This window comes from Lissotriton vulgaris, chromosome 6 (assembly GCF_964263255.1).
Source record: "Lissotriton vulgaris chromosome 6, aLisVul1.2, whole genome shotgun sequence".
Taxonomy (NCBI): Eukaryota; Metazoa; Chordata; class Amphibia; order Caudata; family Salamandridae; genus Lissotriton; species Lissotriton vulgaris.
In genome coordinates, this window is record NC_141694.1 from 630,477,194 (window position 1) to 630,549,282 (window position 72,089).

The following is a 72,089-nucleotide window of genomic DNA, read 5'->3' on the forward strand; positions in this document are numbered from 1 at the left end:
GACATTCCTAAAGAATCATTGAGGTCAAGAGTTTTTATATAGAAGTACAGTTAACATTTATTGCTTTTATTATTAAGAAGAAGTTCATAATTTTCATATCAGTTTACTGAGATGTCTCATATTGCCTTTAGATATCCATATTGACCTGCCAATGAGAATACCCAGCAGTGTGACAAGACATATTGGTGGTATCCAGTATTTTTATATTTTCTTTCACATCCCATTCTTTTCACCTTATCCTGATAATGCTGTTTTATGTGGTTATTGGAGGAGGCTGTGGGAGATAGAAGAGTGGAAAACTTCTATTGTACCCAGAGTACAAGGTTAGTGCTTTCTGACAGTTATCTTTCATGTATAGGTTTTTCAGTCATAAGTTAAGATGTATCCTTCATTTGTTCTGTCAAATGAAGCCCATATCCCTCTTTGTAACTCTATTTAGCTGTAATTATTATTAACAATGAATATCGATGTCCAGAAAGTTATTTGTCACCCCATGGTGACTTGTTTGAATAAACAAAACTAGAAATAAATACAATAACATATTTCTTAATGATATGCAATCCAAATCTTATCCTGGTGGTGAAAGCTAAAGAATTGAAGTAGGAACACAGTACCATCAACAGAAGACGGAATGCCTTGGCATTTTGCTAGATGACCTATCCTTACCCTAAGTAAAGTTGAATATTTGAGATCATATTCAAACAGCTGCTTCTCATTTTTAAATATCCTTATTCACTCTGAACACATGTATCAGTCATAAATCTTTTATTTGGTTGCCATAATTTTGAAGGAACAATAAAAAGTACATTACAGCATACAATTTATAACATTTAGTCAATGGTATCATTAATACCCATCTGGGACTAAATCAGCTGATGCGTATTCAAGATGAATTGGTGACTGTCAAGCGGTAATTGGTATACTGTGTAAGGCCATGAATTTAAATTGAGTTTCCATTAACTGATCTAGGAAATATTACAGTTCAAGAGCTGTGAGGTTATGGAATTCTTAGTGACTTTTCACAGACATCTGTACATGTTTGACTGTAATTATTGTATAAACAGAAGTGGTTAAATCACAGATTACAGGATTTAGGCAATTCCTTTAATTCGCTTTCTTAGTTAACAAAAAGTACAAATTATAGATTTCAACCAATGGGAGTCATGGAATGCTAATTTCTCAGTCAGATTTCCTGCCAGTGCTGCCAATTTGTACTGTTTTGCTAACCATTTCTTTGATTAATCAAATGTGTAGTGTTTTAAATTAATACAATTTGTTTATTCAGCACCAGCCCATGAAGTGAATATTAAAAAAAAATTCCTTGAAATTAGCTGTACTTTGTTAGATGAACATTTAAGGAGTAGCTGTCCAATATTGACTCATTCAGATATTAAACACCTTTAACAGCAAAGTGTAAATGAAAAGAGTCTTCATCTAAACATCATCCTCTAACTTACAAACAATGCTTTGCTTATTTTTAGTACAGACTATAAAAAACATTTCTGATGGAGACTCCAACTTACTTGTCTAATTAAGCTTTTGGGTGATTGTCCATTCATTAGCTTTACTCCGTTACCCTACATGGCAGTGAACAAACCGCGCTGAGCCGCTGGCGGACATTCGACTCTGGCGTCCAACTTCAGTGTTGTTGCTGCTGCTAGGGTCGAGATTTATGAGTGAGAATAGGGGAGCTCACTTTTTGACCAGCAAAAGACCGGCCGCAGATATTTCTGTGCCCAACAGACATCTTCTGCCCCATGCTATGGTCCAACCGTCGTGCAGGCCAACCTTGCACCTCTGTCAGAGGCTGTGGAGGAGTTTGGATACATACAGGAGCAGCTTAGGACCACTCAGGCCTGTCGAGGGGGTCGAGTGTGCTGTGCTGCATTGTTCTGAACACAGGTTGTTAAATCGCCCATCCACTCTATCTCAGATTAGCGCAAGCTGGCTCCTCACTGATGATGGTCGCTCCTTACCTGCTTTCCAACTTCTGAACACTGCCATCTTGACTTCTGTTCTTTTGTAGCAGCCTGGGACAGGCAGGTTTACATCAAGGCCAGAAGCCAGGATACTGTGATGGGTCATTGAGGAGGGTGCCGTTAGAGCACCCCTCAGTGGGGATAGCGGCCCTGGTGATGTGCTGAGGAGGCCAATGTTTCAACAAGCTGCAATAGTACCTGCATCACCTAGTTATATCACCATCAATGCTTATCACAACCCAGCCCAATACAACCTAACAATAATTACATCCTAATACAGCTGCACCTACCCAGCATAAATATAAGAGACATTATCATGAGACGGCAACACGAAGAAGACAAACAAACTTTGCCTAGGGCAAACATCACAAGTTAGGAACAGTTACATCAAGAGGATCATAAAAGCAAATTCACAGACTCATGAACAGTCTTTGTTTCCCTACAGCGTTTGACTTCTTCAAAAAAATTAAATAAGAGCGCAGAGCCGCTATATTGAGCATGGAATCCTCGACAAGTGAGGCAAAGATAGGCAAGGACACATCACATTCTGCCAGTATCAATGAAGGACCTGGCATGGATGGGGTCAACATCCAGCACGCACATCTAGTGAAAACTCTACTGAAGCTGACATCACAGGGCATGGTGTAGTGAATCCATCCCTCAATCTATAGCCCACACTATGGACCATAGCACAGACTGTACTAAGTGTTGTCTTCCCAATCTCCAGGATCCCGAGGATGAAAAACAGTCAATGGCGATCCCATTGTCAACCTTTTCCACCCTTTGAACAATTGTAATCCTGCAAGAACCAACTACAATAACTTAAAGGCCCATCACCAACCTGAAATGGCCAGAAAAGTAGGAACCATGGTATGCAAGGAGAGCAGCTGTCGAAACCACATCATGTATGCCTCCTCCTCACAAATTTGGCATGTCACCTTGGACAGCTGGCCCACAAGCACTAGGCAAGCGATTGACAAGCTTAGAACCAGAACATCCAGAGCCATACAATCACCTACCAGCCACAAGCAGCTGGGATCATCATTGCCGACCCCAAAAAAGCACATAACTACAGCATACAAATGCTCCTTAACCCCAGTAAGAGACCAACAATAACTCGGAGTGCTGGACACACTGCAGGCAACAATGGCAGCAATGAACTTCCACTTGTCAAAGTTAGAACTACAGGTCGACCTGTTTCAGGAACAGACACCAAACTTAAAGCTCTAAATAAACTAATCACCAGAGTTCAGAGAGATTCAGAAGCCAAATTCATCTCAGGCTGCACCTCAGAAATATTGGAAACGTTGTGCTCATTGACACAGTTTCAAACAGTGATAAAGGTCGAAATTATCCAACATCTAACCCTGCTCCATTTCAATGCCAGGAGGTACAGGATCAAGGTGCATCTATTTGTGATATCCAGCGTGCAAAGATATTATCATACACTGAAGATACCTTTTTTTGTTCAAGTGTAACTCACAATTCCTGTTTTAGAGCAAAACACCTGAGGACAACATCTCCCACACTTGGTGAAACATCTGGTTCACAGCAGAAGTCTCTCACTGCCAACCACTGGGATGTGGAGATGGCCACCTTGAAATAAATTGCGCATTTGTCTCCCTCAACGGTGTCTTGGCAAGCGAACATATATGATTACTGCCACCCAAACAGTGGTAGAAGTGGCAGGGATAGGAAGGGCACGGCGTGCCCCTACTTTTTAAAATTAACGCAGTCCGTTCCCTTACTTCTGTGTTTTAAAAATGCATCCGAGCACAGCAGGAATGGTCCGAATTAAAAAAATATTGCCCTGTGTGTAGCACATTAAGGAATGTTGTATAAATAAACAGGAGTGGTAACCCGTCAACCTTGTTGGTATTGGGGTAGAGAACTATATATACAGAATATTATCCCAACTGGTATGATTTGTAGACAGTTAGTAAGGATATGAATACAACATTATCCAGGGAGGAACAAGGAGACTCTATATGATTGTCATGTGTGCTCAAAGCATCATTTTACTCAACATTTTTTCTCAAAAGATAGGGCAAGTACAATTACAGTTAATATCATCACTGCAATGTACAATTCAAGAAAAACAACCCAAAGTTGTACAAGGTGCACGAGTGAAGTGGTGAATAACACTACGGCGACGCAAGTGACAGAGTGATCAGCGCGAGCGGCGCAAGGTGTTTGTGCATAGATATATAAACAGTGAATAAAGAACAGAGTGGTTTCTAAATGATTTAAAATGCTTATTTTCCATTTGTCATTCTTTGCGAGAACCACTGTGTGAGGGGCGCCTAGGGTCTTGCTGATGAGTCAACGGCGTTTCGATCCGTAAGAATTGGGATCATCTTCAGGACTGAGTGGGTTGGTGGTAGTGCGTATATCGCGACCGGTCGGCTGTTAATGGAGAGCCGATCTGTGGGGTTACTCCGCTATGTCTGGAGAAAATACGGGTGCCTGGTGGGTCATCCCGTGTTGATATCGCTAAGGAGTCAATAGAATCTGTACAGGTACTCTGTGGGCCATGGATCCTACAGAGCGTAGTTCAGGTGTTGAGCAATTACAGGGGGAACTACCGGTGCCGCGTGGTCCGAGGGAGGTGTGATCCGATCCAAGCGTGATCGGCGGGGTGAGGAGAATCAATCTTTCCTCGAGGCCAAGAAGACACAAATGAATCGATGTCTAGGCATTGCACATTAAGGAAGGCGTCTGCAGTTGCCACAACCTCCTCCGCCTTCCCCTCCGTGTCTTGGGGCATTGGACTGCAAAGCAACACTGTGGGAGTAATCAATCATCATGTGAAAACGACAACCTTTAGTGACCGTGCTGCTAGATTGGGAGGTGTGATTTACACCTCATTTAGTGAAAGCGTCAGATTAGGAAGGCGATCAGTCGGGCATGGGGCGACAGGCCGGTGCTTCAGGGGCACCTATGGGCCGTTTTTTTAGCCTCAGTAAACTGCCTTCGCCAGGCCAGTGTAATGAGACGCCAGCACCCTGGGCTCTCTAGTGACCCTCTGTATTTTGAGGCTGGGAGCTTGGTGTTGCTCTGGCCTTTGGGGCATTCTAGTCTGGGCACCCTGCCTCGTGGGGCCTGCCTGGCCAGAAGCAGTGTCATCCCCTGCCGGGCCATCACATTTAGGTTATGGGGGCAATGGGGAAGGTGTGAATAGGCATGGGCCTACATGGGCAGGCTGAAAGGAGAGGTGATTTTATGGCCATTGTGCATTCTCACTCCAGTCTATGGTGGGCTGGCAGGGGGTAAGAGAAGCGGCCTCCCAAGAGGCCAGGTGTTGCCACCTCAGCCCCAGTGTCTTTTAGGCCTTGTTGCTGGGTGCAGGGTTTAAATGACTGGCTATGACATTAAGACTAATCCTGAATTGCTGCACAAAATGTGTGCCTAGAAAAGTACACAAAGCACTGACTGGAAAGGTGTCAGTGATGTAAAGTAGCATTAACAACAATAGTTAAGTGAACACTGCAGTGCATGCAGATGTCAGTGAGACGTAAAGCAAGTGCACAAGTGGTAAAACCAGATGGGCCCCTGATTATAGGAGTAACTGACTAAAGCAGAATTAAACTATTATATCACAAACTGAGAGTCACCTGCAAATCATGACCTCCTGTAAAACCAGCTTCATAGATCTAATTATCAGAGGCTCCTATACTGTCAGACAGAAAGGATGTTATGCAGCTACAGAAAGGGGTTCCTGAACCAGTGTGTTTTAGAAGATATTTGATGCACACAAAAGAGGGGAGTTCATTACTTTATGGGAGTTGCGTGCGAAAGGTCTGTGTATTTGCACTTCGTGAAAAGTGGGCTACAGTTTTTTTTTAGTGTATTGTTATTCTTTTAGGATTGCTGGTCTCAGGAACGTGCAGGCATCTCAGCTTCTTGCACAAGCACAAGCACTTTTAACATGTGCTGCCTGCTTTGAGGCAACTGCAATTATGCAGCAATGGAGGACTAAATGATGCTGCAGTGTTGGCTAAATTATGCAGCAAAGTAAGGCTGCAGCCTAATGTGAGGTACATTTTCTGATACTTTATTATTTTGACTTTTTTACACATCCTACAGTCTCTGCAACGCTTTTGCCTCAATAATACCAGTTTAACATACAAGTGCAGCAGTGAGAATGGTGACCAGCCAAACTTTGTAAAGGGCTTTCTACTTCACAGCAACACAAGTCACATGTTTTGATCCATTTGAGCTACATACAATTTTTTTGTTAAAACCATCAGATTATGCGGCCGATGATGTATTATGTGGAAAATATGGCAGAGCCATAATTATGTGGAAAAGATTTGCAAATTATGATATTTTGCCATTCATGTTTGACCTTCCTCATGCTGTCTCTGTTGGGTGGTATTTCTGGACACCTACAGTGCTTTTGGAGAGACAAAGTATGAAGGTGTTTAATAGTGATTGCAGAGGATAGTAGTCTCAAGAGGGGAAAATAACTGATTGAGATAATCCGAGGAACACTACCTATTTCTGACTCTACCACTGTTTGAGTCTCATAATTTCAGAATTGGTGCATTTGCAATTCTCATTGCTAACTAACTTGAGTAGTAATTATACAAACTACTAATATATTAATTGTATCTCATTCATCTGATAATGCTAAAAGCATCTGCAAAACCAACAGGTCTGGGTTGTTTTAGGTGTATATATTCATTTTTGATTGCTATTTCTAGATACAATAACAGGAAACCAGAAGGCATCTAATGCTGGCTGCATTACATGTTGCGTGAAAAACATAAAAAATGTAGGACTACAATTTTCCATTGACCGAGGGGCACTAAATGATGTACTCAACAAGGCTCCCCAACATGTAGGCCCTCCTGTCATAGAATTTACTCCCAAATTTTATGTTCACAAATGGTTAGGAAAAGGGAAGAGAAGTGCTGAATGTCTTGGAGACAAACAGCACCTGGTTCCTCTTATGAGCGTATTTGGGACAATCTGTGATTGAAAATGTATCCCACGTTGTAAATGTATTTTAATGTAATTAACTAATATATTAAACCTCAAATAAACGTGTATCCATTGGTTGTGGATGCCAAACATACTAAAAATTGGTATGTTTTGCTCTTTTTAGCCTCACTTCTGACTCCTCCCTCTGATCCAATCCTCTGGTTATTCCCGAATCCTGATGCTCCACCCACAGTTCCCCTACTTTTTTCCACCCGCTTCGACAACTGCACCCAAATGACCACCAAGAGGTGTCAGCACAGAGAGAAAAACATGCCTTACCAGCAACTGAGAACCAGGCTCAGGAACACCAAACGTCAGGGGCTGCATCAAAAGGAGAAGAGGCACCCAGCATAGTCAATAAGGTCAGGAGCCTACCAGAGCTGATGTCCAGGAGAGAGCATAAAACGCTCTGGAAACAATGGAAGTGTGACTCCAAACCAGCAGCACAGGTGCCGATGGACACTGCCAGAATATTATTTTAAGTCTGCATAAAGAATTTGGTTCAGAGAGAAGGATCGGCGACAGATGGGGAAAATATCCTTCCAATAAACAAGGCTAAAGTCATCACCGCAGAAGGCGATCTCAGCACAACATGTAGCAGCATGGCCCAAGTTAACCCACCAAGGGCAAATACACCAGCAGTACCAGCGCAGTCGCCACCCCTGGTCACGAGTGATAAGACTCCAAATGAGTATATTAATCTGAACTACAGCAATGCAAACTGATTTCAGTCAAGTACACAACAGCATAGCCACTGCTGAGACACAGATCAAGCCAATAAGCAATAAAGACCTGTTACTTTTACAATGCTTATTTTTAAGCCCACATGACATATTAAACCATGGCAATCTGTAAAAACTCTTCAGGAGCACCAAAACTCTAGAAAACCTGAATTCAGGAGATATCTTATGAGTAGCATTTATAAAACCCAGATGTGCGGCAGTGACAGAGCCCACTCTGATAACCTTGGCATCATCTGAACTAGCTCTAAAAGTGTTTGTTGAAAAGGCACCATTGGGGGAATCGGGCATTAAGACCTAACTCTAGCAGGAAAACTGACATCCAACATGTTTATCCACCACCCCTGAGACATTGGAGTTAATGAGCCCTCATGTAGCACATTGCTACGGAGAACAATCATTCAAAATCTGCAGATTAAAAGGTATCAGCTAAGATATACTCCTTTTTCTATTTTTTAAAAACCCCATTGGCACTGAAATTCAAGTCAACTTGGACAAATGAGGACAGTTTTTAAGATGGCAAATTCCATTCTGGAAGGGTCCCACTACGTTAATGCTCAAGCAAACAATAATTGGTCATGGCTCCCCTCGGCTATGGCAGATAAGTGGATATTAGGAATGAGGATTACAGTGCAACGACTCACCACAAGGGAGCAGGCAACTGATAAAAATGGGCCGACTGCAGCCCCAATTCAAATCTGTGACCAACTGCAGCCCCAATTCACATTATCATGAGGTCTGGGAGGTTAAGGTCTGCCCTCCGGCGGCATCAAGAAGAAGACAAACTTTGCCTAGGGCAAACATCACATGTTAGGAACAGTTACATCAAGAGGATCTCAAAAGCAAATTTACAGTCTCATGGACAGTCTTTGTTTCCCAACTATGTTTGACTTCGTCAAAAAAATTCAATAGGATCACAGAGCTCCTCTACTGAGCATGGAATCCTCGACAAGTGATGCAAAGATAAGGAATATATCAGGAATCCACAACAAGGTAACTAACCTAAAAGTGGTCGACTACCTGAGGAAGTTCCAACTTACAAGAGATTTGGGCTGAACACTCAGTGCCGCTAATGTGGTATATGGAATTCACTAAGATTGCTACCAGATCAAGTTCCAAAGGGCGTCTGAAAGGAGGATTTACAATGTATCAACAACCTGATATCATTACACGGCACACAATTTATAATAATTTCAGGGGATTTTAACTCACATTTCTCTAATCTACAAGAGCATGACAAAAACATCACTGCACAAAATACAGTATGTAATATCCCAGAAAAGGCAGTCCTACCACCAACATAAAACAACACGCAGGGCACTCAGCTTGCTACATTTATAACTGCCTCAGGGCTTTGAATTATAAAACCACCGACCAGGACGCACATCTCGAAAAAGACCACCACAGTAATAGATTATACAGCTGTCTCCCAAGCCCTCCTGAATTATATTGGAGATTTTAGAATCAAAGGGGCATATTCTCAAGAACGTGTGATAACCCTCGCAAAAGAAACTTAATGCAACCTTCAACATCGCAGTCTATTGCTGGAAAATTACGCTGTGTTAACCAAGTATTCAAAACACGGCGGTACCTTGCGATAGTCTCCAGATAACGCGTCAACTGACCACGTTAAAATCAATGCCACGCCGTAAAAATGCGAAACACGAAAGCAAAAAATATTGCGATGAGGCCAATCGCGATACAAAAAGCAGTGAAAACCAAGGACAGGCCTCCAAATCCCACGCGTCTGGCGGGTAAATGCACTATAAAAGCAGAGTAAATAAATGGTGAGATGTCAACGTACGAGCACAATCCCACAGATGTGATGCAGAACAAATGACCATTGTCCAAATCAGATAGGCATTTCCCCACAAACAGGCACAATGTACATTGACATGCATTCAGTATGTAACCTGCGCCAATGCGGAAAGAAACATGGAACACATTGTGAAATCGCATCTCCTCTTTGCACTGCAGCAGGACAAACAGCACCCCCTGCACACGGACGTGCAATGTCCATGATCAAACAATAATGAAAGCATGGACCAATGTAGGGGCAGTGATTCCCCCTTACGTACATGTCGCCCATGTCGTGGGACTTGAGTCACAGGGTGCTTCCCTGCATCACGGTGGCACATATCAGAGCTCAAAAGAATCCCTGTTTTCACTTGTAGGCCACAAATGACAGCCAAAATGGGATGAATTGAGACACATGGGAAACGCCAAAGACTGGGATACCGTAACAACTGTGACACACAGAACTGGCAGTTCAAATACGGGACACCCTAAACAGCCTCACTGCACAGAGGTAACACACCCACCATCTATCAACAAATTGCTAAATTGTCAGCACAACATGTCGCACCCACACCTGTCTGAGTGAAGTGCCTGTACAGATGAGTGACATGCACGGAGGGAATGTGTATTGGAATGCATTTATTAGCACATGCTGTACCTGTGGTCAGTCAACATACTGTCCCATTACTGCTAAGGACCCCTAGCATGTGGGGTCAACCAGAGAAGAAATTGTCAATGATGTAGCCCCTACGAGCTATTCCTGCTGCAGCTGCAGTGGGGTGGGGTTCAACTGCCTCATCTTCATCATCATCTTTCTGTGCATCTGGCACTTGTATTCATGGGGCTTTGCTGCATACACATATGTTGTGCAACACAAAACATGCAACAATCATCTTGCACACAAGGTCTGGGCTGTACAGGAGCCTTCCACCTGTGACATCCAGGCACCTAAAACACCTGGTGCGTTTGTGGGCCAAATTGTACTGCCTCTGGTCCTGTGTGTTTGGGGCTCGGAGAGGTGTCATCATCCAAGCAGTGTGCATATCCTTGGTCACCTGTGACAGTGCAGAGAGACATGAGTCAAGACAACGCACTTCATGATGTGTTGGCAGGCTCACTGGTTCATTGGTGTATGATATGTGTGACTCAGTAATTCCTGTATGATATGTGCTGCGTGTTGCAAATGAGCGGCATCATTGTGTACTATGTAGCCTCACTGCTGCACCTCCCCCTGAGCACATTCACTAGTGTGAGCAGCGAGATTGCATCACATGCTACCCTTACGGCACACCATTGTCATGCCTGTCTGTGCATGTCCACAAGCCTGACTACGACACAGTGATGATACTGCGCTGAATGTGACCAGTCACGTGTGTGTAGGCCCATTGCAAGGATAGGGCTGACACAGATGTAGATCATCTGCCTGGCTGAACTCGACATGCCGTTGAGGGTACATCTGTGGCTCATGCCGCGCTAATAGCGAAACACAACAGTTGTCGTGTGATCCCTGATTCAAGCAGGCATGCCCACCCCATGTAACCCTTCGGACGAGCCCACACACCGGGGGTATGCCACATAGCAACATTGTCGATTGTGTGACGGGTGTCGCAGACACTACAACAGAGACACATGCATCAGCCACATCCTTGGCAAGGCCTACACTAAACCACACACAGATTCATGTGCGGAAGAGCCACACCCCAACACAATACTGTCATACGCCTGGCAATCCTGCTTATGCTCACATGGGGATACGACACGGTTACATGTCCCAGGTCTACACCACTGCCTGCAGTGACATTGTTGCACACGCTGTATACAGCACAATCTAATGTGGAATGTCCCCGGTCCTTCATGCATACATAATGACCACAAAGACACACTGAGTGAGTTTGCGGGACTGGCTACTGGCCCGTGCGCCCTGCCACTTTTATTGCCAGGGTCACATCTTCAGTGATGTGTGTGCTGGATGGGTGTTGGGTACCACTTCCGGTGCACTGAGGTGGGGCCACGCGAGCGGAGCATGTACTCTTCGATGTCCAAGGGGAATGTTGCAGAGGGTTGCAGGGGACAGTGGAAGGTGTCCTTCCAAGGCATGATGCAGAGTGCAGAAGCAAGCAAAAAAAGGCAAAGGGCGGAGTTGAATGCTACAGACTCCACTTTTCCACCTTGTCAGTATCAGCTACATGTAGATGAAGACAACCTCCAGCCCATGGGCTCAGACACCACCGACATTTCAGGGCACACTCTCAGTGGCACCAGAGCTGGAAGGGAATGCATTCTGTGAAGAAGCCTGTACAATGACATTGACTCTGCCATGTAGAGAGCAAGACTCAGTTCAAATTGTGTGATCTGCTGCACCGCAGTGTGTGCTAGAGGCAGCGGTCAGCGGGGGCCCACAGCCACGTGTGGTAGGCATGCGCTGCAAATAGTCAGTGGCACCAGTGCAGTTGTTGGTAGTGTCCCATCACCTCCGGAAAGGTGAGGATTTCCTCTTCAGGACTGAAGTGTGTCTTCCCCTTACAGCTCTCCTTGCGTACTGTGACATGAACACTGACATCAAATCAAGACTTAGTTCCAAAAGTGCGCCCTAGGTGGCCACAGAGTTGGCTGGAGGCTGCGGTCAGTGCGGGTTAACTACTGTCCAGCCATCTCCTCCTGGATCTCTAACACACGACGTTGGAATGGCATGTGGATTAGATTTGTGGCTGACGGAGGCAGTGGCACCAGAGCAAAGTGGGGGTGCAGGCGGCGAGGAGGCCGTGTCCTGCCTAGGACGGACTGCATTGGATTGGTGTGAGGCCTGCAGGACCGCAGTGTAGGTCAAAGGCCGCAGTCAGCAAGGGCCCACAGACACGTTTGGTGGGAGTCACATGCAGAGACTTAGTGGCACCACATCGAATGGAGTATAGTGACATGAACTCAGCCTTAAATAATGTACTCTACCATGGTGTAATCAAGACTCAGTTCCAAATGTGTAACCTACTTGTCCGCTGTGTATGCCGGTGGAGTACGTCAATGAGAAAGGTGTTCCGCGGGCCGTGATGGTCCAAGGAGGCTGCCAAGGTTGGGTGCCTCACGCTGGGAGCTTGCAGCGGCACATGGTGGGCCCTCTTTGACACACGCCAGTGTCGGCAGCTGGGCTGTGATGCATGGATGTGCAGGGGAGGCCATGACGGCTTCGAGGACCAGAGGCCCGGGGTGCAGCAGACGCACAGGATCCCAGTCATCATCGCTCTGGCAGGGATGGTGGACATTCTGGAAGAGGCATTGTGTGCAGTCTCATTCATCGGTCAAATTGCCTTCTTCACACATGCCTGGTTCCCTCCTCTTCCCACATTCTTCTATTGTGTAGATGAGGAGCCATGCCATTGACGTGGCTAGGCCAGGTTCCCACAGTGAGTTATGCTGTTGTGTCTGGTGTGTGGGCATGTTGTTTGGCATGTTATATGTGACTTTGTGACATGTGCATTCCCATAGTTGTGGATTGCATGATTGTGTTTTTGAGGTGTGTGGTGTATTCATATGGTACTTACCAATGAGCAGTGCATTCCCATAGGTGTCATCCTGCAAGCGCTGGTTGATGATGGACTGTCAGAAGATGTAGGAATCATGCACACTGCCTGGGTAGTTGGCGACGACGTTGGTGAAGAGTCCCCGGTGGTCCACTATTGCCTGCACATTGATGGAATGGGTGTGCTTTCTGTTGCATTAATTGTGTGCAGTGTCGGCAGGGGGCACAAGTAGGACATGTGTGCAGTTGATCGCCCCCAACACATGCGGGAAGCCAGCTATGGTGTAGATGCCTTGCCAGGCCTTCAGCTGTTCCTGCGCAGTGGGGGGAAGTATAAGTACCGGTGTACCAAGCTCATGATGGCATCCAAGACAGGTTTGAGGAACTTTGATAGGGCTGGCGGTGAGACTCCTCCAACTCTGGCTGCTGTTGGTTGGAAGGTACCAGAGGCCAACAGATGCAGCACTGCCAGAAACTTTGTCTGTGGAGGGAAGTTGGTTGTCTGCTGTATTGGTACCATCAGCCTGTAGGCAATGATGTTCAGGATGTGGAGGATGGTTGTCCTTTTTAGCCTGCAGTGGGCAATGACATAATCTGGTGCTAAGTCTCTGAGGCTGGTGCATTTTCTGAAGGTCCGCGGACTGTGTCTGCGCTCCCTCTGTGGTGGTCCGGGGGGTGGTACAGACGGGGTTCGGGGGTGGTGGGCCTGAGGTTGGTGGCAGTGGGATTTGTGGGACTGTTGGGGCTCCGAGCTGCATAATCAGTAGCTCCAAGGCATCTGTTGTTTTTCAGGTGTGGGTCTGGGCTGGGCTGCCTTTTCTGGTGCCGGCTGCCGTTCGACTTTACACCAAGTAAGAGTAGTTGTTTATTTCCCGCTGATAACACACCTTATCCCCTGTTTTGAGTTCTAAACGCCGATCTGACTGGCCATTGATAATGTTGCCGAGTGGTGTTGTCACGACTTTTTGCACGGGAACACCTACCCTGCATCTTCTTAGCGATAGTTGAGGGGGTCATCTGCGGCCATGTTTTTTGCATCTACTATCTCAGGTAAACTGATGATATGGGCTCTTAACACCAGCTTGTGAATGGGGCGATACATTTATCGCCACTTTGGCTGCGATGACGTGCTGTTAATTCATCGATATGGCCTTGAGAATACGCCCCAAAAAGTGCAAACAGAGTGACCATAACCTCGTCATGAACCTCAAGCCACACCTTCATTCTACACCCAATATTGTAAACTCGGATCTAAACACAGAAAATCTGAAGCAGTTGCGAAGGAAAGCACAGCTGGGAGAAGAAATTTTAGCAAACGGCACAAAACTTTTGAAGGAATACCTACTTGCACCGCTCAATTTAATTACTGAATGGGATTCCTTCTAGGGGGCTCTGCTAATAAAGTATGGCAGAGAGAATATTTTCTCACACCTATTAGCCATTAAACAGAAAAACTAGCAAGGGATGACAAAACATGTCAATGCATCCAAAAGGACACTAAAAAGAGAGTATTGCTCATTAAAATGCAGCCACCTTGACATGCTGCAAAAATACAGAGTGGAAATTGCACCGTCAGTATAAACACGGAAGTCTGGATGGCCAAGCAAAAGCATACTGATAAATTCTTGGTAAAAATACTCCAAGCATATAATACCAGAAATTTCAGAGCATTATGAAAAATAGCGAATTAGGTAAACAAAGCTTCAACAACAGTATACAATGCATTATATGAGAAAACACTACCCGATCATGTCACAGGATCGAATGGAAAATGGGGCGTGAAAAGCCACCACCCTTTTTCTCAAAGCACAGTCAGCTACAGCAGTAGTTATATATTTTATTTGGTTGCGAATCAACCATAAAAGCACCTAAAGTACAATATACACAGTACATAAAAATCAATAAAAATTTATAGACAGCAATATAGAAAACTTAGCATTTTAAATGGACAATATCATATATAAGTGACCTTAAAAGAGCAATTCCCCAAATAGAAGCAATTTAGTTAATCAGGTCTAGAAAACCTTGATCTCAAGGCAGCACGCACAAAACAGGAGATAGCAGAGAAACAAGTTCATTTGATAAAAGATGCCAGAACTGGACAAGCTTGAGTAAAGTTCAGGGGTTTCAGTAAGGGGATGATAAATTATTTCCTTCGAACACTAAAAAAATTACATAGCATCACAAAATGCAGTGTATCCTGTGAAGACTTATTATTGCAGCCACAAGGTCCCAGTGTTCCAGGATAGGACTATTCACTTGGGGATGCCAAAAGATTATAGAGAAAATTAGACCTAAACTTTGTCAGAAGAACTCTGTCCCTCTCGTTAACTACAAGGGTTAAATATGTCTCCTTACCTTGGACAGATTTCCACAATATAAAGCCCCGTACTATTTGTTTCCTCAGCTCAGTGTTTTCACGCTGCAGTGAAGCCCGTTCTAAAATCCCTCACCCTCTTAAAGCTCTAGACGATGCAGGGATCAGAAAATATATCCTTCCTATCCATACTTACAAAGGCTGCTTTTACAAAGGCATTCCAGAGGATTTTAAGTGTGTGATAATCTCTGAGGATCTGCCGGTCCTACTGGGAACCCAACCAGGTACAAATCTTGATCCAGAAAAGCAGGGGCATGAGGCCCACAAGGTCTCCTATGTAGCCTTCACCAAGCTCATCATGGACAGATAAAACTGGGGTGATGTTAGGCTCCTTTTAAAAAAAAATGATTTATAAAATTTTTATTAGGATTTTACGGGTGGTACAAAACAATCTTATAAAACATTTACAGAGGACTGGTATACTCTTAGGCGAGTAATATAAGGGAGAAAAGACAAAAAACAGACCTGTGGGAAGAAAGGAGAAAGGGGAGAACAAAGAGAGAAAGGATAGTATGTCCCAGGTTACAGAGTACTGCAGATTCAACCTAGAAAACAGCACAACACAAAGCAGAAATCACAGCCAAAGCCGGGCAGCGCAAGAGCGGTCCAAAACCCATTGTAGCTACCTTGGCCTGACCTGTCCGAGCGGTGTGAAGGATACCGGTAGGCCTACAGGATCGGCCGATCATGGGGATTGGTGGGGGGTAAGGAACCTGTCCAGTGTCTCCCACATCCCTCTGGTAGAGGCCTTCCACGGGGAGTACTGCAGTGCTAGATTGTCAGCGCCTCTCAGTTATGTAATTCAGTTTAGCCAGGATTGGAAGGTTGCTTTGCTTGAGTCCTTCCAGTTATTCAATTCTGTTTTGACTGCTGAGGTCAGCGGGAGGTCCATAAGATCCTTGTTGTCTTCCGAGGCCAGGTCTGATCTTATACCAGCCGTGATGATGGAGATGAAGTCCCTATTCGCTTTGCGAATATAGATCTCGCCCATAAAGTCAAACACCCTCCCCCAGAAGATCTTAAGTGTAGGGCATTGGAAGATTAGGTGTGCTAAGTGCCCTTTGTGTGTATTGCAGTTCCAGCAGAGGCTGGACTCTCTGATGCCCAGTGTGTGTAGGCGGTCCAGGGTCCAGTTTGCCTTATAAAGGAGCCAGTTTGTGCTAGGACTGGGGTGATCTAAATTTGTGTGGCTGAGGACCATATCTTCCCCCACTCCAGCTCATTTAGCTAGCCCCTTAGCTGTTCGTCCTAGTACTCGGTCAGCCTTGCGTTGAGTTTGGTGTTGTTTGGGTGCAGTAGCTTATATATGCGTGATACTTGGTGGCCCAGTTTGTTTATTCTCGCTACATATTGGAAGATCGAGGGTGGTGTGTTGTGTAGTTTGTCCTTTGATAGGGCTGTTTGATTTTTAGAAATCTGCATAGGTCCATGACCTCTAGCTGGGAGCTATTTTTCAGATCAAAGAACGTGATGAGGCCCTGGCCTTTGTCTAACTGATGCGGAAAGGAGATGCCCTTCTCTATCAATGTATTAAAGTTAAGGCTCTTTCTCCTATATTTGATTCTGCTATTTGCCCATAGTGACTCAGATTTGGAACCTCTGATACTGGTCCCCAATTTTTTGTCTACGTTTTGCATAGCTATCTTGGTGTTTTTGAATATCTGTTTTGACGCAGAGGGGTAGGAGTTTGTTGTGAGCAGGGTGAGGTGGTGTCTATTGTTTAGTATGACTCTCTCTACCTGAAGCCAAACTGGGGAGTATCCCTGTGAAGAGGACACCCACTATGAGCCCTGTTTTGCCAGGAATGCTAGCTGGTAGGTTTGGAAGTCCACAAGAGTAAGGCCCCCCTGTTGTGTAGGTAGTCTCAACTTCTTGATGCTGATCCTAGCCCTCTTGTCCTGCCATATGAATTTTGAGATCATGTTATCAATTTTACGGTGGAAATCGTCTGTTAGTAGGAGCGGGAGCATACTTGACAGATAGTTGACAATTGGGGTGATCATCATTTTTATAGTTTCTATTCTCCCCCACCAGGTGATGAATTTAGGGCTCCATGTCTCTAAGAGTTTTTTAACCTTCTCTAGTAGTGCTTTTTGGTTGTGGCTGAGGGAATGGTATAGGTCCGAACCTAACAGTATGCCTAGGTACTTAATGCTGCCTGTCTGCCTGGTCAACCCGGACTCCCCCAGTGCATCTCGGGTGCAATGAATGTTTAAGGGTTTACATTCGGATTTGTCATTGTTCAGTTTGTAGCCTGATAGGTTGGAGTACTGAGCTATTGTGTCCATGAGGGTCTTGATCGACTTTTTAGGTTGTTCGGTTACTATTAGTATGTCGTCTGCGTACGCAGCTCGTTTTACCACTGTGTCCTTGATTCGTATCCCTGTGATATCTTCATTTTCTTTAATCCCTTGTATAAGGGGTTCCAAGGCCAAAAGGAACAGAGAGGGCGATAGAAGTCAGCCTTGTCTGGTCCCCTGCTTTAGTTTGAAAGAGCCCGATAATGAGCCATTGATCGCTATGCTCGCTGAGGGTGATTGGTAGAGGGCCATTGTCATTTTTATGTAGGCCTCACCAAGGTTGAAGGACCGCATGCACTCTTCCAGGAATGCCCACAAGACCTTGCTAAAAGCCTACTCTGCGTCAAGAGCAAATGCCACTGCTGGCTCTGTTTTAGTGGAGGTTTGCTCTGGGACGTGGTGGCAGAAGAAGCATGTATTGTCACTGGCCAAACTGTTGCACATGAAACCGACTTGGGCGTTGCTGACAAGTTTGGGGAAGAGAGAGTTCAACCTAACCGCTAGGATCTTGGCATACATTTTACAATCCACATTAATTAGGGAAATTGGTCTGTAATATTTTGTAAGTGTATGGTCCTTGCCCTCTTTGGGGATGACTATAATGTTTGCTTCCGCCATTGAGGGGGGAAAGTCCCTGACTTCGCTGTTTGATTGAAAACCCTCTTCATAGTAGGTATTAGTTGTCTCTAGAAAGTCTTGTAGAAGTCTGCCGAGTAGCCATCCGGACCAGGGGCCTTATTCCTTTAAAGGGAGAAGATGGCTCTCTCTTAATTTTGGGGGCAGTTATATTCAGCCCTAGCGTTGCTGCCTCTGAGGGCTCGAGTTTGGGGAGATTTAAGCTTGCAAGGTAGCTGGCGCATTCGACCTGGTTATGGTTTTGGTCTCAGTTGTATACGTCGGCGTACAACTCTTGGAAACTTTTGAGTATGTCTTTGTGACTCGTGTGAGTTTTATTCCTTGTATCTGTTATTGATGCAATCGTCCCCTGGTTGCATTTGTGCTTCAGGTACGATGCAAGTAGTTTCCCTGCTTTGTTAGCCTCATACAGACTGCGTGCTTTGCATTTGTTGAACCAGGGCACTGACCTTTCACTCAGGATTTTATTGTACTCATATTTATGTTTAGTGAGAGCGTTGAGGAGATTTCCATTCTTTGGGTCTTGTGAGTGTTCTAATTCTAGTTTTTTTTTATCTCCGCTTCTAGGTGGTCTATACTTATATTCTTCACCTTATTTATTCATGCCTTGATACCTTTTAGCTTGCCCCTGATTGTCGCCTTCAAAGCCTCCCATAGGGCCTCTGTGCTGGTCTCCGAGATATCGTTGTGGCTTAAGTATTCTTCCATGGCCGTCTCTATTTCCTTTCTGTGCTCTGGGTTGAGGGTGGTTTCTCTGTTAAAACGGCACCTTCTAGGGTGGTCTTCTTCATGGTGCCCGCATAGTTTTAAACTAATGGCCGAGTGGTCTGATACTAGTCTGGGGGCTATTTCTGAGTGTTTTATTAGGTGTGAGTAGGACCCTGAAATCAGAATGTAGTCAATTCGGGTGTAGGAGTGGTGAGGGCAGGAATGGAAGGTATTGTCTCTAGTGCTGGGGTGTTGCAATCACCATGCATCTTTGAGGTTGAACCTAATGCAGATGTTTTGGAGTGTTGTGTGTGAGCGCGTTCTATGATATGCGGACGTTTGCTGTCTGTCCAGGGTGTGGTCTAAAGGGATGTTCAGGTCTCCCGCAATGATTATGAGCTTGTCTTGAGGTTGCTTGTCGAGCCCCTCCAATACCGCCTCCCAGAAGATTGGGTCATCAGTGTTGGGGCCGTATATATTCACTATGTGGAACCTTTCTTCCCCCTTGACATGTTGGTGATTAAGAGTCTGCCCTATTTGTCCGGGTAATGTGATCCTGTCCTGATCTTAGATTTTTTGGAGACTAGCGTGGCCACCGCGTTTTTCTTTTTGACCGCTGGCGAGCAGACTGTGTTGGCTATCCAATTGGCTCTGATAAGCTTTATGTCTTCTGCGTCAAGTTTAGTTTCCTGTAACAGGACTATGCCAAATGTAATGCAGTGCGCACAACGAAATTCATTTTTTTTATGTTAACTTACCTGTATTTGGCTGTATTCTGTAACTTACTACCCCCAACCTTGCCCCTCCCCCGCCCAACATCACCGCCTGGCACCGACCGCTACTGCTCATTAATTCATTTTGCAGCTTTTTGTAAATAATCACTTCTCTAGCCCAAATAATCATTATAAATAAACACTCTTTACACACCTATGTTTTTGTGTCAACTCCATGTTTATCACAGGATGTACAATGTTGACTCTGATTCCAATGTACCAGAAGCACTGATTGTTTTGAGGCAGTGGGAGGCTGATGGTATCTAGAAAGACACAAGAGAACAACCTTCACTTGTCAGGTGATGGCATCACAGCCATTACGCAACCCTTGTTACCAAGGTTGTACAATGTCACTCGCCTTCAAGGAAAGTAGCGGTTGATGAGCTGTTGATGCAGATCGACACCTTTCTCCTCTCCACTATCCTCGTCACTGAACATGTGTGGGTTTTTAGGCAGCGGCATCTGCTGCTCATCATCGTCCAGGATCAGTGGGATCTCTTTGCGCAATGCCAGGTTGTGAAGCATGCAGCATGCAACTACAATCTGACACACCTTTTGGGGAGAGTACAACAGTGCACCTCCAGTCCAGCCCAGGCACCGAAATCGAGACTTAAGATGACCAAAAGTTCACACCACCACACAACGTGCCCTCCCATGTGCATCATTGTAGCAGACTTCACTTGGGGTCCTGGGATACCTCAGTGGGCTCAGCAACCAAGGCCGGTTGGGATAAGCAGAGTCACCTAGGTGTGAGATACACAGGGCAATTTTGTACCATAACTGTGGCAGAGGACAGCATGTCACATATACAGCATGCTACTTGACTCTGTGTACACACCCACAATCCACACATGCTCTGGATGCAGATTTGCCATCAGCTGTGGTACGATGCTGTTACGCAGGATGTAGGAGTCATGGGCTGATCCCAGATATTTGGAGCAGACATGGGCGATTAGCATATCCGCCTGGCATACCACTTGCACATTGATGGAATGAAAATGCTTCCTGTTCCTGTAGATCTGCTCACATGCCTGTGGTGGAACCAGGCCAACATGTATGCAGTCAATGGCACCAATATCATTAGGGATGTGGGCAAGGTCATAATATTCACCATTCACAGCTGCAAATTTATGCCTCCTAGGGAAGTGGATGTAGCTGTCGTTGTCGGTCATCATAGCAGACAGGACATCACGTAGCACCATGCTGAACATTTGTTGAGACATCCCACCTGTGCTGGACACCATGTACTGGAATGAATCAGCTGTAAAAAAATGCAGGGCTGCCATCACTTTACACGTTGGTGTCAAAGCAGTAGGATAGGTTCTACGCAGCCTCAGATGGGGCTCCAACTGAGCACATAGGTCCTGAAGTGCAGGTCGATCCAAACAGAATTTCTATATGATGTCCTCATCCTCCATGTCCGCAAGCAATGTGAATGGATGATGCATATTTGGTTGCCTCCTAGGTAGGATGAAAGGGGACACATGTCAATTCAATCCCCCTATGAGATGTGTCCAACATCTTATGTTTTGACTGACGCAGCACCAACAATTAATGGCCTGAAACTACAGCTCATAGCACAAGTAACATGTAGACACACCTTGATCTAAAGTAATTGTACACTTGTCCAGTATTTACACAGTGAGTACCCCCCAAAACAGATTCAGACTATGTGAATGCCAAAAGGTACATCCCAACAACTTGTGTCACCAGCCCTGAGAGTAGTTGACGCAGCACATGTGTAAAAATAGCGGCAATACTGGCTTCTAAGTAGCAGCTGTACCTGCCACACCTTCTTGCGTAGGTCAGACAGGGCATACATTAACAACACAATGAGCACAGTGTGCGCATAAACATCAAGTATAAACATTAGTTCAGCAATCTACACAGTGAAATAGCCACATTATGTAGTCAGATCTTCATTACTGTGGGTTGTTTAGCCATCTCACACATTAACATGTGTACATATTTAAGAGTCCATCACACCACATATCTGTGTACATGCACAACAATATCATAATTGATATGTGAGTGAGTACGTGCCAATGCTTTTAATCCTGTACACTGTCATGGCATGTGTAGTCATCAGTGAGTTAAATGTTACACTAGCATTGAGTTACACTATCTGATGGCATGATTCAAAGGAAGTGTCTACTGTATAATCCTGAGAACCGGCCATTGTTATTGCTACAGCATGATGTCTCCATAGGTGCCATAAGCGTGCACCACCACCGCAATCAAGGCCATAGGCACCAATGTCGAGCTGCCAAATCATGGTAGCGACCGCCTGGGCCCCGTGGTATGACACCGCCAATGCCTATGCCCATTCAACCAATGGGAACCTCAATCGCGGTAGTAATATACAAATTAAAAAATAGCGGTAGTCATGCTCCGCTACTGCTGGGCTGGTCATTAGATGCAATTGAAAGATGTATTATCGCGGTAGCGACCACCTAGCCCCTGCGGTGTGTCTTCCCCAATGCCCATGCCATTCAACAAATGGGAACCGAAATCATGGCAGTGATATACACATTTGAAAATCGAGGTAGGCGTGCCCCGCTACCGCTCGGCCGGTCATTGTCACGAATGTTAAATGTCAAATCACCATAGCGAACACCTGACCCCTGCGGTGTGTCACCGCCAATGACCATGCCCATTCCAGCAATGTGATATACACATTGGAAAATTGCAATGGGCATGCTCCGCTACCGCGGGCTGGTCATTGAATGCAATTGAAAGAAGAATGATCGCAGTAGTGACAGCCTGGACCCTGCGGTGTGTCATCACCAATGCCCATGCCCTTACAGCCAATGGGAAACGCAATCACAGTAGACAAATGCCCTTTTGAAAATTGAAGTAGGCATGCTCCGCTACCGCGGGCCTGGTCGTTGGTTAAATTTGTAAAAAGCGGACCTGGAACACCAATTGCAGCAGCTGAGTACCACTAAAACAACCCCAGGGAGCTTTATATGTATGGGAGAGAGCCACACATTTCCACTGCTTCCACACACTGCTGACTGACACTCTTCACCACCAGCTACTGCTGTTCCAGTCTCCTGGACCCAGTGATGACGAGAACTAAAACCATCAGGGCCTGTCCCCTCACCACAGAGAAGCTGGAGGTCCTGGTGGGGAGGCTATATGGTGCTCCTGATGTCATGATAAGTGTTTCAGACTGGAAGTAGGTGAGTACTGGGCCTGCACACATGAATTTGATCTGCTGCAGTGTGGGCTTGTGTGATACACTGCCTAGCATGCTGACTTCAGGTAAATGGGGTTTGTAGTAAGCATGGGCGGAAAATCTGTTTCGCTCGCGGATTTTGCGGATTTTCGGTAAATTCGCAATCCGCGAGATTCGCGAATCTCCCGCTAAATCCGCGAGCAGCGGATTTTATGGCTTGCTCGCACTGTTCGCGTGAGTTCGCGGCTTCCCAGTACAACTTCGCGCCCCGCGAATAAGCGCTAAATTGCAGAAATACGATCTTAGCAAAACTGAAACTACTTACCAGGTTCAAAAGTTCAGGCTCATCATTAGTAGCCATTTCCTGTAGTGCTTCCTGAGGGGCCCCTCCAGAGTTCAGTTGCCTACTTGCAACTATTATGTGACCCTGCTCTGAACCTCAGAATAGTTAGACATATGCCACAAAGGTCCTGAATTACAGCTAAGGGAGACAAGCAGGAGCCAGGCTGGAAGTTCAAATCCATTAATCAGCCCCTAATTCATTATTGTCAGTTGGGGCAGGGCAGGTGTTGTAACTAATTTTGCAACAATGAAAGCACTTAGCAAGTGCAAAAGATCACTAATCAGGAAGCACTAAGGAAGCAGGTGCCAGCCAAAAAAATATTCTGTGACACATTAATCAGCCCCAAATTAATTCAGGTCACTTGAGGCAGGGAAGGTGTGCTTTGCTTTGCCACAATAATGTACACTGACTGGACAACCAGAGGGTGCTGTGATGAAACAGAGGGTGGCATGGGTGGGCCAGAGGGTGGCATGAGTAGTCAGAGAGTGGCAGTGGTGACAGAGAGTGGCAGTGATGAAGAAGAGTGTCCCAAACAGGCTGGACACGTAGAAACAACAAGTTCGCAAAACTTGCGACCCGACAGGTAAGTTCGCGTTTGCGAAATTGTACAAAACCCTCGCGAACTGGCAGAAACCCGCGCGAACACAAAAAAAAAAAATCTGCAAATTCGCGAGAATTTGCGGATTTTGCGAATTGCGAGTTCAGAAATCCGCAAAATTCGCGAACGCGAGATTCGCAAAATTCGCCCATGCTTAGTTTGTAGCCTAATTTCCACATATCCCGGGCTGCATTTCAGGATGGGAGGAACATGTAGTGTTTTTGCAGACATACAGTGACACTGCTGGTTTGGAAAGTGGAAGTCAGAACAGAAATTGCCTGTGCTAATGGATGTCTGAGTCCATGAGGTTTTCACATGCTCATTTGTGACATTACAAAGGCTTTTCATCCAGAGGGTACTGATAGAAGTGTGTTTTACTTTATATTTCCACCATGGATCTGTGAGCATTATGCACAAGAGTGAAATGCCTGAGGGTGCCACTCTTGGTGGAAATCCCCATATGACACAGCAGATTGTTGTGCTTCTGAAAAATCCCCTTCCATTTGTTTCATTATCTGTACAGACTTGCATTTGTATGCACTGTTTGCCCTCTCATATTTTACATGCATGTGACTGTTCTGATGGCCCACATTTTACCTCAGTGTGAGCCCCCCTGGCCTGCACATGTCCTGCTCAATTTGACAGGTACCCATCACTGAATGGACAGAGTCTGCCACCCTCTTCATCAATGAGCTATCTTAGGCCTGTGGATTGCACAAGACAGACCTTGTGAGAAGGGTGTGAGAATGTCAGATCATGTCCCTAAATGTGACCTCCATGACACAGTGAGCCATTCACATGCCAAGGATATTGAGAGGTGTGCAGTGATGGACACAGCGAGTCTGCCCCGACACATCATTTCCTATGTAATGTATGTCTTGATCACTCACAAACTGCATCTCAGATGAGAGCCTTCTTCACATTGCTTTCTGTGCTGCCATTCTGCATGTGTATGAAATGGCCAGGTACTATGTCCATCCTCATGCCTGTATGCATTTAGGTATGATTATCTTATGCTAATACCCTACGTGTCATATTGTATAGCCTCTGTTAAACATATCTGAATAGCTGTGCTAAGTTTGTGCATGGTTCTGTGCTGATTCACAGTGGTACATAACCCAGTGTTACTGAAATGTCCTCCTCTTGTCTCCATGCCTGCCCCTTAAAGTCCACCAGCGTGAGGCTATATGGAGGGCCATTGCATTCAAGGAGCAGGCTCTGGGTGTCTCCAACCGACGGCACACACACTGCCACAAGAAGTGGGTTGACATTTGCTGGCTCAGCAAAAACGTGGCAGAGATGACGCTGGGGCTGCTTTCTCGGACTGGCAGGTTGGCGCGCAGGAGCATGACACCCCATCTTGGCAGTGACACATCCTGAGCTGAATGGAACCTTGAGGGCCCATCAGCAGCAAGTTGGGATTGAGTATTCTGCAAAGGGTGACTTTGGGTGTGAGTGGCTGTATGTATCCCAACCCTGAGTCAGTGCGGAGCTCTGATGTTTCTTGTGTGATGATACGGCTTGTAAGTGGCCTGTGTGTTGAGTGCAGCTGTCATGCATTTACGTTACATGTACTTTCTCATGGCTTTAATGTAATGGTCCTTGACATTGCATGCTGAGCTGTGGCCTTATGGCATTGGCTGCATTAGAGGAGTCATGGGCAAACACGGGCAGTGAACTGCAGTGTACCATATCTTAGTGTGCTTTCGTCAATGTGTGCAGTTCCTGACCTCGAAATAGTGAGAACTACACATCTGCTACCAATGTGCAACTGTAGTTGTGCTCAAAGCAAAACATGTTGGATAGCAGGAACTTATGGCCATTTGGGAGTCTGTATCTGTTTTGTCCCCGTAAAGTGACTCCATATGTGACTGTGACAACATGTTGAGGTTTACATCTTTTTCACATACAGGCATGTAGGTATGCTTGCAAGAATCTGCTTGCCAGGTTGCATGGAGGCACGGGCAAGCTCTTTGGCTGGGTAAACATCACATGGTTCATTAATGCCAAGTATTCATGTTACCCTGCATCTTTTGATTTTTGCATTTAGGTTGCACATGCAGACTGCACAGGGGTGTGTGCAACATGGGGTATCATCATCTTGTTTTTTGCTTTGCTGGCCGATGGTGTTTGTGAGTATTAACCATCGGCGTAGTACTATGCTACACTCACGGAGCATGCATAGTTTGTGCTACTACGCACTACGCAAATTTACGTAGCACAGTGCAAAAACGCATAGCGTAGCGTAGGAGGCATTTTTTGCTTGCTCGCGGTCCTCAATGTCAAGTTGGTGACCGTGAGCGACAAAATCACCATCCCAGCGAGACTTTTTCCACCTTCGCCATCAGCAACATCAAGTTGCCGATCACGAGCGTTGAAAATAAACCTCCCGGAGAGATTCTCAACGCCTGGAGGTCAGGTTTCTAATTGTGAATGGTCGAGTATGCTCGCGACCGCTCGCGATGAGAAACTACCAGTCTGCGTTGAGAAAGCTGCAGCTCGAGTACAAGTCTACTTGAGCGGCAGAAAATTACTGCTTGCACTGTGCAAGATGCCGTTTGCAATGATTGCATAGTGCGGACAAGTATCCAGCATTACAGCATTTCCCTAACGCACCTAGCGTGCATAGTGCGAAGTACACTTCGCATAGCTTCGCGTAGCTACGTGTAGCACTACTATGCAAACTACGCCCAGGGTTACTGAGTATGGAACTAAACTGAACCCGTCTCTGTCTCTTGCAGCATCTACTGAGGGCACAGAAGAACAGGGGACGGACACCAGTGGTGAGGCATCTTGCACGACTGCTACACATGAGCTCACTGACAATGATGTGACTAGATCCTCGGAAGGTGACAGGAGTGCCCTTGAAGAATCACACCCAGAAACAGCAACCTCAACATCATCTGAAGCTGGTGGTGACTGCTCAATGTTGGGCACAGGGAGTGGGAAATCTGCCTCTTCTTCCAAAACATATCGTCCAGTGCCCACCCTTCCGGCAACTTCCACTAGTGCTGCCCATGTCAGCAGCAGTAAAGATGGTAGAGTGTTCTTCCCCAGGCACTGCTGCACCCTGTCTCCCCTGCTGCCCTCAGTGTTGAGACAGTGGACCTTTTATGCCAGCTGTGTGTGGGTCAGACTACTCTCCTGAATGCCTTCCAGGAGCATGGCAAGAAGTTGGCACTAATAATTGCCTTCATGGATTCATTCTGATGTGGGTGGGCTACACAAAACTGTCCAGTCTTTGTCCTCCACAGTGACGGCAGCCATTCAGCTCTCCCAGGCTCAGAGTCCAGCTCTAGTCCCTTCTGCAACCACCCTGCCAGTGGCAACATCTGACGAGAGGGACCACACACTAGAGCCCTCAGTCTCCAAAGTACTTCACATGCAGCACACAACAGCAGCACTCCAAGTGGCCCAGAGTGCAGACACAATCCCCAAAACAAAAAAAGTCACACAGGAGAACAAAGGCAAAAGCCCTTCAGGTGACACTCAGGGGCATCAAGTAAAGCAGGCCTCAGGCTCACATGCATCCAAATCAGCCCCATCCAAGGACACTCCCATCCCCAAACCTGCTCCCAAAGACAGGCAAACAGTTGCCGTGCCTGCTGTGAAGTTGGTGCCTGCAAAGAGTCCACAGAAACAGATATCTAATGCAGATTCACCTACAACCTCAACTCCCAACCACACCCCTGTGAAGCTGGGACAGGAGGGTCATGTGGTGAATTCACCTGGTCAACTGTGTATGGAGGGAAAAGGCAAGGCCAGGCCAAGCATAGCACCAGATCCAGCATATCCCCAGAGGGAGGGCCACCACCTGCCCCTGATGCACCTTTGGTGGAGAGTGTGCCTGTTGTTCCCACCCCACTTCCCACTCCTACGAAGACAGTTCTTGGCTATCGAATCCCCAAGAAGTGGAGAGACAGCCCTCCACATTCACCCTCACACACTGTGACTCACGGCAGCATGTCTCCACCTCCCCGTGCCACAATGCCACCCAGTCCAAGCAGCCCTCTGACTACCAAAGCCACTGATGCCTCTACCTTAGCTGGTTCTCTCTCTCCCAGGTCCAGTACGCCAACTGGCCCTGACAATCAGCCACCTTCCATTTCGACTGACAGCCAAGTCTGAGGCAAAGTCCCCCTCTCAAACATATCTCTCCCTATGCAGTGCCTGGACTGTCCATTGTTATCCCCCTTGCTTTGTTGATTCTCATGGCAGTGTATAGTGTCACCCATTCCCTGTACAGGTTCTCATGCATACATGTACCTCCTTTGAACTATGTACTGGCTACTGGCCTTGATGTTTGTCACTTTGGATGCCCCTTCCCTGTGCAGGTTCAGATGCACACATGTACCTCTTTTGAACTATGGACTGGCCACTGGCCTTGCTGTTTGTCACTTGTGATGCCCATTCACTGTGCAGGTTCTCATGCACACATGTCCATCCATTGAACTATGGACTGGCCACTTGCCTTGCTGTTGTCTACTTTTTATGTCTATCTTGGTGATTTATAATAAAGACAGTTACTCCTGTTGTCTGCTTTGTAATGTAATGTAATGTAATGTAGTCTTGTAAAGCGCACTGCTGCCCTGAGGCGTCGTGGCGCTGTAGACCGCTGGGGAACCCATCCTGGCTATCCCTGTGAGATGGTCCCTACTGGGTATCTCCAAGGTGAAACCAGGCATCCCCGGCGAATGTGGGGGGCCGTTGTAGAGATGAGGCAAGCTAATGCCCAGAGTTGCCGAGTGTGATCCCTGGTTAGAGTAGGCACCGAGGCAAGAATTATCGAGTCCGCTGACCCTGGTCCACGACCCTGCCGCGTCGGGAATTGAACCCTGGTCCCGGGCCATTCTCTGCTTCCGGGTCTGCTGCCTCTAACCAGTGAGCCACACCACTCCACTGTCAGTGTCCTTGCTAAATAAAAGTGTTTTCTGTATGGGTATGGTTGCTTGTGACAAATGCTCTATATGCCACTATAACATTGCTAATTGCTTGTTTTACTTTTTCATAGTTTGCCAGTGGTGAAAGGCACTTTAGTTCTTCTTGACCCTGAGGCTTGAGGGTGCAATGCTAGGTGTTTGTGAGGATCTACTGGTATCATATTCATCATATGGTCATGTTTGCTAAATTGTACACATGTCATGTTATGATGCAATACCACAACAGAGGTGACTTCTATCTAAAGGATTACATGTGGGGTGGCCAGGGTCCATCATATCTGTGTGTTCTTTCTTGATGTGTGTACAGCAGTATTGATGTGTGTTCATCTTGTGATGGCCTGTCTTCCTAGTCCCATGGGTACATTTGAATATGTGCACTTGAGTGGGCATACCGTGTGAATGGGCTGACATTGTAGTAGTGTTGATGTATGTGTGCCCCTGCAATGCCAACTGCACACATGTATGACCCAGGAGATTAGTGCCTCTTTGTTTCAATTGTCAGCCATGTGCTTCAGATTTTGTTTGCACATGTAGGAGTTGTAGGTTGTACACTGTGCAGTGTGTCAGTGTGTTCTTGCACTCCTGGGGGACACCTACTTGTTGTTGCTGCCAGTTGTGAGTATGCAGAGTGTGTGAGTGCCAAGTCTGTGTTGTGTTTGTTGGTCAGCCATGTGTCTTGTTACTGTTTGTGCTCACTGTGCAGACCTGCACAACCACACTGACATTGTTTGTGGTTTTTATTATGCATTGCTGTCACTTGACCAATTTTTGGCTCCAGTATGGTAAGTGGTATGTGGAGTCATGCCATCCCCTATAGGTACTTCTGATGTCTACACATTGTGAGTGACTCCTCTATGTGTTTGTGTACAGTACACTCCTCACCTGTCCACTACTGATGTACACACCACTTCAATCTCATGTCTTCAACCCCATGGCTTGCCAGTGTGTGAGCCTCCCCACCACTTCATTTGTTACACTATGCTTTGTGATGCTGAACTGTGTACAGGACGAATGTGACACTCAGGACAGTTTCCCAATTAGTTATGTGTTATTTTTTTCTACTGGTTTGCTGTCATGGTTGCTCATGTGCAGTGCATATGTTTGGGCAGCACAGTCCTCTAGTCATGTAGTTTGCACCTGGGTGTCCCTGAGTTGTCCATCTGTGGGTGATGGCTATGCTGTATGTGTTTGCTGAGGTACTGCTACCCTTCCTGAGTGTGATGTTCTCTGTGTGCTGTGATGATTTGTGTTGTGGGAGTACATGGTGTGGCACTCAGGTGTGTGTGCTACTGATTTGGTTGGTGTGCACACACTGCTTGGTGTGCATGTGGTGTTGTTAGTACATGTTGCCTTGTACTTGCTTGTTGTGCAGTCCCCTGATGTCCAGTTGAGTCTGCAATGTGATGGATTGGTATAAGCATCTGTTGTGTTTTGTTGTGGATGTATGCACTGTTTGGCCTGTGTTGGCTCTTTCTTGACAGCTGCTATGTGTATGTGATGTTCTATTTGTAAGACAGTGTATGTGAGTAGTTGTTGCTGTGTGATACATTCAGATGTGTGTTGCAGGTGTGGTGTGCATTGTTTTTGTGTCTGTCAAATGCAGCAAGGTTGATTCTTGTTACTGGGCTTGTTTTGAGTGCACATTGATGGTTTGTCCTCCTGTTTTTGACCTGTCACTTGTCAGGATTGTGCATGTGCATGCTTGTGGTCCATTATGGCACCTTGTTCACTTCATGAGTGGTGTGGTGTCTCTGTCTGTGTTAGCTGATTGTCTCATTGATCTCAGGTAGTGTTCATGATTGATTTTTGAGGATGCACCTCTTGTTTATGTTGAGGTATGGTGTCTGTTCATTTGTCCTGAGTCACAATGTTGTGTATTCCCGTTCTGTCTAGGGCCACATTCCCTTTCCACTGTTTGGCTGCCCATGTGAGGGTTTGTATGAATTCTGTGTATGTTGGATGTGAGATTTGTGTTTGGCTATTGGTTTTGTGTCTGCATTCGTTCAGGCATCCCTGAGTGTGAGTGTGATGTTTGTGGATGCACCACATTGAGTGTGATTGGTTGTCAGTAAACTCAGAGGACATCATTTGCGCCATTATGTGTGTTTCACAAAGGTGTTGAGTGTTGCAGGTGCGTGGTGGGTAGGTGAGGGGCATATGTGAAGGTCCTACTTGTGTTTGACAGTCAGGGAGTGTGACAATGAGCCATGAGTGTTGTGCTGATGACATACACATGTCAAGTAAGTTGACAGAGATGTGTGGCTGATCACTATTTGACGTCACACACTTCCTATCATTCCTGGCCTATGCATGGCTTGCCTTGATGTCTCCCTGAGTTGTTGCAGGGAGGACACGTTGGTTTAAATTTACTCACTGTGCCACTCCTGTCTGATTTGATGGCCTAAGGGTGGTGTGATATGTTCCTTCTCTTGCATGTGATGTACACATGCTTGAATCTTGCTCCATGGCTTTCCAGCACTGTCCACTTCACTTTTGGCTGGCCCAATATTGTCCTCCATTGCTGCTAACCTATGGTATGAGTCTGTGGCAGTGTGGCAGTGTGTGGTGTTTGTGAGTGACTTGACATGCAGTGTGAACAGGTCAGTGGATGTTCATTTGCAGTGTGAGGCTTCGTTTTGGAATTATACTTAGTTTGGTTCACATGAGCACACAGCATGTTCCCAAATGGGTGTGGGAAGCGTAGTGTGTGAAGGGTGGAGGTGGAACCCTGTAAATCTTTGTGGACTCCCCATGCCTGGTGCAGGACCTGCCTACTACATTGTGCGCAGGTTTTCATGCATCTTCACCGCTGCGGTGACGTGACCGGGAGATTGCAGTAGTTTTGCGATTGATGGGGGACCCAGAGGCAGAGGGGTAAATTCCTGACAGGTAGGGCACGTGTGGGTAGACTGGGGCATATGTTCCTATCCCCACCAGAGTGTCTGATGTAAATAGGAACCGTATGTCAGCATAGGAATTGTGTATTGTGGTTGTGTGCGGAGTTGTGTATTTGCGTATCTGCGGCGTTGTCCGCGACGCTGCATTATTTGCTGGCACTGGATGAGTAACATCAGCGGAAAAGCTTGAGAATCTGGATCTATTGTGATCGGGACCGGGTGGAGGGGACCGGGAGTCTGGTTTCACGCTCCGCTGTCGTGCTTTCGCTGTCTCTGGGTGGGTGGATTCTCCGCAGCTGTGTGATGGGCTGTTCCGGTCATTGTGATTTGAACAGCGGACGGAACATCATTCCTCACGGTGGTGAGTCTATATTGGCTCCATCCGCTGCGGTGGCGGGCGCACATTTCTGGCATTTCACGATGCTCCATAGAGGACAGAAAATTGGCTTTGTTTGCTCATTGTAATATGGCCGATGCGAGAACTGCTGCTGGAGTGCGGAAAAAGTCATTTTCCGCCACCGCCAGCACCGCAGTTAGGCCTCCGTCTGCCATCCTAATGAGCCCCTAAATTCCGACAAATGTAATATTCTTCCCCTACATAAATTATGTTTTCATGCTGATTATATCTCCTCGGATTTACGATGGAATCCTGACAAACTTAAATATCTAGGCTTATGGTTCATGCCTACTATCAAAGAAACTGTATCCTTGAATCTAGATGTAACATCCATTATTTTTATCCTATAATTCAGAAGAATTATATAATTTCCATAGCATGTGGAGCCCTGCCGTTATTCTTTTGAATTTTTTGTTTTTTGCCTTCCTACCAGCTAGTTGGTCAAATAATCGCAACCTTTTTGAATAATCAATACTTCAAAACACACAGTTCATTTAAAATTATTGTCCTTTCTCCAATCCTTAATCACTCTGTAAAATTAGCAAAATCTATATTAAATTGTCCATGGTTGACTGAACATTGCAAAGATTCCCAACACAGTCCCCCACTATTACAGATAACAGGGCCTACTGACAACAGTGAATGTACAGGTGAAAATGTCAGCACACATAAGGGGCATATTGTCAAGAAACTATAGCCGCTTTAGCGGCAGAAAACTGCAGCTAAAGCGGCAATAATGGGCTTGATAATATGCCCTTGAGAATTCCCATAGAAGCACATGTTCACACCAGAACATGGGCTTGTATTGGAATTCTCTACGGCATATTATCAAGCCCATTATCGTCGCATTAGCGGCAGTTTTCTGCTGCTAAAGCAGCAATAATTTTAACTCTGTTTCTTTATAATATGCCCCAAAGTTTTATATTTGGGATTAAATTGACACCTAAATGCAAATCATCAACTCAGGGTGAAGATTTACAATTAGTAGCACTGGTATCTGTTCCTTCAAGAGGGCCAGGGTACACTTGGGGCCTAGTAATAATTATATTTTGAACTCCATAAATAAGTATTCCTGTATTACACTTGTAAATACTCTAACATGTCTTTGCTCTTTGTCCTCAAAATACCTAAACTGGGTCTAAAATAGGAGTATTCAGTGAATATTCATATACATTTACCAAAAATGGAAAGCACTTATCTGTGATTTATCTGTGATTTCTTGCTGCCAAACGGACGCTGGATTTGCTGTGCTGTGGCTGACTGCAGAACTCTCTGCCAAACGGACGCTGGATTTGCTGTGCTGTGTCTGATTGCAGAACTCTTTGCCAAACGGACGCTGGATTTGCTGTGCTGTCTCTGACTGCAGAACTCTTCACCTCTCTTTTAATTACTGCTCGCGGTACCCGCTGCGCGGGTCCCGCTTCGCTGGAGGACACACTTACACAGCGCCTCTATCCTGAAATCTTCTCCTGAGTGCTGGGACCTGCAGGGCTGCGAGCGTGTTGTGGGCGCAGGACTCCAAGTCCTAGGAGCGCCCACAACTCCCAATCAGTAACAGCTGGGACGCTCTCCCTGCAGGCTCCTCCCCTTGTTGATCAAACGCTGTGATAACCTGCTCTCTCACCTGAATCAGTGGATATCTGTGATTTCTTGCTGCCAAACGGACGCTGGATTTGCTGTGCTGTGGCTGACTGCAGAACTCTCTGCCAAACGGACGCTGGATTTGCTGTGCTGTGTCTGATTGCAGAACTCTTTGCCAAACGGACGCTGGATTTGCTGTGCTGTCTCTGACTGCAGAACTCTTCACCTCTCTTTTAATTACTGCTCGCGGTACCCGCTGCGCGGGTCCCGCTTCGCTGGAGGACACACTTACACAGCGCCTCTATCCTGAAATCTTCTCCTGAGTGCTGGGACCTGCAGGGCTGCGAGCGTGTTGTGGGCGCAGGACTCCAAGTCCCAGGAGCGCCCACAACTCCCAATCAGTAACAGCTGGGACGCTCTCCCTGCAGGCTCCTCCCCTTGTTGATCAAACGCTGTGATAACCTGCTCTCTCACCTGAATCAGTGGATATCTGTGATTTCTTGCTGCCAAACGGACGCTGGATTTGCTGTGCTGTGGCTGACTGCAGAACTCTCTGCCAAACGGACGATGGATTTGCTGTGCTGTGTGTGATTGCAGAACTCTTTGCCAAACGGACGCTGGATTTGCAGAACTCTTTGCCAAACGGACGCTGGATTTGCTGTGCTGTCTCTGACTGCAGAACTCTTCACCTCTCTTTTAATTACTGCTCGCGGTGCCCGCTGCGCGGGTCCCGCTTCGCTGGAGGACACACTTACACAGCGCCTCTATCCTGAAATCTTCTCCTGAGTGCTGGGACCTGCAGGGCTGCGAGCGTGTTGTGGGCGCAGGACTCCAAGTCCCAGGAGCGCCCACAACTCCTAATCAGTAACAGCTGGGACGCTCTCCCTGCAGGCTCCTCCCCTTGTTGATCAAACGCTGTGATAACCTGCTCTCTCACCTGAATCAGTGGATATCTGTGATTTCTTGCTGCCAAACGGACGCTGGATTTGCTGTGCTGTGGCTGACTGCAGAACTCTCTGCCAAACGGACGATGGATTTGCTGTGCTGTGTCTGATTGCAGAACTCTTTGCCAAACGGACGCTGGATTTGCAGAACTCTTTGCCAAACGGACGCTGGATTTGCTGTGCTGTCTCTGACTGCAGAACTCTTCACCTCTCTTTTAATTACTGCTCGCGGTACCCGCTGCGCGGGTCCCGCTTCGCTGGAGGACACATTTACACAGCGCCTCTATCCTGAAATCTTCTCCTGAGTGCTGGGACCTGCAGGGCTGCGAACGTGTTGTGGGCGCAGGACTCCAAGTCCCAGGAGCGCCCACAACTCCCAATCAGTAACAGCTGGGACGCTCTCCCTGCAGGCTCCTCCCCTTGTTGATCAAACACTGTGATAACCTGCTCTCTCACCTGAATCAGTGGATATCTGTGATTTCTTGCTGCCAAACGGACGCTGGATTTGCTGTGCTGTGGCTGACTGCAGAACTCTCTGCCAAACGGACGCTGGATTTGCTGTGCTGTGTCTGATTGCAGAACTCTTTGCCAAACGGACGCTGGATTTGCTGTGCTGTCTCTGACTGCAGAACTCTTCACCTCTCTTTTAATTACTGCTCGCGGTACCCGCTGCGCGGGTCCTGCTTCGCTGGAGGACACACTTACACAGCGCCTCTATCCTGAAATCTTCTCCTGAGTGCTGGGACCTGCAGGGCTGCGAGCGTGTTGTGGGCGCAGGACTCCAAGTCCCAGGAGCGCCCACAACTCCCAATCAGTAACTGCTGGGACGCTCTCCCTGCAGGCTCCTCCCCTTGTTGATCAAATGCTGTGATAACCTGCTCTCTCACCTGAATCAGTGGATATCTGTGATTTCTTGCTGCCAAACGGACGCTGGATTTGCTGTGCTGTGGCTGACTGCAGAACTCTCTGCCAAACGGACGCTGGATTTGCTGTGCTGTGTCTGATTGCAGAACTCTTTGCCAAACGGACGCTGGATTTGCTGTGCTGTCTCTGACTGCAGAACTCTTCACCTCTCTTTTAATTACTGCTCGCGGTACCCGCTGCGCAGGTCCCGCTTCGCTGGAGGACACATTTACACAGCGTCTCTATCCTGAAATCTTCTCCTGAGTGCTGGGACCTGCAGGGCTGCGAGCGTGTTGTGGGCGCAGGACTCCAAGTCCCAGGAGCGCCCACAACTCCCAATCAGTAACAGCTGGGACGCTCTCCCTGCAGGCTCCTCCCCTTCCACGCCAGCCACTACATTTACAACTAGAGTGCCCCGCTGTGCGGGAGTGCGCGGGAGGGCGCCGGGAGAAGCCCGGGACAAGGGCGGGACCGACTGTGACCGACAGAGACCGATTGAGGCTGGGCTGGGCCACCCCCCTTTGTAGTGTGATTGTTGAATAATTCAGAGCGATATTGTATATTGTTCCTCTAGTTAGCATGACTACTAAGAAATTGAGATCAGGAAGAGTTTTAGTTGGTAGAGCCTGCTCTAAAACTAAATCAAACCCATTACGAAACAAAGATGGTTCGGCTTTACAACTAAAGACTAAATGTCAACTTTATTCTCTATGGGACAAGGGTAAGGAGAAAGTAGACCAGGAGGGGGCCCCTACGAAAACTATTACCATCACTAGTAAGGATTATGTACAGAGTTCCCCACTTGTTAAAAACGATAGTATACTATCAGGTATTATTGTTCTACCCACTTCAGATGATATATTAAATAAACATCAAGAGGGAGATACTAACTATCATTCTGAAACTCAAGATAAAGCAGTAGACGCTGTTGATTTGGGTAACACTCCTGTCTTTCCTGTTGAGGCTCTAGTACATAATTTTCCCTCTCCCTCTAAAGTAAGTCAAAAAATCTACTCTAAAATTTCTTCTCCCTTGCATATCCTACCAGAGGATTTCACCCTCCCTGATAAAAATCTAGAGTCTCAGAAAGAATCACTCAAAACACAGAACCCCTCTTGTCCTCAGGATATTATAACTACTCCTAGGTTACATCTCTATAGTAGTACTCCGTCAAAAGACACTGAGTTCTCCACTCCTGACATGAATTTATTTCTCAGTCCTACTCATAATAAAGTTCTAGGAAACTCTTTTATAAGAGAAGATAATGTAATTTCAAATTCTTTATCTTCTTTAGAACGGCTTATTTCATCAATTTTACAGCTATTGGAAAGAATGGTTAATGGATCAGATAATGTATTAGACACAGTAACTTTGATTTTAAAGGCACTGCTGAGTAACAGAATAGGATTAGATGGCGTCTCTGACCAAAAAATGACCATACCATCAAATAAACTAAGTATGGAAGTAAATGGGGAAATAAAAAATGTAAAAGTAACCCCTGAGGTATTTTCATCGTCAGATCCCCTGGTTAAAACTAATGTTAATACTGCAGTTACTCTTGAACCAACCGTACATAGGAATGACCATCTATCTAACGGGAATTGCGTAGCTGTTATTAACCAGGAGATCGAGACCCTATTGCCTACAGGGGATAATTCAATTAATGTTCTACCCCCCATCTTCCCAATCTTCATTCCGCAATCAAATAAAGAAACCTTAATTCCTCCTACTTCTTCAGAAAAAATTCCTTCACTAAGGGAGGAAAAAAAGGATATAAAAGCATCAAAAAAACAACGATGCAAAAAAAGAAAACCAAATCGTAGATTTTACAAAAAAAGGCAAAGGAAAATAATTTTTGATTGTGAAGAAGAACCTTCGCTTGATACTTCCAATCCAGTGGATCTTGACTCTAAACTGTTACATGAGTCTCTGATGGTATTAAAATCAACCCCTAGAAAGATACAAGATGATTATCATTCACATGTAAGTCAGCAACATCTTGATGAGCAAACTAAAGTGGTGAGGGAAAAAAATTCAACCTCAATTATAGAATCCAAACCAAAGTCATCTCTTAACCCTTTGGCTATTGCTTTTTCAGATGTTGCAGTAATTGAACATACTTCTAAAACAGTTCCTAAGATTAGAAATAATGTGGATACTCTCTATCTTGATTTCATACCTATTTTTGATCCAGACCTTATCTTAAATAGATCTGCCCTAGTTAAGTGCTTTCATGAAATAGAAAGCTTAAAATTGATTCAATCTGTGGATCTAGATATAATTTCATTAATAAACTCTGAGAACGGAAGGATAACACGGGTTAAATTTTATTCAAAACTGGTCACAAACCATGTTTTACAATGGGCAGAAGAATTCCAAATAAGAGGAATTGATGTTGATCCCTTTATACCGGTTAAAATAGAAAATCATAAATATCTTAAAATGTCACTACATCAAGGCATAAAATCCGGTCCTCCTGATGGCCTTACGGTAATGTCCGAAGAGCTAAAAATACGGATATCAAAAAATGACCGACAGGTGATAATTAATAATCCGCTACCCATTAAACAAACTAGGGTAAAGGATGTTGATCAGGAATGGGGTTGGCTGCCCGCTGTATTATCTGATAAATCGGGTTTTGCAACCAGAATGAATCCAGAGTTTTAACGATAACTTAAGAATAATATCGTGGAACATTGCTGGATTAAACCAGAGTACAGAAAAGCTGTTATTTCTGCAGTCTCTTGACGCAGATATCATTTGCTTGCAGGAAACGTGGTTGGCTGGTAATTTTCCGGTTCAAAAAGATTATTATGTTTTGGAGAGTAGTGCAATTCCCTCCACAAGAGGCCAAGCAAAGGGAGGGTTAGCCTGTCTTTTGTCCAACAAGGTTAAGTGGAATTATACTCATTACCTGGATCCAAATAAATTTTTTCAGGCAATAACAATAAAAAACTTCACTAAGGATACCTCGCAGAAACCATTTGTATTAATAAATGTTTACTTGCCCCCAGAAACAAAGTATAATTCCAGTATTAAGATGATTAGTTCCTTTATATTAGATTTACAGGAATCCCTTACTCCCCCTCATATTTTACTATTAGGAGATCTAAATGGTAAAATATAGAATTATGCCCTTGAGATGTTTAGGAATAAGATAAGAGAGGAAACATTTATGATACCTAAAGCTATTTTCCCGGAGAGCATTAAAATAAATAAAAGAGGGAAACTATTATTAGAGAGTTTATCCAAAGTAGACTGCATTATAATTAATGGAAGGTTTCCTTCGGATATTCCCGCCCATTTCACTCATAAACTAGGAAATGGTGGTTCAATTCTAGACTATATGATAGTTGATAGTACCTTCTTTTGTTCTTTAGAGGATTTTTCTGTTCTAGTTACTGACCTCAGCGATCATAATGTTTTACTTTTAACACTAAATATAACCTCATCTCAAAGGGATTTATGGAAAATAGGAAATGATCTAGTGAACATTAATAATAAAGGGAAGTGTTACTGGAATCCAGGGTCTATTAGAAGTTTATCTAATATGCTAGAACACACAGCTGAGAACTTAACTATATGGGAAGGTAGAGAGTTGCTCTACTTTGAATCTTTTTTACAAACCTTAAAAGCTAAAGTCCGAAAGCCACAATCAAGAAAGCCAACTCCTAAAATCTCTCCTGACCTTCGTTACCTGAATTAAGAAATAAATAAATTAGTCAGGGCCCAATATCTTTCTTTTATTCCTGAACGTAGGCAGAGAATTTCTCTCCTGAGAAGAAGGAGAAACAGGTTAAAGGTTAGATTAAAACGGGAGAAAGAAGATGCTCTCTGGATTAAACTTCATGAGGCAACCAAGAATGGGCAGGCAAAGTCCTTTTGGTCGCTAATTGGAGAAGGATGTGGGGTGCGATCCAGACCCTCTCCGATATCCATTAACGAACAGATATGGGTTGATTTTATACAACAACTGTATAATAGCAATGGTGAGAAGTTCTGCTTTGTTAAACTGCAGGAGGCTTCATTTCCATATGACCCACCATCTGAATTAGAAATAGTTGCAGCAATCAAAGCCTTACGTTCATCTGGTGCATTAGGCCCAGACGAAATCCCAATCTCAGTGCTAAAATCCTATAGCACGTTATGGGGAAAAATCTTATACCCAGTCTTTAAATTTTGCTTTGCCAATGGCACCGTTCCTCATTCCTGGAAGGGGAGTTTGCTAATTCCGCTCTACAAAAAGGGGGCTAGAGACCTCCCTCAGAATTATAGACAAATAGCCCTCTTAGATGCCATAGGCAAAGTTTTTTCCAAATGTTTATTGAACAGCTTAAATGACTGGGTAACGAAATCTGCCATACTCCCGTTGGAACAGACCGGATTTAGGAAACAGCATGGTACGTTGGATAATCTTACTGCTCTTCAAATCCTGGTGGAAAAGTATGTTACAGTTCGTAGAGGGGGTGTATTTGGAGCTTTCATCGACTTCTCTACGGCTTTTGATAAAGTGGATAGGCCCCTGCTGTGGAGTAAGTTAACCAAATTAGAGATACCATCTAGTCTATTAAAACTAGTCATCGCACTTCATACAGACACTTGGTGCAGAGTTTTAATGGGTGGCGAGCGAGGACTATCTAGGGTTTTACCCACTGGTAATGGTCTGAAACAGGGCTGCCTATTGGCTCCCCTGTTGTTTTCTCTATACATCGCCGACCTCCCAAAAGCTATCATAACAACTAGTGATGGTATTGCTCCACTTTTGGGGAGAGCTCCAATAGCGTGCTTGATGTACGCTGATGATATTTTAATTTTGGACCTCCCCCCAAAAGGTTTGAATAACCGCTTACAAGCCCTATCCTCCTATGCTAAGGCTCACTTTTTAAAAATAAATATCTCAAAGAGCAAAATAATGTGCTTCCAGAGAAAGAGAAATTCCAAATACCAAAATTACTATTGGTCCATTGGGGGTGAAAGATTAGAAGAAGTGAAATCTTATCCCTTCCTTGGTAAGACTGTCATGAACAATCTTAGTGAAAAGGCACACACGGAGAATAATAGCAGAAAAGCCCTTGTCCAAGGAAAGAGCCTCATTTCTCTTTATAAAGCGACTGGCAGAAGGCATTTTTCCACATTGCTCGAGGTTTTTCGAGCAAAAATCCCAGCATCCCTAATATACGGATTAGAAATAGTGGATATGGCTTGCTGGAATTTTTTGGATTCCAGTGAAGGAAAAATACTACGCAGTTTAGTCTCTGTCAATACCGCAAATTCTACGTCCTCTTTAAGACGAGAATTTGGACTGCGTAGCTCTCGGGCACAGGCATCCGCGAGTGTGGTGCGTTGGGTTTATAACATCGCAAGAGGAATGCCTGGCACATTGAGACATCTAATAAAAAGTGAGTTGTTGGGTTCTTTTAATGCTCATTCCTCTATTGTGAGAAATTTCCGACAGGCTGTTACGTTACTACAGCTTGACGAACAAAGTCTCTTTGCATTATCTGGTACTCAATTGAAGTTATCATTAAAATCTGCTTCTTGGGAGCTGAGCTTTAGAGTTGATAGTGGGACAAATAAAGCGGTGAGAGGAATGCTCCCCATTGGTAAATTTTGTAAAATAAAAACCTCCCAACCATACATAAGATGGAATCTTCCTCATGGAATTAGGCGATTTATGTTACTGTTAAGGTATAATTTGCTTCCGTTAAATTGCCTTTTGTCCAAATGGTATGGTAGCTCAGATATCTGTAATCATTGCAATCTTAATACCCAGGATATGTACCATGTTGTTTTCGTTTGTCCGGCTCTTATGCCATTTAGACGTAAATGGCTAAGACCTACTTGCCTCCAACTGGGTATTCATACTGCTTATGATTTTATTGAAGCAATGCTTAATCCCCATAATGAAATGTTTTGTTTTAAATTATTTTACTTCTTCAAATGCTTTTTAACGTTATATTGATTTTTTAAATACTATGTATAATTTCCTTGTATTTTTTGTGGAAATATGTTGTATGATTTTATGAATTCTTATGTGGATCTCTTTTGAGTTCCGTTATCATAATAAATAAATTTGAAATTTGGAAAGCACTTTGTCCTTGTTGCACCTTTACTAAAAGGGAGTTGAATTTTGTACGGTCTGGTTTGCAAATGCATCTGAGTGTATGTAAAAGAGTACTCACATAGCACTACTTCACCTACTCATAAATGCTTTTTTGAATCACCCACTCAAAATGCAAAGCACACATTATTATATATGCTTTGGTGACCGATCTACAAACTTCAGTAGTATTGCTTAGTTATTACAAGATGATGTTGTTCACCAACCTGTTGGTGGAGTGCTCCTCTTTCACCTCTCCTATCTTTTCTCTATGGAGATGTCTGCCGTGGTGGCAAACATATCTCCACACTTAGGCATACTGTTTTTAGCTTTAAAATATATATATATTCTCATCACCTAAGTGCAATGCACTGTCGATCATCTGTACCTTCGGTTAAAGGCCATCTCCAACACTCTCATCGCTGGTGCTTTTGTACAGTCTTGTTCCACTTTTTTTGTCTCGCCTGAGCTGATCGTAGAAGGTGTCATAAACATCGGAACCATTCACCATCACCCCCCAATCTGTATCTTTGGGAGGATAAAATCCTTTATTACAGGATATTCCAGAAAGATATGAAGATCGCCTGCTCTTACATTTGATTTAGTCAAATTTGGGTCTTACCTTCCTACCCAAGTTCAGCTCTGATGGTCTTTTATTTGCCTACTAAAAGTTGTTGAGGGGAAGAAACACGTCAAAATTGCAATTACAATGCAGTCATGCGGTAAGGACCACAGACTCTGAATTCTAATTTATGGATTTTATTATATGGGCAAAAAAAGGGGAATGTAAACACACCTTAGTATTATCGAATATAGGTACAGAAAAATTAATTACAGAGCCAAATCTATGCATATAATTGATTCGGCATAGAAAACACAGAATAATAAACTCCAAGATTAGTACACAACCCAAGATGGAGGCGGAATCCAAATCCCTTTTCATTAGGAAAGAAAGCATGAAATATCTTTCCCTACACTACTCTCATAAATGATGGTTCTGGATGGTTCCCCTTTGTTAGTTCTCAAAGGTGTTAGCACGTGTAGACTTCCTTAGATCAAATAGCGTAAAGCTATGGAGCTCTCTCTCAAGATGTTTCTTCTCCTCCTAAACCTAAAAGTCTGATTGTTCTGTCCCTCCGCACAATACAAAAGGAATAAACTCAGCACCCTCCTAAATGTATCACAGACATATTATTTCACTTCTTCAGTGCTGTGCTGTTTTTCTATAGCTTCTTTAATTAAATCTTCCTTGCTTCTGGTGACCTTAGAGTGTACCCTCTAGCTTCTCAGACTGTTCAAAGACAATCCAGTTATCTCCTTAAACTAAAAATAATGATGATAACTTCATTATAACTGGAATGGGATGAGAGCATACCATTCTAGCACAAACAAAGATACATTTTAATTATTTCTTCAGTAACTGAGGGTATTGAAACTAATAACAACCTGCAGCTCTGGGACTAGACTGCAGGCAACTTTAACACACATGATTACCTTAATATGAATACAATATCATTCTGCATATATGCACACAGGAAGATGGTGTCTCTATTACATACAAGTCTTACTTAAAATCCTACATTATGATTCTGTATTTGCGAAAATGAATAAATGTATTAAAAAAACATGAAATACTGCACACTACGCTAAAATATAGATAAATGCGGTTAACCTATAAGTATGATGCACCCCTACAATTTAGAGTTCTCTGTTTGCTCTATCAGTTCCCCCCTATTACAACGTGTCATAACTCCACCATCTCACAATTTTGTCATTTGTCTTTGCAGAAGAGAGCAATCTAAACAAAAGTTGTACCCTGCTGTCCTTGTCTGAATCTCTCTAACTCCTTAAGATGGAGATAATGACTGTCCTGCAGTCGTTCTAATTGCTGCTCTCATTTCTTCAAGGTTGTTTTCAGTATGACGTGCCGTTTGTCATTTGTAAGCCTTAATGGTTCCCAATAACACAATGATACAAATGACTGCTATTAGGATGGGTTTCAAGATATATCCCATTATCCCTTGTCCCAGGCTTCCAAACCCGTTACCAGTTTCCGGTTATGATAAAACTTAGGAAGTTTGTGGTCCCCCAAGCAGAGGAGCTAATTAACATCGTATCGGACATTCACTCTGGCTCTCCCTTAGATGCGATCCCAGCGAGGATTCTTCGCAGTCATCTTCCCCTGGTAGCGGAGCACATAGGTAACATGGCTTCTCTTTCTTTCCATGAATGTCTAGTTCCGGACATCTGGAAACTGGCCCAAGTTGTCCCGATAAAAAAGAAAGCCCATATAAGCATAACTCAATTAGACAACCTTAGACCAATCTCCCTTCTTCCCTACTGTGCGAAGGTAGTAGAGAAATTGGTTAACCGACAACTGGTGAGCTTTGTGGAGGAAAATAAACTCCTCCACTCGTCTCAGTCGGGATTCAGAGCCAAACACTCGACCGAGACCGCTCTCCTCCTATCGACAGAACTGCTGCGGTGTAGGGCGGATGAGGGTCACACGGCCGCACTGGTCCTGTTGGACTTAAGTGCGGCGTTTGACACCGTATCGCACTCAGTATTACTGGACCGTCTGAGTATGAAGGGAATAACCGGGCCTGCCCATGAGTGGTTGGCTTCCTTCCTTAAGAACAGGAGATTTCAAGTGCATTGTCCACCATGTAAATCCAGTATAAGATGTCTTAGACAAGGGGTTCCACAGGGCTCAATTTTGAGCCCCACGTTATTCAATCTGTACATGGAACCCCTGGCCAAACTGGTGGAGCCATACGGTGTTGACATAGTCTCCTATGCAGACGATACACAACTGGTGATCAACTTGTCCCGTGATCCAGTTGTGGATGCTGAGAATTTCTCGGCCTGCTTGGTGGCACTTGATGGGTGGATGAAGCATAACTATCTCCGCCTCAATGGTAATAAGACGGAAGTTCTTATCGTTGGTCCCTGTCCCTCCATCTGGACATCTGCCTGGTGGCCCATAGAACTGGGATCTGTCCCTGCCCCGGTGGACACAGTTAAAAACCTTGGCATTCTTCTTGACTCCAATCTAGCCTACACTAATCATGTTGGTAATGTGGCCGGTAAATGCTATGGCATTTTGAAGGTCCTGAGGAAAATCCTGGACCTACTGCCCCCCAGCACCAGGAAAACAATGGTACATGCCTTGGTCACCTCCCATTTAGACTATGGGAACTCCCTACTCTGTGGACTCAGCAAAAAAGGCCTAGCACAGCTGCAACGCGTCCAGAACGCAGCTGCCAGGCTTGTCCTGAACCTCCCCAGGAGGGCATCTGGGAAACATGCATTACGTTCCCTGCATTGGCTCCCAATAAAGGAACAAATTAAATTTAAAACTATGTGCATCACCCATCGTATAGCTCACAAAAAAGCTCCTCCATATCTCCAGAATTTGCTCCCAATCTATCGTCCTTCACGCCATCTTAGGTCAATGGGCAGCATGCTATTAGTGGTTCCGCGGATCCACAGAGCAAGGATGGGAGGACGGTCCTTTAGACACCTTGCCAGTAAAGACTGGAATGACCTACCCATCGAATTGAGGATGGAACCATCTGAAACAAGGTTCAGACAGAGGCTGAAAACCCATCTCTTCCCCAAAACATAATCAATACTGTTTCCCCTACTCCTGAGTTCATCCTCTGTGAGCTAAGCTGAAGAGATGTTTAGTGGGACTGTCAGCGCGGGGACGCACTGTTCCTTGTGCAACCAGGCGCTTAACAAATGCCAAAAAAAAAAAAAAAAAAAAAATCTTTCCAAACCTTTGCCAATTTGTTCCCATAGGCCATCTGCAGCCAAGTCACGCAAATCTTGATGGATTTCTGAGATGTTACTGATATATCTGTGCATATTCCGACTATTTTCTGGAATATGTGTGCAGCATTGCTGCACTTGCAATAATTTACAGACACCTCCAGCTTTTGCTAGAAGAATGCCTGAAGCAAGTCGATTTTGAAGAACCATAGCCCTTATCGAGACCATCTCCCCATCTACAATTAGTAAGATTTGGGCCGTATTTCCAGAGAGTTTATCTACTATTGTTGCCACCTTTCTAATTTTCATATCATTCAAATGACACCCACACTCGGTATCTGCCTCCAAATATATCACCCAAAACTTCTCCAGTACTTACACCTCGTTTTCTCTCTGAACGCTTTTGCCTTCCAAGGGCCATAAATCCTCTACATGGAAGATTTTGAGAAATACCACTTCCATACCAAGTCAAGTCAAGCAAGCTTTATTCGACTATTGTCATAAAAGCGTACAGTACATATGAAATATATATAAAATGAATAAATACTCTTAAAATTGCATAGTCATAAAAATTCATAAAACCACTACTAGTATACGATCAAGGGTACAATTACACATTATTTAGACAGGGAAATTTATCACCCATAGTATAAAAATGAATCTGATAACAGTCTACTTCTAATAATCCATGCCCACACCAGGAATTTTGCCACAGCTACATACACAGTCATATTTGTACAGGTACAAATTATTCTGACTACCGCCAATCCACTGCTAGTGCCCAATAGCCTACACATTGGGCATAGCCAGATCCGGCGAAGAGCCTCATACACAGGGCATTCGAACAATAAGTGGCCGATGGATTCCGAAAGTGCCGGGCAGGCTGGACAAGTGGCTTTGGCCCCCCGAGACCAGCTATTAGTGAAAGCCCTTACAGGTAGACTCCCAATTCTCAGTTGCAAGTAAAGTTTGCGATCTAGGGTTTTTGCGATGACATCCCAGAAAGCTTCCAAGTTTGGCCCCTCTTTGATGTCCATAAACATGCCAGTCAAAGAGCACGGAGCAGTTTTCTTAAAGGTTTTAGAAGCCACAGACTTCCAATACTGGTCCTTGAGAGTTTTCTTTGGGGGAAACCTAGCATTTGCCGGGTCCTCCCATAGTTCCATTAAGCCCAGCTCACTCAGAGCACCCCGGATGTGCGCTAACCACTTGATTTTATGTGAAGTTCATTTCTAATTATGTCCAGCAATCCCCCAGAGGATGTTTCCGATTCGGGCGTAGTCCAGATCCGCCTCCAGTATAAAACTGGGCGGAGGGATGCAATAAGACCTATTGGGGACAATCCCAAATCAAGAAAAGGGGGTTCAGGGGGGTGCTCTGGGGTAATTTTATTAAATTCCTTAAAAACAAATTTTCTGAAACTGACATCCCCTTGAGGTTCCCAGTTCCCCTAATTTCCACTCCATAAAGGGTGGAACTAACCACTTTGCCATTGTAAACCGTTATTACGGGGGCTATCGGCTTGGTAAGGGACCTGGAATTTTCCAGACTCAGGGCTCCTTTAAGCTGCCGGTGTTTCGGAGTAGCCAGCTCGATCTGCTGGTTCCAGCATAGATCGTGCTGGATACAGACTCCCAGATAACTAAAAGCTTGGACCAGCTCCAGGGGACGCTTATTCATGGTAACAGCACCCTTAAAAGTTTTTGAAGCATTAAAAGACATAAACTTTGATTTAAGTACATTAACTTCTAAACCACGAGCGGAGCAGAATTCTTCAAAAAGCAGCAAAGCCTTCTGCAATCCGCTTGGGGTTTTCGCTACTATAAGACAGTCGTCGGCAAACATTAAAATGGGGACTTTGGCTCCTGCAAGGAGAGGTGCGTCAAAATTGGAGTCAATTAATATTCTGGCCACATCATTAATATATAAAGAAAATAAAGTTGGCGCCTGAAGTACACAGCCCTGGTGCACTCCGGTTTCAACTGGAAACTGGGTAGTGACATTACCAGGGCTTCCCCACCTGATCTGAGCATAATTCTGCTCACTTCCATACCAACTATTGGGAAATTTCACATAAGCACTTTTTCAACACACAAAATACACTATGCACTATGGTCAAATACACTATGCATTATGGTCAACCTATCCAGTAAATCTTTCCTTATTGCTTCCTCAATTAAGAAAATTTGTTCAGACTCACTCTCACCTACAAAGATCTTATCGTAGTAAGTTGACGGATGTCTAATGCATAATTTCCCTTTTTGCTGAAAGTCTAAGGCTGTAGAACCAGAGCTTCCCTTTGCCTTATGATCTAGTTCTACCTGTGTCCATGGGATAACCTTATGATTTGAATCCGGTCTAAATAGTGTTTGTCTATGTCGATCTTCTATCTGATCTACAAATTTCTTTTCAATATCAGTCAGCATGCAGGTCAAATTATGTCTGTGGGCATATGAAGTATCTAAGGTGATAGTCGGTACAAAATATGTAGACATCCTTTCTACCTCCTTATAATAATCATACTTATTCATGTACTTTAGAACTGGGACTTCTGAGAGTACCTCATCATAATTGGAGAAATACTACTCAAAATGGGCTTTACTGTAGAGCATGCTTAGTAACACACTACATGTGATGCCATAAGTCAAAGGTAAGTGGTGATATCGGATGCCCTCTTCTACTGGCGCGGGTAATTGCATGGACACATAACAAGCTTTTGCTTCCATTGTATCCAAAGACTCGTAAAATAAACAAGCATATGCATTCAGAGTGAAATCTCCTTTTGATAAATCTACGTGTAGCATCGGAATACTTTCCCTAATCATATCTCTATCTCTAGCTGATGCTCCCTCTTCTATGTTTCCTCTTGATGGGGTTGGTGTCATTTCATTCTTTTCGGCATTGTGAGACCCCACCAGCGATGTAACAATCTCTACAGCTATGACAATAATCACCACAACAATAAGGGTATCAATTAGGCATTTCTGTGTGCGTCCTGATTTCTTGGACTCAATCTTCCCTCTCGGCTTGATTAAATGTAGTTTCTTTCAAAAAAGACTCTGATTTCCTTTATTACTTGACTTGTTTATTTACAATGTCTTTATTATATTTTCATTCGATTCTTTTCTCAATGTTCAGTTAAACAACACTAAACCTATTGAAGAGAAGTAGCCAGCACTACCCTCAATTCTTCTCTCTAGTGAAAAGACCCTAATTTTAGATCTTCCTCCTCCTGGGGCTATGTTATCTTCTTTCTAAGGCTATAAAAGTTCTTTTTACAGTTCATTCTTCATCATCTATGATGTTTGACCCAAGCATTGCAAGAACAAGTTGCAGAATTTCAGCACGAATTTCTCTCATTTCTTGTGCAGTTGGCTGTCAACCAAAAGTAGGGAACTGAACTTGGTTGAGAATCAAAAAACGCAATCCACTCAGTCTTGGTGGATCAAGAACTGTCAAAGTCAGTATTCCAAATGTATCAATTCCGGGGACTATTAACTGAAGATCAATTGTCAAGGTGCTCTCTCTGTGATTCACTGTGCCTTTCCCCAGTCTCCCAGATCCTCCCAGTCTCTGCATCTGCAGCCAGGTACGTCCACTCAGGAGATGAGTACTTCAGAGACGGTAACCCTTCCCTTCTGGATCATCTCAGACCAGCTGGTCTTTCCTCAGTTTCACTTTGATAAGATTCAGACTTTTCAGGAATCAGAGTGAGATCTTTCTCAGATGTAAGCCGTAAGTTCAGCGTTTCTTTCTTTGTTGGCCACTTTGCTGTTACAGCATCTGCTCTCCTCCGTTCTTCCTCTTGATCTGCTCCTTCTGCACCAGAAGGTTCACTCTGCTCTGGTTCAAAATTCACTTCCACAATATCATGTATTTCTGAATCTGTATTCACTTCAGGAGTCATCTCATTTCTTTTCTCCTGTTCAACTAATTTTTCCACTTCATCGAGAGTTCTCGCTATTGAGCTTGCTCTTTCAGTTTCTGTTGCTCTCTTGATGGCACTTCTCAGGAAAAGAGGAGTTGTATCTTCCACAGGTTCTGGGACTCTTCGAGTATGTGAAGCGTGGATCCAATTTGGCAGTCCTCCACACTTGACCGCTGTACTTGTGATTATATGCAAAAACAACAGGTGATGGACCGAATGTGGATCAATGTCACACACTCACCCCAGTCCAAAGATCTGGGCCCAAATCCATCGTTTTTTTGAACTCCACACCACCCTGGGTTAGACAATGGCGATATGCAAATCAGCTCTGACCCTGTGCCCCATGGGAACAGTCCAGTCCGAACTACAAAAGCCATGTCCTTCCCAGAACGGAATCAAGCATCCGAGGACCGGACCGGTTTCCAGGTAACACCTCTCATCAGCCCGGCTAGCTTGACTCCAGTGGTGTGGAGTCCACACAGGGTGGTGTGGAGTGCAAAAAAACGATGGATTTGGGCCCAGATCTTTGGACTGGGGTGAGTGTGTGACATTGATCCGCATTCGGTCCATCACCTGTTGTTTTTGCATATTCCGCCCTAAGTGCGCTGGGGATGCCCAGACGTGGGTCCCAGGCACTCCACACCACTGGAGTCAAGCTAGCCGGGCTGATGAGAGGTGTTACCTCGAAACCGGTCCGGTCCTCGGATGCTTGATTCCGTTCTGGGAAGGAATGGCTTTTGTAGTTCGGACTGGACTGTTCCCATGGGGCACAGGGTCAGAGCTGATTTGCATATCGCCATTGTCTAACCCAGGGTGGTGTGGAGTGCAAAAAAACGATGGATTTGGGCCCAGATCTTTGGACTGGGGTGAGTGTGTGACATTGATCCACATTTGGTCCATCACATGTTGTTTTTGCATATTCCGCCCTAAGTGCGCTGGGGATGCCCAGGCGTGGGTCCCAGGCACTCCACACCACTGGAGTCAAGCTAGCCGTGTCAGGATCTACCAAACGCGCCTACCTAACTATTGAACTACATCTCCCAGAATTCCTGACAGGGGGCGTGGCACTATATTTGCAGGGCGGACCCTCTACACCTTGTTCGTGATTTTGTTCAACAGCAGTGTTTGTTGGTGACTTGAGAGGTGTGCTGTGTTGGTCTCCTCTCTGGAAGTATCAGAGAGGGTTTAGTTCCTGTTTCCTATTTCGTTATTCAGCGCGAAGGGATTTAGGAAACGCGCTTTGGACTAAAGTGTTTTGGGATCTCCCCTCTAGCGCGTGGAATGCGCTTTCTGTCTGGTTGTATTTTTCCTGGAGTTCCTGTTATCTGCATCGGGTGGGCGGCTGGAGGAAGATTCGAGCGGAGAAAGAAGGACCGGGACTACGCTGCTCCAGTACAGTGAGTGTTCGAGCAGCGCGTGACTTTCAACGCGTTGTTGCACCAGTACTGAAGCGTTCTTCACAGGCGGCATTCTGTTAGCCGGCAAAGGGAATTAAATGCGCAAAAGTGTTTTGCATTTGGATTGATTGATTTTTCTTGGGATACAGTGAGAACAGAGTATAGCGGGTTTAACCATACTGCTTACTACCGTTACGAAGTGAGTCACTAGTGTCTTCCGAAATAAGTGCCAAAGCGGAAGGTAGTGGAGGGGGAACCTACACCTTTCCGTATTTGGAGTGGAATAATTAAAGAACACTGTGTTGTGGAATTGAGAGCGGAAGACGGTAGTAGGATGCTACGTCTTACCGTGTCCATAAAGGATTGATTTGGTACATTCTTAATAGGAGAACTAGTTTCTCAGGAGACAAACTTTGTTTTGGATTCACAAAGGTTGTGGGATATGCACACGTTTATTTTTTGAGCACAATTCTAACACAAGGCAGGGTATGTACAAGACCACTAGAGAGTATTGAATTTTGGTTCTGTGAGATATCTGATAGTAACCGGTGTTTGTGTTCCTTAGGGACTAGTGTGGCAGTTATCAATATTCAAGAAACAGGGAGGAGGTGGAGTGCACTTCTTCTATAAAGGTGAATCTCTAAGTATACGTAGTGAGAATGAAATGAGAGTAGGATTTCCCTGTGAACTCTTATAACATGTATGCTTGTTCTCTTGTCTTTCAGCTATCCCTTCCCTGCAGTCCCCTTCCGTCCCCTCCTTGTTTTGTTTCCTGTTTTCCCTCGCCCTATCACTCGAACACCCTGTGTTGTTAGTACGAGCGTGTTGGTGAGATCGGGAGGTGGAGTTGTATGTGCATCAATCGGATCCGGCAGCGTGGAGTCTGACAGAATCACGAACACACGAGTTGCATTCTGCCTGGTCAGGTTGGGGTACATATGGCCACCTTGGATGATGTGTTGAGGGCTCTGGTGTTGGTCCAACAAGAACTGGCAGCGTCCAAGGCGGAGGCTGTGCTTCTTAAGGATAGGGTTGAACAGTTATCAGAAAACCCTTTTTCTTCAGGCCCTTCTCAGATTCAGGTTACTGTTCCTCCCCCTATTCCTTTAGCTACCCCAGAACGATATGGGGGGGACCCTCGTAAAACACAAGCTTTCATGACTCAAATCATGCTCCATTTTTCCTGTAAACCAGCCTCCTTCCCTACGAACCATTCCAGGGTGGCGTTTGCTATCTCTTATCTAGTGGGGGACGCAGCCAATTGGGCAGTCCCTCTGGTAAAAAGAGATGATGCCATGTTGTCCAACTGGACCGCGTTCAGGGACGAATTTGAGAATGTCTTTGACAGGAGGGCCACTAATTTCAGCGCAGATAAGGAGTTATTGTCCCTGCGTCAGGGTAGGAGTGACTTGAGTACTTATCTAACCACGTTCAATTGGTTAATAGCTGAAACAGATTGGCCAGAGGGCAAGAGAATGTCTTTGTTTTATCAGGGACTGAGGGATGAATTGAAGGACGCAGTAGCACATATAGATCCGCAACCCACTACCTGTATAGATATGGTGAACCTAGTGTTGAGATTGGATGGTAGGCTGACAGAACGGAGTGGGGATCGGAGAAAATGGGATAGGGGCTATGCCCGTAATGTGGGTTTTCCTTTTAGGGCTTTGGGATCTGCAGAAGCCGGGGCCGAGCCGATGGAAATAGGGGCTATAAGACCTCCGTTGTCCAAAACAGAAAGAGAGAGCAGAAGGGTACAAGGTCTTTGTATGTATTGCGGGAAGAAGGGTCACTATGTTCGAGAGTGCCCTTCCAAGCCCAAGACGAATAATACCTGGAACAAGAATCAAAGGGTGGCTGTTTCCAAAACTGCTAGTGAGGGGGACGAAGGGATGGTATCCCCGCCTAAAATGGAGGAGAACCCCGATTGGAAACGAACCTCATTGTCTTCCTCTGGGATAGGAGAAACTGAATCCCACCTGGTCCTGGTTATGACCTTGGAGTGTGAGAATAAATCCCATCAAGTAATGGTCATGTTGGACTCAGGGGCCACCGGTAATTTTATAGACAATGGGTTGGTGGCTCGTTTGATGATACCTAGGGTGCCCAGATGCAATCCAGAGGAGGTATTGGCCTTCGATGGACAGCCCATTAAATCTGGTCTTATAACGGAGAAAACCGCAGAAGTGGAATTGTCTATTGAAGTGTCGGAGGGAAGGCATGTGGAAATGGTGGAGTTGAATATAATAGACGCTCCACAATATGAGATAATTCTGGGGATGCCATGGTTCACCTTCCATAACCCTTCCATTGATTGGAAATCACGCACTGTCCATTTCTCTTCAGGGTTTTGCAAGGAATATCTGGTGCCTTATGTGTCTTCCCCAGTAGCAGTGTTAGCTTTACAGTTCATGGTGGCTACTGCCGCCGAGAAGGAGGTGACCCTTCCTTAACAATACGAAGCCTTTCAGGATGTTTTTAGCGAAAGCAAAGCTGAAAAACTCCCACCACACAGACCATATGATTGTAGGATTGATCTGGTTGATGGGGCAGTGATTCCCACGTGTCGAGTATATGCCTTGTCTGTTCCTGAAATGGTGCACTTGAAGGAGTACATCGATTATTATGAAAGTATAGGATTCATAAGACCATCTCGTTCCCCAGCTGCCTCTCCCCTTTTCTTTATAGCAAAAGCGAATGGTGATTTGAGGGCATGTGTGGACTACCGCGTTTTGAATAAAAACACCATCCGTAACCGGTACCCTCTCCCTCTCATTACGGTGGTGATTGATCAAGTGAGGGAGGCTGTGATCTATACTCGCTTGGACTTGCGAGGAGCCTATCACTTGGTCAGGGTATGTGAGGGGGATGAGTGGAAGACGGCATTCAAGACGCGGTATGGCCTATATGAATATCTAGTTATGCCATTTGGGCTATGTAATGCCCCTGCGGCATTTCAGTTCCTAATCCACGAGGTCTTGAAAGAATTTATTGACTTATTCGTTGTCGTATACATCAAAGACATCTTGGTGTATTCTATGGATGAAAGCTGTCACGTGGAGAAGGTCTGCAAGGTACTGATGAAGTTGAGAGAACATAGTCTCTTCGTGAAACTCAGTAAATGTGAGTTTAGTGTGTACAGTGTGGAATTCCTGGGGGTGATGATCAGTCCTTTGGGGTTGCAGATGTCCGAGCGCAAGGTTGAGGCAGTGAGAGATTGGCCAGTACCGAAGAACGTGAGGGAAGTCCAGAGCTTTCTGGGCTTCGCGAATTACTACCGGCGCTTCATTTTGCATTTCTCATTACTGGCAGTGCCCATTACGAAACTTTGAGAAAGGGAGTGCCTTTCGAGTGGACATCTGCTGCAGGGGAGGCTTTCCAGACTCTTAAATCTTCTTTTACTACTGCCCCTGTGCTGTCACATCCCAAGTTAGAACATCCTTTTGTGGTAGAGGCGGATGCTTCGGACGAAGCAATCGGGGCGGTGTTATCTCAGAGGGATGTAAGTACAGGGCAGTTGCACCCAGTGGCCTTCCTGTCAAAGAAATTGAGTTCGGCTGAACTCAATTATACGATAGCGGAAAAGGAACTGCTTTCAATAAAGAGGGCTTTTCAGGAATGGAGACAATACCTATGGGGGGCCCTACACACCATCACAGTGTACACTGACCATAGGAATCTGCAATTTATGTCTTCTGCTAGACACTTGACATCAAGGCAGATGAGATGGACGCTCTTTTTTGCAGAGTACAACTTTGTGGTCACTTTCCGCCCGGGGTCTGAGAATAGGGAAGCCGATGCCTTATCTCGACAAACCATGCCAGTGGAATGCGTGGAAGAGAAACAGGCGATCATTCCAACAGGGAAGGTTCTGTGTGTGGTGAGAGCTGAGACCTTTTTGGATGAGGTGAGAAAACATCAGTATCCGGGTGGATGGGGGTCATGGGCTCATGGCAAATTGGATAGAAAAGTGAGAGACGGTTTGCCATTCTTTCGGGGAAGTTGTTTTTGCCCTCGATTCCTTTGCAGAAGAAGGCTTTTGGCTGGTGTCATGAGGGGGAACTGGTGGGACATCCTGGTATACGTAAAACCCTTGATACAGTCAAAAGGCATTTCTGGTGGGCTACCCTGAACAAGGATGTTTCTGAGTGGGTGGCTCGTTGTGATGTTTGTGCTAGAGCCAAGGGTATAACCACCAAGAAGGCCGGGAAACTCATACCCATGCCTACCCCCAGTCAACCCTGGCAGCATATTAGCCTGGATTTTGTGTCTGGTCTTCCAATGGATAAGGGTTCTTCAGCAGTATTGGTAGTGGTAGATAGCCTCACCAAAATGGGACACTTTATACCTTGCAAGAACCTTCCGAATGCCAGCCAGACTGCACAACTGTTGGCCAGTAATGTGGTTCGGTTGCACGGTATCCCTAGGGTTATTGTGTCTGACAGAGGACCGCAGTTTATTGTGCGTTTCTGGCGCATGTGGTGTCGTGCCCTGAATATAGAGTCCAATCTGTCCACCAGTTTTCACCCCCAGACAGACGGGCAGACAGAACGTTTGAACCAGACGTTAAAGAAATACTTGAGATGCTTCTCTAAAGAAGCTCATGAGTCTTGGGTAGATCTGTTGTGGATGGCGGAACTGGCCTACAATAACGCATGGCATAGTTCAACGGGGATGTCACCCTTCAAAGCTAATTTCGGTTTTGATGCTAATACCTTGCCGGTTGACATACCCGCTGATCTCGGTGACCAGCCTTCGGTTAAAGAAAGGATCTTGATGTTGAGGAGGGTACACAAGGGAGTGCAGGTACATTTGAACAAGGCAAAGGAGGTATACAAAAAGTGGGAAGACCGCCACAGGATGGAGAGTCGTCAGTATGGGGTGGGTGATAAAGTTTGGCTGTCTACAAAGAACATTAAGTTTAAGTTGCGCAGTGTGTTCCACCCGAGATACATCGGCCCATACCCCATTGTGAAACAGGTGAACCCCGTAACTTACAAGCTAAAATTGCCAGGGTCAATGCGCATATACCCAGTGTTCCATGTTCAATTGCTAAAACCTGCGCTTACATCGCGCAGAGCGGCCCCTCCACCTGTGTTATGTGATGGGGGTATGGAGTACGAGGTGAGGAGTATAAGGGACTCCAAGTGGTGCCGGGGTGTGCTAAAATACCTGGTGTCATGGAAGGGGTATACCGCGGAAGATGATTCTTGGGAGCTTAGCTCGGATGTGCATGCTCCTGCTGCAGTGCGTTCTTTCCACAAGAGGTTCCCCGCTAAACCTGGCCCTAGAAGGCGCTAGGGACGGGGACATACTGTCAGGATCTACCAAACGCGCCTACCTAACCATTGAACTACATCTCCCAGAATTCCTGACAGGGGGCGTGGCACTATATAGGCAGGGCGGACCCTCTACACCTTGTTCGTGATTTTGTTCAACAGCAGTGTTTGTTGGTGACTTGAGAGGTGTGCTGTGTTGGTCTCCTCTCTGGAAGTATCAGAGAGGGTTTAGTTCCCGTTTCCTATTTCGTTATTCAGCGCGAAGGGATTTAGGAAACGCGCTTTGGACTAAAGTGTTTTGGGATCTCCCCTGTAGCGCGTGGAATGCGCTTTCTGTCTGGTTGTATTTTTCCTGGAGTTCCTGTTATCTGCATCGGGTGGGCGGCTGGAGGAAGATTCGAGCGGAGAAAGAAGGACCGGGACTACGCTGCTCCAGTACAGTGAGTGTTCGAGCAGCGCGTGACTTTCAACGCGTTGTTGCACCAGTACTGAAGCGTTCTTCACAGGCGGCATTCTGTTAGCTGGCATGGGGAATTAAATGCGCAAAAGTGTTTCGCATTTGGATTGATTGATTTTTCTTGAGATACAGTGAGAACGGAGTATAGCGGGTTTAACCATACTGCTTACTACCGTTACGAAGTGAGTCACTAGTGTCTTCCGAAGTAAGTGCCAAAGCGGAAGGTAGTGGGGGAGAACCTCCACCTTTCCGTATTTGGAGTGGAATAATTAAAGAACACTGTGTTGTGGAATTGAGAGCGGAAGACGGTAGTAGGATGCTACGTCTTACCGTGTCCATAAAGGATTGATTTGGTAAATTCTTAATAGGAGAACTAGTTTCTCAGGAGACGAACTTTGTTTTGGATTCACAAAGGTTGTGGGATATGCACACGTTTATTTTTTTAGCACAATTCTAACACAAGGCAGGGTATGTACAAGACCACTAGAGAGTATTGAATTTTGGTTCTGTGAGATATCTGATAGTAACCGGTGTTTGTGTTCCTTAGGGACTAGTGTGGCAGTTATCAATATTCAAGAAACAGGGAGGAGGAGGAGCGCACTTCTTCTATAAAGGTGAATCTCTAAGTATACATAGTGAGAATGAAATGAGAGTAGGATTTCCCTGTGAACTCTTATAACCTGTATGCTTGTTCTCTTGTCTTTCAGCTATCCCTTCCCTGCAGTCCCCTTCCGTCCCCTCCTTGTTTTGTTTCCTGTTTTCCCTCGCCCTATCACTCGAACACGCTGTGTTGTTAGTACGAGCGTGTTGGTGAGATCGGGAGGTGGAGTTGTATGTGCATCAATCGGATCCGGCAGCGTGGAGTCTGACAAGCCGGGCTGATGAGAGGTGTTACCTCGAAACCGGTCCGGTCCTCGGATGCTTGATTCCGTTCTGGGAAGGACATGGCTTTTGTAGTTCGGACTGGACTGTTCCCATGGGGCACAGGGTCAGAGCTGATTTGCATATCGCCATTGTCTAACCCAGGGTGGTGTGGAGAGCAAAAAAACGATGGATTTGGGTCCAGATCTTTGGACTGGGGTGAGTGTGTGACATTGATCCATATTCGGTCCATCACCTGTTGTTTTTGCATATTCCGCCCTAAGTGCGCTGGGGATGCCCAGACGTGGGTCCCAGGCACTCCACACCTCTGGAGTCAAGCTAGCCGGGCTGATGAGAGGTGTTACCTCGAAACCGGTCCGGTCCTCGGATGCTTGATTCCGTTCTGGGAAGGACATGGCTTTTGTAGTTCGGACTGGACTGTTCCCATGGGGCACCGGGTCAGAGCTGATTTGCATATCGCCATTGTCTAACCCAGGGTGGTGTGGAGTGCAAAAAAACGATGGATTTGGGCCCAGATCTTTGGACTGGGGTGAGTGTGTGACATTGATCCACATTCGGTCCATCACCTGTTGTTTTTGCATATTCCGCCCTAAGTGCGCTGGGGATGCCCAGACGTGGGTCCCAGGCACTCCACACCACTGGAGTCAAGCTAGCCGGGCTGATGAGAGGTGTTACCTCAAAACCGGTCCGGTCCTTGGATGCTTGATTCCGTTCTGGGAAGGACATGGCTTTTGTAGTTCGGACTGGACTGTTCCCATGGGGCACAGGGTCAGAGCTGATTTGCATATCGCCATTGTCTAACCCAGGGTGGTGTGGAGTGCAAAAAAAACGATGGATTTGGGCCCAGATCTTTGGACTGGGGTGAGTGTGTGACATTGATCCACATTCGGTCCATCACCTGTTGTTTTTGCATATTCCGCCCTAAGTGCGCTGGGGATGCCCAGACATGGGTCCCAGGCACTCCACACCACTGGAGTCAAGCTAGCCGGGCTGATGAGAGGTGTTACCTCGAAACCGGTCCGGTCCTCGGATGCTTGATTCCGTTCTGGGAAGGACATGGCTTTTGTAGTTCGGACTGGACTGTTCCCATGGGGCACAGGGTCAGAGCTGATTTGCATATCGCCATTGTCTAACCCAGGGTGGTGTGGAGTGCAAAAAAAACAATGGATTTGGGTCCAGATCTTTGGACTGGGGTGAGTGTGTGACATTGATCCATATTCGGTCCATCACCTGTTGTTTTTGCATATTCCGCCCTAAGTGCGCTGGGGATGCCCAGACGTGGGTCCCAGGCACTCCACACCTCTGGAGTCAAGCTAGCCGGGCTGATGAGAGGTGTTACCTCGAAACCGGTCCGGTCCTCGGATGCTTGATTCCGTTCTGGGAAGGACATGGCTTTTGTAGTTCGGACTGGACTGTTCCCATGGGGCACCGGGTCAGAGCTGATTTGCATATCGCCATTGTCTAACCCAGGGTGGTGTGGAGTGCAAAAAAACGATGGATTTGGGCCCAGATCTTTGGACTGGGGTGAGTGTGTGACATTGATCCACATTCGGTCCATCACCTGTTGTTTTTGCATATTCCGCCCTAAGTGCGCTGGGGATGCCCAGACGTGGGTCCCAGGCACTCCACACCACTGGAGTCAAGCTAGCCGGGCTGATGAGAGGTGTTACCTCAAAACCGGTCCGGTCCTTGGATGCTTGATTCCGTTCTGGGAAGGACATGGCTTTTGTAGTTCGGACTGGACTGTTCCCATGGGGCACAGGGTCAGAGCTGATTTGCATATCGCCATTGTCTAACCCAGGGTGGTGTGGAGTGCAAAAAAAACGATGGATTTGGGCCCAGATCTTTGGACTGGGGTGAGTGTGTGACATTGATCCACATTCGGTCCATCACCTGTTGTTTTTGCATATTCCGCCCTAAGTGCGCTGGGGATGCCCAGACATGGGTCCCAGGCACTCCACACCACTGGAGTCAAGCTAGCCGGGCTGATGAGAGGTGTTACCTCGAAACCGGTCCGGTCCTCGGATGCTTGATTCCGTTCTGGGAAGGACATGGCTTTTGTAGTTCGGACTGGACTGTTCCCATGGGGCACAGGGTCAGAGCTGATTTGCATATCGCCATTGTCTAACCCAGGGTGGTGTGGAGTGCAAAAAAAACAATGGATTTGGGCCCAGATCTTTGGACTGGGGTGAGTGTGTGACATTGATCCACATTCGGTCCATCACCTGTTGTTTTTGCATATTCCGCCCGAAGTGCGCTGGGGATGCCCAGACATGAGTCCCAGGCACTCCACACCATTGGAGTCAAGCTAGCAGGGCTGATGAGAGGTGTTACCTCGAAACCGGTCCGGTCCTCGGATGCTTGATTCCGTTCTGGGAAGGACATGGCTTTTGTAGTTCGGACTGGACTGTTCCCATAGGGCACAGGGTCAGAGCTGATTTGCATATCGCCATTGTCTAACCCAGGGTGGTGTGGAGTGCAAAAAAACGATGGATTTGGGCCCAGATCTTTGGACTGGGGTGAGTGTGTGACATTGATCCACATTCGGTCCATCACCTGTTGTTTTTGCATATTCCGCCCTAAGTGCGCTGGGGATGCCCAGACGTGGGTCCCAGGCACTCCACACCCCTGGAGTCAAGCTAGCCGGGCTGATGAGAGGTGTTACCTCGAAACCGGTCCGGTCCTCGGATGCTTGATTCCGTTCTGGGAAGGACATGGCTTTTGTAGTTCGGACTGGACTGTTCCCATGGGGCACAGGGTCAGAGCTGATTTGCATATCGCCATTGTCTAACCCAGGGTGGTGTGGATTGCAAAAAAACGATGGATTTGGGCCCAGATCTTTAGACTGGGGTGAGTGTGTGACATTGATCCACATTCGGTCCATCACCTGTTGTTTTTGCATATTCCGCCCTAAGTGCGCTGGGGATGCCCAGACGTGGGTCCCAGGCACTCCACACCACTGGAGTCAAGCTAGCCGGGCTGATGAGAGGTGTTACCTCGAAACCGGTCCGGTCCTCGGATGCTTGATTCCGTTCTGGGAAGGACATGGCTTTTGTAGTTCGGACTGGACGGTTCCCATGGGGCACAGGGTCAGAGCTGATTTGCATATCGCCATTGTCTAACCCAGGATGGTGTGGAGTGCAAAAAAATGATGGATTTGGGCCCAGATCTTTGGACTGGGGTGAGTGTGTGACATTGATCCACATTCGGTCCATCACCTGTTGTTTTTGCATATTCCGCCCTAAGTGCGCTGGGGATGCCCAGACGTGGGTCCCAGGCACTCCACACCACTGGAGTCAAGCTAGCCGGGCTGATGAGAGGTGTTACCTCGAAACCGGTCCGGTCCTCGGATGCTTGATTCCGTTCTGGGAAGGACATGGCTTTTGTAGTTCGGACTGGACTGTTCCCATGGGGCACAGGGTCAGAGCTGATTTGCATATCACCATTGTCTAACCCAGGGGGGTGTGGAGTGCAAAAAAACAATGGATTTGGGCCCAGATCTTTGGACTGGGGTGAGTGTGTGACATTGATCCACATTCGGTCCATCACCTGTTGTTTTTGCATATTCCGCCCTAAGTGCGCTGGGGATGCCCAGACGTGGGTCCCAGGCACTCCACACCACTGGAGTCAAGCTAGCCGGGCTGATGAGAGGTGTTACCTCGAAACCGGTCCGGTCCTCGGATGCTTGATTCCGTCCTTGGAAGGACATGGCTTTTGTAGTTCGGACTGGACTGTTCCCATGGGGCACAGGGTCAGAGCTGATTAGCATATCGCCATTGTCTAATCCAGGGTGGTGTGGAGTGCAAAAAAACGATGGATTTGGGCCCAGATCTTTGGACTGGGGTGAGTGTGTGACATTGTTCCACATTCGGTCCATCACCTGTTGTTTTTGCATATTCCGCCCTAAGTGCGCTGGGGATGCCCAGACGTGGGTCCCAGGCACTCCACACCACTGGAGTCAAGCTAGCCGGGCTGATGAGAGGTGTTACCTCGAAACCGGTTCGGTCCTCGGATGCTTGATTCCGTTCTGGGAAGGACATGGCTTTTGTAGTTCGGACTGGACTGTTCCCATGGGGCATAGGGTCAGAGCTGATTTGCATATCGCCATTGTCTAACCCAGGGTGGTGTGGAGTGCAAAAAAACGATGGATTTGGGCCCAGATCTTTGTACTGGGGTGAGTGTGTGACATTGATCCACATTCGGTCCATCACCTGTTGTTTTTGCATATTCCGCCCTAAGTGCGCTGGGGATGCCCAGACGTGGGTCCCAGGCACTCCACTCCACTGGAGTCAAGCTAGCCGGGCTGATGAGAGGTGTTACCTCGAAACCGGTCCGGTCCTCGGATGCTTGATTCCGTTCTGGGAAGGACATGGCTTTTGTAGTTCAGACTGGACTGTTCCCATGGGGCACAGGGTCTGAGCTGATTTGCATATCGCCATTGTCTAATCCAGGGTGGTGTGGAGTACAAAAAAACGATGGATTTGGGCCCAGATCTTTGGACTGGGGTGAGTGTGTGACATTGATCCACATTCGGTCCATCACCTGTTGTTTTTGTGTACTTGTGATTATAAGCACCTGGTACAGTCCGCACCAACGGACGTCAAGGAAACTCTTCCTCAGTCTCTCGAGGTGAATGCAGTTGCAGCCTCGACCTAGTGGGACATAGAATTAACCACATCAGCCAATCCTTTAAAATAATCCATAACCAAATCATCTGTAATGTTCATCAATGCTGCAGCTGGTACCATAGGCAGCCACATAGCTCTTCCATCAATATCACGTGGGGAGAGAGCCCTGTTTTGCTATCAGGTGTACTACGCAGGCTCATGAGTACCAATGGGAGAGCATCAGGCCATTTCAATGAAGTTGATGAACACACCTTGGACAACCTCATTTTGATTGTGCCATTTACTTGTTCCACTAGACCAGAATCCTCAGGCCTGTAGCTGCAATGCAATCTTTGAGCGATCTTTAAGCTCCACATAACACTTTCATAAGTTCGTTATGGAAGTGTGTTACTATTTCTGTTTCCACCGAGGTCTGAATCCCAAACCACGGTATCAGTTCCCTTAAGAGCAGTATTTCCACTGTGAGACTGTCACATCGCCTAGTTGGATACGCCTCAACCCAGCGTGAAAAGATACAGACCACCACCAAGACATATTTTAACCTATTGCATCTTGGCATCTCAATGAAGTCCAACTGTATCCTATTGAAGGGACCTCCTGATCTTCCAATATGATTCATAGTAACCACAGTTATCTTTCCCACATTCATTTGCTGACATCTAACACACCTATGACAAACTGCTTTAGCATGCACACGAAATCGGGGGTTGTGTGGTAAATAAAATTACCGTGCAATTTTTCCGTATAATTAATGACAGGTAAAAGAATAGCTCAATCAAATGAGAGGCAGAGTCCGTGGTATCTGAGTCATACGGGCTTTAATTAGAATGGCTCGAGCCAATGGAAATCAGATCCATCAATACAAGGGTTCAGAAGGGGATATGCAATGATGGCAAAGATGTCAACGTTTTATTAACAGTACACAATATATATAGTAAAACTGTACAATGGTGATGGATACAGTAGGCGTGACAAGTGAAAAGAATAAGATAAGAACACATGTGCGTAGCAAGAAGGCGTGTACAAGGGCGTACACGGAGGTGTGTGCTGGAAACGTCACAGAAAGTGTCATAAGTGGGTGGATGCATAGAGGATTCTGCAGGGTAAGCAGAAACCTTTGACATGGGTGCGCGCGCAGTTAGTATGACGTGTGATTGACGTGGGACTAGGGAGAGCCGGGGGCTTGACTTTAGCACTAGTAGAGGAGACAGAAGTCTGGCATGTCAGATCAACCTGTTCCTATAACATATCTGATATCTTGTGTTTGGAGGATGTTTTATCTGAAGTAAAAGGTCTCTCGGGCAGAGGCTATACTATACTGAATGCATATGTGTCTAAGTGTAATGCGCGGGGCCATGGGCCTACCATGGTAACGGGAGCAATGAATTACATGAAGGAGACAGGAAGGCTTGGCCCTTTGCTCTGCAGCCGGGAATATGTTTACCTATATCACTAGACTGGAATGTGTTTTCGAGGAGGCTGAACTGATAACTCGAAGGCAGAATACTGTCTTGGCAGGCAGGCCAGGCTGAGCCAGGCACCGCTTCGCTTGGCAGGAAGTAAGGCAGAGGTCAGGGATGCATCTCCATGCTGCAGCTTTCAGAGGCAGAAGTGGTTCGAAGTCAGAAAACAGGGCCTAGCTCAGTAGAGCCAGGAAAATGTAAAAGTATACCATGTAAAGACGTTGGCATGGCATGTTTGGATACTGAATTATCGATCCATTCATGGTGGATCTGGTAGAGGACATGTTAACGTTGGACGCAAATGCATTTGCGTCTTCATATTCGGTCATGGAGGGAAATTACATGTACTTTAAGCACGTACATGGAGACGTTGGGGTACACGTTAGGGGACATACTGGACTATAAAAATTTCAATTACCTCATTCCCTCCTTGTCCCCTACGTTCCCTTCAAGATATATCTATTTTCATGAGACCATCTATCTGTTCATATAACATCATCTGCTCATCTTTTCTCATACGGGAACTGGAACGTGAACTTGGATGTGGAACGCAGGCTGTGGCACACAAGCCGCAAATCGCTGGCCCACATTGTAGGCATAGACAACAACTGAATACTATGAGCAGTATGATTCCTAGGAATGACAGTAGTTTCCATCCCCAGGCTGAAATTACACTCCAGAGCCAACCGGACCAAATCCAGGTGCCTGGATTCTGGTGTAGCTGATGAGCTATTTCGTGAAGCCTGGTTATAGCTTTGTATACTGATTGTGCGTTATTAGGAATAAATACACAACAACTGGATCCGATGACTCTACAAGCTCCGCCCCTATCGGCCAGGATGACGTCAAGGACAAGGCGGTTCTGAAGAACAACAAGTCTCATAGCAGACTGCTCCTCTGTTAAGTTACCTAGGGCAGAAGTAGTCTCATTCACTACTGCTTCGAGAGTTCTTGTTAACTTGCGTATTAGTTTACTATTTGAGACAGGACCTAAGAAGAAAAAGAATCCTTTATTGAAATCTGTATATTGTTCTAATGTAGTTTTAGTCTGATCGACAATTGGGAGATCTCTCTTTTTTCTAACGTGAGTGAGGCGGGAATTTCTGTGATAATCAGATGGGGCTAGAAAAACAGGTGGCAATAGGAATGCAATAAAACAAGTACCATCCCAGTCTAGAGGTAAACGTATATAGGCTGTCTGGCCACAAATGAAATAGGAATGTCGGGAAGCTTTGTAAGTAGACTTGCCTTTATCACTGAATTCGACCACAGTAATACAGTCACTGTGTCCTAGATGCACTGAACCATTCTTTCTGACGCATAATACACCTTTTACTGGTAAGACTGATATTGATGGCAAGTCTGAATTAGTCTCAGACTGAACATTTAGAATCATGAGGTTGAGTGTAAAATTACCTAATCCATACACTTCACTTTCTAGATCGGTCCCTGTCATTTGTGGAAGACCTTCCTCGTCTGGGAAGCATGCTTTGTTCATAACTGTGTTCAGGTTTCCCCATATCCAATTGCCCTGGGAAACTCTGGATTCAGTGTCTAAAGAGGATATTAAACTAAACCATGCACCACAGGAACCATTATGTGTAAACGGATAAGGAAAGAGGGGCAGAGCTCCCTTGTAGTTCTGATAGGGAGGAAGTCGGCCACATATCCAACAATTAGTAGCATTGCTGGTCTGGTGAGAATGGTGTAACATACGGATGAATGTATTGTTGCGCAGCGCAAGTCGATAAGACAATTCGTGTGGGGGCAGATCACTAAACGTGTGCTCTGCAGTGTCATTAGAAAAAGAATGTGCAATAGGAAAGAATATATGTAACATCCAACTTATGCAGATTATCGTAAGACTCAGAAAAAACATAATAAGTAACGTTAGAATGCAACGACTTCGGAGACTTTTACAATATTTTTGTTTCTTGATCTCCTGTCTATCTCTCTCTCTATTGGGGTCTATCTTATACATGTCAGGAACCTGTCTAACCGCTTCACCCAGGGGGGGACTTAAACAATTAAACTGTCTGACTTACTAGACCTCAATTTTAACCTGTACTCCTGGTGAGGAGTTTTCTCTAACAGGGGGAGTTTAGTATCAGTGTCTGGAATGCGGCAGTCCTGGGAAACAGTCTTTGGCGGAAGTCCATAAAACTTCTTCACGTGGCTCGAATGCAGCCACCCTTTCCTTCCCTCGGCTTTAACTGCAGTCCTTGTGGTCATCAAAACGATTTTAGGCTCCTTCCAGCGGGGCTCCAGAGGGCTTGATCTGTCAAAATTGCGGACCACGACGATGTCGCCGGGAACAAGTTCATGTGGTTTCACCTCGGTGTTGTCTGGGAAGGCTGCCGCGACCTGTGAACGACATGATAGTAGTGCAGACATCAAGGAGGCAAGGTAATCTGTCAGCATAGAACTGTCACCATCTGTAATTTTACGGGGCATAGGCGTCCCCCACATATTAGGGGGCCTAACAAAGACCACCTCATACGGGGATAGCCCTGTCCTAGAATGAGCTACCATTCGCATGTAAAAGAGGGCAACTGGCAAAGCTACCATCCAATCTACACCTTTCTCTGCACATACTTTAGCAAGACGGGTTTTCAGAGTCTGATTGTGTCTCTACACGAGACCAGCTGCCTCGGGATGTCGAACACAGTGGAATTTCCATTGATAGCCTAACAGGAGTGAAACCTGCTTCATGAGCTCGGACGAGAATGGCTGACCATTATCTGAATATACGACACGGGGCAAACCGTACCGTGGGAAGAATTCACGAACCAACTGCTTGGCAGTGGTTACGGCAGTGTAATCTGGGACTAGATATGCTTCTGTCCATCTGGATAGGGCACATACAACTACGAGGACATACTTGAATCCTCGGCATCTGTCCATCTGGATATAATCCATCTGGAGGACTTCAAAAGGATGGTCAGGAGGATGAAATCCACCTCGTTCCACGGGAATACCTTTTCCTGGATTGAACTGACAACAGATCATGCAGGTACGCACTTTCTGTTTTGCTGCTGCTCGTAAATGTTTGTTGAACCAGAGGTTCTGTAAACTGTCTAACATGGCTTTCTCTCCTAAATGTGCTGGACTATGTGCTGTGTTAATGATAACTTGAACCATAGAGTCGGGGAGAAACCATGTGGTTTTTCCCTTCGTCATCCATCCCTGTTCTGTCTGGACCCCTCCTTGTTCAGTCCATTTCTTGATTTCGTCTGGAGTGGCATGTGTCTGTATATCAATTACATCTTGTGTGGGATCCCTAACTGTCATGCAATGCGTCAGTGAAGTCACGTCAGTCTTGGTCATATCAGTCGTATGAGTATGAGTCTGAGCTGTATGTTTCGCTGTTCGATATGCCAGGTCGTTACCCTGGGAAATAGTGTCTGTGACTTTAGTATGTGCTTTGCACTTCATGATGGCTATAGCTGAAGGCAAATGTATTGCTTCTAACAGAGCTTGAATGAGGGGACCATGCTGGATCTTGGCTCCATGAGAGGTCAAGAAACCTCTCTCTTGCCAGAGGACACCGAAGTCGTGTACGACTCCAAATGCATAACGTGAATCTGTGTATATGTTTACTTTAAGGTTCTTGGCTCGTATACAGGCTTGGGTCAGAGCAATGAGCTCTGCTGCTTGGGCTGACAGGGTGTCAATGCGATGTGTTTCTATGACTTCAGTTTCAGTGGTCACTGCATATGCGGCCACTAATTCTCCTGTGCTTGTTCTCATATATGAACCATCCACATAAAGTGTCAGGTCTGGATCGGGTAATGCAACATCTGTCAAGTCTTGTCTGGGTTTCGTGATTGTGTTAATGACTTCCACACAGTCATGTGGAGTAGGGTCTGTTGTGCTTGACGGTAAAAGTGTAGCAGAGTTTAGTGTATTGCAGCGTCTGATCTCTATGTGTGGTTGGAACAATGTCAATTCATAACCTGTCAGTCGTGCTATAGTCAAGTGCTGAGTCTGTGTTCTGTTTAAGAGGACTTCCACGGAGTGAGGAACCTGTACTGTCAGTTGATGTCCCAATACTATGGAATCACTTTGTCTTATTGCTAGAGCTGTTGCTGCAACTGATTTTAAGCACGCAGGCAAAGCCTGGGCTACTGGATCTAATGTACTCAAAAAATAAGCACAAGGTCTGTGTTTGTCTGCCTGAACCTGAGTGAGAACCGATAACGCTGTGCCATCGCGTTCTGTGACAAAAAGTGTAAAAGGCTTGCTGTAACATGGTGTTGCTAAAACAGGTGCTTGACATAAGGCTTTCTTTAATTCGTCAAAAGCTTGTGTATGTTCCTGAGTCCAAGGGAGGACAGTCGAAGACGCTGCCTCCTGTGTTGTCAACTGTATGAGTGGCTTAGCTAGATATGCATATTGAGGAATCCATTGTCTGCAGTAAGAAGTGAGTCCAATAAAGGCTCGTACTTCCTTCTGTGTCTTGGGTTGTGGAAGATGTGCAATTAACTGGATACGATATGGTGTTAGCTGCCTACCCCATTTGGACAGCAAGTGCCCAAGGTATACCACTTGCTGGGCACAGAATTGCAGCTTCGAAGGAGACACTTTGTGTCCCTTGTCTGCCAGAAAATATAGGACTGTCAGTGACGCATGTTCACACTCTTGTTCACTTCGGGCGGTGATCAATAGATCATCGACGTACTGGAGTAGGGCAGTGTTAGTAGGCATATGAATACTGTCAAGTTGTCGTTTCAGTGCTTGGCTATAGATGCTAGGGCTTTCTGTGAATCCTTGAGGGGCGCGTGCAAATTTGAAGCTATGGCCATTTAAACAGAATCCGAAAAGGTACTGGCTTTCCGGATCAATAAGGACACTAAAGAAGGCGTTCTTGAGATCGATTACAGTAAAGAACGCTGCTTCTGAATCAATAGCTGTCAATAGAGACGAAATGTCTGGGACCACTGGATATTGTGGTACAATACATTTATTTAATTCTCGAAGATCGATCACCAACCGATAGACTGGTGGTGCATTCGGATCAGTTCGTTTAAGAATCGGAATGATAGGGGAATTACAAACATTCGAGTCGGTTTCTACAACCACTCCTTGTGCAATGAGCTCGTCAATGATTTTCAGTAAAGCCACTACAGCATCAGGTGGTAACTTGTATTGTCGGATTCTGGGAAGTACAACTCCTGGCTTGAGTGTAACACGGCATGGTGTAATGTGCATACAACCTACATCAGTTGGGCCTTGTGCCCACAAATGTTCTGGTACATTCTGTAATCTAGGATCAAAATCTCTCAACACATAATGTCCCTTAAAGTCACGTAGGACAACCTCACTCCTTCCGGAGAACAACAAATTACAGCTCCTAGAGCTTTCAGTGTTTTGATACCAAGCAAGTTTTCTGGACATGATTTCGTAAGTAACAAATCTGTAGTATGGGACAATGGACCAACTGCAAGGGGAACTGGTTTCGATACTTCATTAACAATAGGCTTTCCTGAAAATCCAAGGGAAACATTCTGTGAGCCTGAGAGGGGTGCCCCTGGAACCTCGTCATGACTAATGGTAGTTCTGCTTGCCCCTGTGTCAATCAAAAATTTTCTATCCTTTCCTAATACCTGACTATGTACATAAGGACCCTCTTGATCTACAGGAACCTCGATAAGAGGCAAGCCAACCTCCCTCTCTAGGCTGTTTCATGTATACTGTTGATAATCGGGGTAATCGGACTGTGCATACTGGTACATCTGCTGTGTGACATGTTGTGTTGCGGCAATGGGTTGGGGCTGTGGTACCGCTACGGTCTGTTGTGGAATCTGCATAGGCTGCACATTCTGCAGAATATGTTGCTGGACCTGATCCTGTCTAGGTGGACGCGGTCTTTCTTTCGTTTTACCTGTAGCTATATTGTGTTTCAGAACTGTACATTCATTTATATAGTGACCTGGCTGTTTACAATAGTTGCATGTCCCTTTGACAGGAGCTGTAGAATGACTAGTCTGTGTGTTCTGCGCGTTACCCCTTTTCTGACCATCAGCTGGAACTGACTGAGTCACTAAAACTTTCATTTTCGTGTCCTTCATACGTCTCTGTTCATGATCATGTTCCTCTCTAATTCTGTTCTGGTGGTACTGTAACATTTGTAATATTTGGGAAGGCGTATTTGCTTGCCATGTGCTTTCAACTTTCAATACACGATTCTTAACCTGGGGTAAGGAATTCTCGACTAGTTTGGTCACAAAAAGATGTGGATATGACTCGCTACTTGTTTTCAGGCCACTATTAATAATAAAACATTTCTCGAATCTGGAATAAAAATCACTAGTGTCTTCGTCTTGTTTCTGTTTGCAGGCTGAGATTGCATCCCAGTCCTCTTTTTTAACCGTCAATAATCTAGGCAAAACTTGTACTAGTAATCCTGGTAATGCTTTAGTTTTGTCCCCAAGACCTAAACCTGGGGTACGTCCCTTGTCTTCGTCTTCTAATTCGGTCCAGACAATCTTTTTATCTCCCACCTCCCACTCTTTCTCTTTCAGTTTCTCGTAAATCCCTGCCGGTAACAGTACTTTTAACATTTTAAGAATGTCTGAATACGTGTAATCTCCCATCAGTAACATGTCTTTTAATTCACGGTGGAACCCTGCAGGATCTTTATCGTGACAAGGTACTAGTTTCTTCATTTCCAATAATTCCATTTTGGTCAAAGGAGTGTATACGAATACGCGTTGAAGCGTATCATCTGGCTTCCGGATTGGATGTACCTCCCGTAAGGGATTCTGTCTGTCTAGGTGATATGGCTGTCTTACTGGGGGTGGGACAGAAACAAAATGTGGAGTCAGGAAAGTTCTGTATTTATGACGCTGTTCTAAAATGGTGTTAATCAAATCGGTACCTAGGCCTCTCCATCTTTTCAGAAGTAAGTCGTCTAATATATTATAGAGGGGACCTGGATCAGAATGCTGATTTTCGTATAGTGTAATGAGATGTTGGATCATGTATATACCAGCTAATCGATGTTCGTCTGGGGAAAGGCTCAAAAACGTTTGTGCTACTGAATCGTCATTATATACGCTGTTATTATCGGCCCACTGTACTGCGGACCGTGCTAGTTCTTGTTCATGCATTGTATTAAGTTTGTTGTAACCTATTCTTTCTTTCAGTATTTTATCAGTATGTTGAAATACATGTTCAAGAGAACATTGTTCTGGAATGGGGGAAAGGAAACGTTTCTTGTTTTCTAGACGAATGGGTCTGTCAAAAGGTCGGTCTAAAGGATACTGTTTAGGAAGCTTCACTCTCCCTACATACGCTATTGTGTCTTGATTCTCTACTGGACTCTCTGTTTCTTCCTCCTCTGAGGATTCATTCTTGTCTGACTCAGCTCCCCTTTCAGCCTTCTGTCGGATATGTATTGCTACTATTTCTTTACGGATCTTTCTGGACATGGCATCCATACAATTCTGTTTATCATGTTTACAATCTGCAATATTCTGACTCCATTTTGTCAGTACCTCCATCTCTTCTTGAACAATACCTGGCCGATCTTGTTCCCTTATCAAACAATTAATCAAGAATCGTAATATTAACCCTTGTGTCTCAGCTTTCTGATATGCCATGGCCTCACGAATACATTCTGGTCTCTCCCCAGTTCTAATAAAATGATATATTTTGTCTAGATGGTCTGGCATTTCCGGTAAGGTCATCAAATAATCTGTAACACGTCGTAGACGTAACGAGGCTAACATCATGTCTCCTTTCTTGCCAGGTACTGGATCATAGCTACAATCTGTAATATACTGTCTAAGCTTTTCAGATGTGATCGCTTTCGGAGTACGCTGCGTTGCTAATTCTCTGATTGTCATTCGTTGTACTTGTGGCGGGGTGCGGAGGTGGCCTCCTGTGGCACCTCCTGAAGCAGAAGCGAGGACATAACCTGACTGAGTTGTAGCTGTTGAGGTCATGGCAAGTAGAAGAGGTATATGTAATGGGGGTGGACTCTGGGTTGCAGTTGTCGCAAAAGGATTGTGAGGGCCAATGATAGGGGGAACAGTAGTAGGGGGGCCGGTAGCAGTAGCAACAGCAGTAGGGGAAGTGACAACATGCACAGGAAGTTGGTGACGTGGAGGGGTCGTGGCTTGAACAGCCGAAGCAGGCTGTTGTACATTATTAACGGGTGGTACGGGTACATTGGTATATGCTGGAGCTACGCCATCTAAATAGGAAGAAAGGAATATGTCTGCTGCGGTCTGACGAAGCTTAGTCGGAACCAATGGTGGTGGTAGATTACTTGGCATTTCCGGAGTAGCCTTAGATAGGCCCTCGGTCAAAAGAGGATACATGCCATTCATAAGTGCATTTCGTTGTCGATCTATTTGTTCTGCTTTAACTCGTTCACCTTCTTCTATTAGTTCTTTTTCTCTGTCTTTTTCTGAATCTTCCCTATGTTTTTCTGCTTTCCTGAATTCTTTCTCTGTCCTTCTATGTGATTCTTTACGCCACAATTCTATGGCATCTTTCTGAGATTGTCTGGCTTTCTTTTTCCACAATGCTTCTTCTACTCTCATGATGAACTCGGCATCCCATGTCCCTGTAACAGGCC